The 72,089-nt window shown below is 46.7% G+C and overlaps 1 protein-coding gene across 1 annotated transcript; it reads left to right on the forward strand.

The window, feature by feature from the left end:
• Positions 1 to 3,153: 3,153 nt before the first annotated feature.
• On the forward strand, positions 3,154 to 26,797 carry CUNH16orf78 (chromosome unknown C16orf78 homolog). The gene is made up of 5 exons (XM_032155940.2): positions 3,154 to 3,443; positions 7,108 to 7,227; positions 7,851 to 7,974; positions 23,790 to 24,045; positions 26,497 to 26,797. The coding sequence occupies exons 1-5, from the start codon at positions 3,294 to 3,296 to the stop codon at positions 26,642 to 26,644; spliced, it is 798 nt and encodes a 265-aa protein (XP_032011831.1). The 5' UTR covers positions 3,154 to 3,293; the 3' UTR covers positions 26,645 to 26,797.
• The last annotated feature ends 45,292 nt before the right edge of the window (positions 26,798 to 72,089 follow it).

A 72,089-nucleotide genomic window follows, 5' to 3' on the forward strand; every position in this document is an offset into this window, starting at 1 on the left:
CCACTAAACTTTGAGGTAACATTAAACAGCAATAAGATAACTGATACAGCTCCCATACCCACATGTAGATTCATCAGCAGATGTCAGATGACTTTACTTGTTTAAGGTGTTTCAGCACAAACTCTGTCCAATTAGATATGCAGACACAGAGATAATGCTTAGAAAGCCAGCCTTAAATATTTTTAAAAAGCAAGAATGTAAGAAATTTCATCAGAAATTTCAGCAGCTTCACACAACAGAGAAGACAAGATTCCCAGATAGCAATTTCATAATTCACAATAAACCATGGAGTGGGGGAAATCAGAATCCAAAGTTGCTGCAATTGTTTTAACTGGCAAATAAAATTGTATATATTAATGGTGTACAACATAATGATACATTATGGAACAGCTACATCAAGATAATTAACATATTCATTACATATCAATTAACATATCCATTGTAATATTTTCAATGCCCAGTTTTCAACAGAAAAGTACAAGATATGCAAAGAAACAGGAAAGTGTGACACATACTGAGGAAAATAGCAGATAGTAGAACCTGTCTCTGAGTTTCCCTAGATTCTGTATTTAGCAAAGATTTCAAATAGCTACTCTAAATGTGTTCAAAGAACTGTTTAAATTTGTAAATAAAATTATGATAATAAAGAATTAACAGAAAAAGATTCTAAATAAGGAGATAGAAATTATAAGGAAAGAAATGGAAATTGTGGTGTTGAAAAGCATAAATTACAATTTTACTGTGAAGACCTATTACAACAGATTATATATGGCAGAGGAAGAGATCAATGAACTCGAAGATAGAGTGATAGAAAGTATCTATCTGAGGAACAGAGAGAAAAAAAATGATTGAAGTAAAATGAACAGAACCATAGGGGCCAGTGGGACAACATCAAGCCAACAGATGTATAATGAGAAAACCAGGAGCAGAAAACATATGGAAAAACCAATGGCCAAAAACTTTCAGAATTTGACTTAAAAAAAATTAAATACACATCCAAAATGTTCAATAAACCTCAAGTAAGATAAATATGTAGAGATCCACACCTAGACAAATCAGAGGCAAGCAGTCAGAAGACAGAAAGAAAGAGAAAAACAAGCAAGAGAAAAACGATTTATTACTACAAGAGGCAACAATACAATTAACAGCTGACTTCCCATATAAAACAATAGAGGGCAAAAAGCAATCAAATGACCTATACAAAGTGTTAAAAAAAGACCGTTAACCAAGAGTTCCATTATCCAGAAAATCTTCCTTCAAGAATGAAGGTAAAATAAAGACATTACCACATAAACAAAGACAAAATAATTCATTAGTTCTAAAATCTTACAAATATATTGCAAAATTAATAAATCCAGATGTAAAATATCACATGCATATTATTTTGTTTATATTAAACTCAATAACAGGAAGAAAAAGTTTGAAATTGGATGATAAGGCCGGACATGGTGTCTCACGCCTGTAATCCCAGCACTTTGTGAGGCCAAGACAGGTGGATCACGAGGTCAGGAGTTCAAGACCAGCCTGGCCAACATGGTAAAATCCCGTCTCTACTAAAAGTACAAAAATTACAGCGTGCCTGTAATCCCAGCTACTCGGGAAGCTGAGGCAGGAGAATCTCTTGAACCTGGGGGACAGAGGTTGCAGTGAGCCGACTCCAGCCTGGGTGACAGAGCGAGACACTCTCTCAAAAAAAAAAAAAAAAAGAGAAATTGGATGATAAAATGATGTTTACCCTTGGAGGGTGGTAATAACTACCAGGGGCTGTAGGGGAGATTCTGGGGTACTGCTTACATAGATGTCTTCATTTGTGATTCTGGCACATTTCTGTGTACATAATTTCCTTCAATAGAAGTTTGCTAGAGCAAAAAAGGGAAGCCTGACCATGCCACTCCCTCCCCTTTTTTTGGATTCCTTTATTGTTTTCCTTTTGCTCCCTTTCCCTTCCCAGTCTGAGCAGAATCTGTGGCCACCAAGTTCCTGGATGGCCTGGCCTCTGGCCACCTCTGTACCATCGCCTCTTTCCCCCGGTACTGTAGCTACCCTTGCCTTCTGCTGTTAGTGCCATGCCTCCCGCTTGTCACGGAGCCTTTGCACAGGCATATGTCTCTGGTCCAAAGCCCTTGTCTTAATCCACTTGGGCCTATGACAAAATACCACAAAGTGGGTAGCTTATAAACAACAAACATTCATTTATCACAGTTTTGAAGCCTAGGAAATCCAAAATTAAGGCTCTGACAGATTCTGTGTCTGCTGAACCAATTTCCTGGTTCATGGGTGACACCTTCTCACTACATCTCCACATGGTGGAGCTCTCTCTAGTCTCTTCTGCAAGGACACCAATTCCAATCATGAGAGAACTGCCCTCATGACCTAATTACCTCCCAAGACCCCACCTTTTAATGCCATCACCTTGGGGGTTAGGATTTCAACACATGAATTTTGGAGGGACAGAAATGTCCAGACCATAACAGCCTTGTTGAAGTCTATTTATCCTTTAGCTCAGAGCTCAAAGGTGGGCTACCCACCATCCCATCCAAGTCTAGTACCACTGATAGAGCCTTTCATAGAATACATTCCTTTCTTTGAGAGCACTCATCTTCACTTGTCATTATGGATTCATACGGTAATTATCTGCCCTGTCTTTTCCACTAGCCCATATGTCTTAGGAGGTCTGCCTGTGTTTTTCTCCTGCATTGTATCCCCAGCACCATTCCCAATACTTAGTAGGTGCCTGATAACCACATGTTGGATGAATAAATGAACATAGACGAATTGGGCTTATAAAAAGCTTTCTTCTAATTAGAGTACACTATAGAAAGACAGGATGCCAAACTAAAGAATTTAGATTTTTTTTAGATATGCAACAAGGAACCATTGAAGGTTTTTGAGAAAGGAAGATGCACGGACTGACCTTTATTTTAGTAAGATCTCTGTGGAGGTAGAGGTGGAGAGGCTGCAAGGAGGCTGTGGCAGAGTCCAGAGGAGACATAGCGCCTGAAGAGGGGTAGTGGCCACATGGAGAACAGTGGGAGGTGGCCAATGTCCCACCTCCACTCTGACCTCAGGGCCAGCTACCAAGCCTGGCAATGACTTCACAATCCCTCCCCAGGCCTTCCACCTTTTAAGGCCAATATCCCAGCATCTTGGCTCACTCTGCCCTTTATGTTCACATCTGGAGGCCACACCCTACCTTCTGAGTCACCAGGCCATCAAGTCCAGACAAAGGGATCAAAAGAGTGAGAGAGTGCCAGCCACCTCCCACCCGAGCGAGCCACTAGCAAGACTCCACAATGTCAGAGCAACCAGTGGACCTGAAGGATTTAATGCCCACAAAGTGGAAATACGTGTGGGAGACTGCTGAAGAGAGGCGCATGTCTGACCTCACCTGTGTGCTGGAGTGGCTGGAGCGGAGACAGGGGAAGAAGAAACAAGCTCCCGAGGTGGGTACCATCCAAGAGAAATGGCAGGAAGACTTTACTCAAGATAGTTGCAGTAGGGGAGAGAGATTGAACTTAACTCTCCTGAAACAAAAGGCAGGATGGTTTTGAAGTGCTGGGATAAGCTAGTGAGAAGTACCCAAGGACATTAAGGGGGTGGGGGGATTAGTTAATATGATTAGGCTGTCTGTGTTGCTAATTTGCACTTATCAATGTTAGGCTCCCATCCTCTCACAGAGACTGAGAGACAGGGTACAATCTTTCGTGATGATTACATTTCAAAGGGTCCTCCCAGGTCCTTGTGAAAAACATACTTAGATTGTAAAACTAGCAAGAGACTGAGAGATTTACATCTCAAAGGGGCAGAGAAAAAATTTACAAATGCAAGTTTTCTAGAGGAAATGCTCTAACGAAAAGGAGGCCAAGGGCCTATCATCAGGAAGAAACCTGCCTAAAGTTTAGTCAAGCTGGGCAAATGTTAGTATTGGTCAGAATTCTAGAAGGGCCAAGGGGCAGTGGCTTCTGGGTCTCCATGTTGCAGGATGGGATCCTCCTACTGCCCTCAGCTCTTCCCTCCTTGTGATGCCTTCAGAATCAAAGAACATTCATTCCTCACTGCCATTACTGCAACTGCAACTCCAGCTAACATACCTCCTCTTTTCTACCCTACATAGAGCTAGTTCTAACCCACCCTTTCCTCTTTCCCCAAGAAGTATAGCAACCAAGTTTGCCTCAGTTTTTCCCAGAGCTCCCCCAAGACCCATCATCTATGAAGAACCAAGCCATGTCTTTGGAAAGTGGTGTCCTCTGCAGAAGATGCCACCTGGTCTTGAATCTTCTGACCCTAGAGCAAAATGAGTAAAAAATGCCATTACTAATAACAATGCTCATCACATCACTAACTTTTAATGTTTACGCTGGTCAAGGCCCTGTGCTTAGATTTGTACCTGGGTTGTGTGGTCAATTGCTCCCAGTCAGGCTACCAGGGAGGCACCATTTTTACCCCCAGTTGAAGGATAAGGAAAGTGAAAATAAGTCATTTTATTGAAGTCACAGAAGTAATAAAGGGCAGAGCCAGGGCTCAAACTGAGATTTATCCAATTCCAAAACGCATAGACTTTGCTGGGCCAACTCCCCATAACTGCCTCCACTTCCTCTGCTTTATCCAGGTCAGCACCTGCCTTTGGGGAAAGCTTCCATTATGTTCATGTACTTACTGTATTAGTCCATTCTCATACTGCTACAAAGAAATACCTGAGACTGGGTAATTTATTTAAAAAAAAAAAAAGGTTTAATTGGCTCATGGCTGTACAAGAAGCATAGGAGATTCCACTTCTGGGGAGGCCTCAGGAAGCTTACAATCATGGCAGAAGGCAAAAGAGGAGCAGGCACTTCACATGGCCAGAGCAAGAAGTGGGAGGACAAGGTGCCACACACACTTTTAAATGACCGGATCTCACGAGAACTCTCGCCTTCGTGACAGTACCAAGGGGAATCGTGTTAAGCCATGAGAAAGTGCCCCCATGATCTAATCACCTCCCACCAGGCCCCACCTCCAACACTGGAGATTACAACTTGACATGAGATTTGGGGAGAGACGCAGATCCAAACCATACCACTTACCATTTATAGTCAGAAACATCTCGAGTGCCAATTCCATCAGACACATCTGACAAACATATTTTAGTCTAAGGTGCTAATGATTTACAGATAGTCTGCCCACTGCCTTGATTTGGGGGCGAAGGGGAAGCTTGACTTCTGGGTCTCTCCAAACTCAATTTAATATCATCACAGGAATTACATTCACTTCCATGGTTAATATGTTCAGGTCTATCTCCTTTTACCAGGATAAGATTCTAATAATCACATTTTAACAGCTTTACCTTAAATGTGGCTTTTATTGTAAATAACTTTGGACCTAGAGAGGGAGCAAGTTTACATGGGAAATATAATTAAGTCTTCAAGCATCATTACCTTTCTCAGAAGCATCTGGGCTTTTAAAGAAGCTTCTAAGAGGAAGATGACGTGTGCTGGCAGGTCTCCACAACAGCGGCAGGTGATGGGGGACCTTCTAGTGAGATGGTTGGGGTCTATCTTCACCACTCAGGGCCCTCTGTGACCTCCTCTGTTCTCTCCTGGGGTCTGACCTGGCCATCCAGGCTCTTCCCCCAACAGACTACTCATGGTATTTCCCCTTGTGATCCATTTGGCATCAGCGAAGACCCCTGAGGTCTGAAGTCTCAGCAATGGAGAACGCTGAATCCGTGAATGTTGCAGTTTCCTTGAGTCTAAAGCATTGCCATGTCAATTCCGCTCAGCTTCCCCAAAATGGGGGCTGTGTGGGGAGCTACTCAGGTGACTCTTCGAGGGAGGCTGAGGATTGAGTGGGGGATGGTGGAAGGGGCTGCCCTGGAGGAGATAGGTCATCCTAGCTCCTCACAGCCTGAAAATGCAGCCTTGGCTCTGAGTTGCACTGTTTCTCCACTAAGCCAAACAAAACCCCAAAGCTAACCAGCATTACCTTCCTTAGAAGGCAGCTTGCAACATGGAGCAGGCCCTTGGACAGCTTCCTTCCATACTCCCAAATGGCTTATCGAAACTTCCCTTCCACCCACCCCGCATAATAACCCGCCCCCCATAATTCATGGAGGGCATTGCACATGCATGTCATAATTCAGTTATTGCTCTCAGTAACCTTATGAAGTAGGTCCTACTATTATTCCCACCTTTCAGACAAGGAAACTAAGCCACAGAGAGAGCAGAAACTTGCCGAGGTCACTCAGCCCTCAGCCGTGGATAGAGCAGGAATCCAGGCAGTCTGACCTGGAGACTGCAGTCCAGGTCACCGTCTCCCTGTAACCATAAGCAGCACATTCCCAGAGGATACCCAGTCTATTTAGTTTCTCCCATGATGCTCTGGCACCCATCCCTACCCCTTATAGACTAGGCAGGATGCTTCCTGGGTGGGCCACCCTTTAAGTGCTTCTGCTGGGCTCCCGGACTGTGGGACCCTGGAGATGCCTAATGACCCTGCCCTCCCTGCCTCCCCTGTGAGAGCAGGAGGGCCAGAAATGTGCCATGCACAAGGAACTCCATTCAGGGCAGGGAGTGCTCAGCTCTTGGGCAGGTGGTAAGGAATACCTGGGGAAACGGAAAGGCAAGGTCAGTGGTGACCACCACTCCAGGAAGACAGGATGGGGTGGGCCTGGGGTGCTCCAGGACCAAGGGAGAGGCCGGGCTGAGCAAAGGCCCAGAGGTCTGGATCAGCAGCACCTGCTCAAAGTCAGGGCAGCCTTCCTGTGACTCCAGACTGGAGGCAGGGGCAGGGAAGTCACAGCTGGTAAGGCCACGTGGGGGCTGGAGAGGCTTCCTAGCAGGCTAGGGAGTGAGGCCCTTATGTGGGGGGTGATGGGGAGCCCCTGATGGATTCTGAGGTGGAGAGGAACAGGACCAGGCCTGAGGCTTAGAAAGTCGCTCTGGGGGCGGCGACATGTATACCAGGGAGCATCTGGAAGCAGAGGGACAGTGACAACAGGCCCTAGAGTGTGTGCTGAAGTCCATGGAGGGGAGGGACAGCCCCTCACCTGGGAGCCTTCTCCTTGGGGAAAGGGAGGAGATGCTGTCCCCACAGGGGTGGCTGCAGGGCTCTCTTCCCTTGTCTTTTCAGAAGCAAAAGCCCAAAGTGGTGACAGTCCTTAATCGAAATGAGAAGAAGGAAGAGAAGAAAGGCAAAGGCCTCATGACGGCACGGGGAGGGAATCGCAGGGCCAAGGAGACTTCCCAGCAGGTAACACGGCCCCTCTTCCCCCCCTCACCCCCACTGGGTCTCCAAATGGAGGAGGGGTCCCTGCTTCTCTCCTGCATAATGTCTGCCTACTTTCTAAATTTTAAGCCTCTGAAATTCACTCTGGCCCCACATTAACACTCAAATAAAATCTCCACCCCTCCCTACCCTGTCCAGCCATGCTACCCAATTGCTGCCTCCCTGTAGTTTCATTCTTCACAGGTGTCACATCCTCCCTTGCCCACATTTATTCCCGAAACCATTCAGGAAGGCCACTTGGAAGATGAGAACACCGTGGCTCAGTGAGGTACAGGAGCCTCTGGGCCACGCAGCTAACAGGGCAGACCCACCCAGACCTAATGGCCTCCGAGGGCCTGTGTTTCCAAGGCCCCCAGGGACCCCTCCGATATATGGTGGGGAGAAGAGGGAGGCGTTGGTGAGCAAGCACCCATGGGCAGACCCTGCCCCTCCGACCTCTCCCAGGGCCCAGGGAAGCTCTCTCCTTGGTTGCCTTTGCCTGCCTTTCGGCAAACCCTTGAAATCTCTGTTTATTTGCTTGGGATGGAGCGGGGAGGGTGAGCCAGGTCCTGTAACTGGGGTGTGACTTCTCACCTGCTCCCTCCAAGGCCTTAGGAAAGAGATTCAGGAAGGACGCCACCTCCTACCGAAGGCTCTATGGAGTGGAGCAAAAGTGGAAACACCTCAGCATGGTCCCTGGCAGCTACGTCAAGGATGGTCCCAAGAAATCTGGTAAGGGAAAAACCTTGGCCCCGGCCACCAGAATCCTCCTCCGTAATCTCCTCCTCTAGAAGAAACCGAAAGCTCACGCCATTCTTAGAGCAGTAGCGTCCACGTCAATCCAATCATTGTTCACACAGGAGTCAGAAGCCCACATGGAGGCTCGGTAGGGACCACTCCTGGGGTCACTCTTGGCAAGTGGGGTGTGACGTGAACAGGAGGCAAGTGTCTGTCAAGGCCCTGCCCCCTCCCAAGTGTTGCCTTCTCAGGAAACCAGCCTCATGTGTCCGGGTTCCTGAAGCTATTTTGGTGACATCAACTTCATGAGTTACAAATCATCTAATTAATTTAGATACTGTGACGATATCAACTAGAGAAGGTAGCAATTCTGCTGGCCTGAAACCTGCCAGGGGTTGCTCACCTCTAGGAAGGGATGAGCTTAGGCTGTGCCAGATCCCCAGTTTCAAAGACTGCCTGGTCCTGACCCTGGCTCTACCACTTTATAAGGAGCTCAGAGTTGTATAATCCTGGACAACTTATTCCATTTCTGGAGTCTGGTTTTTCATCTAAAAATTGGACAATAACAATACCTGCCTCACGGTATGGTTGTGAGGTTTAAGCAAGATGGGGCTCTTGCATTTTGTGTCTTCCAAGGCCCAGAGAACAAATGGTGTAGGGTAAAAGAGAAATCTGGAAGGGATTCCAATTAGCCCAGGAGAAAAGTGCGCAGGAGCCTTCAAGCAGAGGCTGTCAATTCTCATATATAAAATTGCCCCCATTGTGCCCAACAACAGCAACAAAATCTTTTTTTCCCCTTTTCATTTAATATACCAAAGCCATTGTGACCAAATTGCAGTCACTTCCCTTTAAGATTTAAATGCAGTCGGCTTTCAGTGCAGTTTAGGATCCTAGATTAAATCCTAGAATGGCACTTTAGGGGCATTACTGGTGAAATCTGAAAAAGTTCTATAATATACAAAAAAAAATGTTAATTTCTTAGTCTTGACAAACATACCATGGACATAAGATGTTATTAAGGGAAAATGGATAAAGGATATACAGGAATCCTCCTTACTTTCTTTGCAACATTTCTGTAAATCCATATGTGATGGTTAATATTGAGTGTCAACTTGATTGGATTGAAGAATGCAAAGTATTGTTACTGGGTGTGTCTGTGAGGGTGTTGCCAAAGCAGATTAACATTTAAGTCAGTGGACTGGGAGAGGCAGACCCACCCTCAACCTGAATGGGCACCATCTAATCAGCTGCCAGCACAGCTAGAATAAAGCAGGCAAAAGTTGGAAGGATGAGACTTGCTGAGTCCTCTGGCCTTCATCTTTCTCCTGTGCTGGATGCTTCCTGCCCTTGAACATCAGACTCCAAGTTCTTCAGCTTTTGGACACTTGAATCTATACCAGTGGTTTGCCAGGGCCTCTTGGGCTTTTGGCCACAGACTGAAGGCTGCACTGTCGGCTTCCCTACTTTTGAGGTTTTGGGACTTGGACTGGCTTCCTTGCTCCTCAGCTTGCAGATGGCCTATTGTGGGACTTCACCTTGTGATCGTGTGAGCCAATACTCCTTAATAAACTCCACTTCATATATACATCTATCCTATTAATTCTGACCCTCAATGGAACCTTGACTAATACACCACAATTATTCTATAATATTTAAGGTTTATTTTAAAATAAACTAGACTGCCTTATGTCTTATGGGAAGCCCCATACCTTCCCCAAATTTTCTGTGACTACCAGCGTAATGTCTGGCTCCAAAATCCTGGTCCTGTTGGGCCCTGGAGCTTCTGTAAATCTTGCTTCAAGTGGCTGCTATCTTGTCTCTTTGATTTCTCCTGAAACCTCTCACACGAAGTCATTGTGTGTAAATACATTCTACTGAAGGCTTGGGGTCAACAGAGGGAAAAAATTACATCACAGAATTATGCAGCAAACAAATTAGAGATTGATTATTAGACTCCTTTGTTCTTCAAAGTCTTTTATCCCCTGCCACCAGGAGATTTTTCCCTAGCTACATGTCTTTGCAGGAAGTAGCGCCCTGATGTTTTTCTCAACTCCAAGACTGGGTAAGGTGAGGCGAACCAGGAGTTCAGGCCACCAAATTTAAGGAAGCGCTCACTCTCAGATGTGAATCATGCACTTGTGTGAGTCTGAGAGTGAACACCTCTTTAAATTTTGCACCCTGGGCACCTTGCTTTCCTCACCCAAGTCCTGGTACTGCTCAGTTCTCCCTCTTCCTATCTCTTTCCTCCCTCCTCTTCCTTCTCCACCTAACACTTTCCTATTGGCTTTTTACTTGAAGAGAACCATGTTTCATTTGTCTTGTTTCACACTCAAAGTAGTCTATTAAGACATTTTCTTAAACAATTCACTCCCTAAAATAAACCCATACCAGCTGATGAAATAATTATTTACATCTCACTGCACAAGGATGCCAGCAGGTCAGGCTGACTTGACACCCATTTGGTTCCCTGCAGTTCCCTTCTTTCCACCATTCAAGTCGAATCCACTCTACTGGAGAATGAAGAAGCCTTGTCTCTCCTGATGTAATAAGACCAATAGCCAGTGGGTGGCGTGGTTGCAAATGGGCCAGCCCAAGTGCAAAAGGTGCTCAGAGGCATCTAGGAACAGTCTGGGCCTCAAGATGTGGCACCCAGGACCTAGTCAGGGCTGAGCCTGGGCACAGTAAGGAGAGCCTCTTGTGTAGACCGGCAAGAGGACTAAAATGAATGGGTATGATCTGAATTGGCAGACAAATTCAAAACAAAGCAGCCCCTAGGAAGGGCCTAGAGATAGTCACATACACCATGCCCAATGTTAGCTTGGGTTGCCATAGTCAAAGCACATCCTGATTGCATTACATTACATACACCCTCCCAGGAAATGGTACTATCTCAATGTGGAAGTCGGATGTCAGAGTCTATCCTACCACTTCTGCCTCACTCTCCCTTCATGACCAGTTACTGGGTCCTGTAGCTTCTGCCTCCTTCATATCTTTAATCTCTTTCTCTTCTTTTCCATTTCCACAACCAGTATCTTAGCTTAACCGTGATCCTCATCCACTATAAGAATCACCAATTGCTTTCAACTTCTATGACTGCCACATTGGCCTTCCTCAGTTATTTATGTCTTTATTTTTAAAGTGGGTTTTGGATCAGGCAATATGGCTCATGCTTGTAATCTCAGAACTTTCGGAGGCCAAGGCAAGAGAATCATTTGAGGCCAGAAGTTTGAGAACAGCCTAGGCAACATAGTGAGACCCCTATTTCTACAAATAAAAAAATAAATAGAGTTTCTTCATTACACCACTAAAATAAATTAATAAAGCTCCAATAACTGATTCTACAGCAATGCAGCTCCATGAACTGACTGACAAATAATTCAGAATAATCCTCTTAAGGATGTTCACTGAGCTACAAGGAAACAAACAACTAAATGAAATAGGAAAACAATACTTGGACAAAACGAATTCAGCAATGGAATAGAAACCATTTTTTAAAAGCCAAAAAAGACCAGGCACGGTGGCTCACACCTGTAATACCAGCATTTTGGGAGGCCAAGGATGGCGGATCACCTGAGGTTGGGAGTTCGAGACCAGCCTGAACAACGTGGAGAAACCCCATCTCTACTAAAAATACAAAGTTAGCCGGGTGTGGTGGTGCATGCCTGTAATCCCAGCTACTCAGGAGGCTGAGGCAGGAGAATCACTTGAACCCAGGAGGCAGAGGCTGCAGTGAGCCGAGATCATGCCATTGCACTCCAGCCTGGGCAACAAGAGCACAACTCCATCAAAAAAAAAAAAAAAAAAAAAAAGCCAAAAACCAATTCCTGGAGCTGAAGAACAAGATGTCTGAATTGAAAAACTCAATAGAGCCCTTCATTGGCAGACTCAATCCAACAGAAGAATCAGTGAATTTAAAGACATGTCATTTGAAATTATTCAGTCTGAAGAGTAAAAAAAAAAAAAGGATTGAAAAAGAATAAAGAAAGCCAACAGACTTATGGTACACTAGCAAGTGAAACAATACATATTATGGGAGTCTAATAAGGAGAATAGAGTAATAAAATGTATTGAAAGAAATAATGGCTGCAAAGTTCCCAAATTTGAGGAAAGAGATGTACATTAAGATTCATGAGGCCAAATGATTCCCAAATAGGTTGAACACAAAAAGGTTTGTACCAAGACATATTATAACTAAATTGTCAAAAGTCAAAGACAATGAAAGAATTTTGAAAGCAGCAGAAGAAAAGCTACTTGTCATATACAAGGAAACCCCCACAAGACTATGAGTAGACTTCTCAGCAGAAAATTTTCAGGTCAGGAGAGAATGGAATGAATATTTAAAATATTGAAAGAAAACAACTGCCAACCAAGGATACTATACCTGATAAAGCTGTCTTTTAGAAATAAGAGGAAAGGGCTTTCCCAAAGAATGAGAGTTTTCATCACCACTGAACCTGCCTTATAAGAAATCATAAAGTGAGTTCCTCAAGCTGAAATAAAAGGACACTAATTAACAATGTAAAACACATGAATGTATAAAATTAACTAGTAAAGATACATATATAGTCAAATTTCAAATTCTCTAATATTGTAATGGTGATGGATGAATGACTTTCAACTCTAGCATAAAAGCTAAAAAACAAATGTATTAAAATTAACTATATAATAATTTGTTAGTGGATACACAATACAAAATATATGTATATTGTTTTATCAATAACCTAAAATGGCACGTGGAGTGTAAAAGTATAGTTTTTGTATATGATCTAAGTTAAGTTGTTACTAGTTTAAAATAGAATGTTATAACTATAAAATGTTTTACGGCCGGGCACGGTGGCTCATGCCTGTAATCCCAACACTTTGGGAGGCCAAGGGGGTGGATCACGAGGTCAGGACGAGCCTGGCCAATATGGTGAAACCTCGTCTCTACTAATAATACAAAACGTAGCCAGACATGGTGGCATGTGCCTCAGCTACTCGGGAGGCTGAGGCAGGAGAATTGCTTGAACCTGGGAGGCAAAGGTTGCAGTGAGCCAAAATCATTCCATTGCACTCCAGCCTGGGCGACAGAGTGAGACTCCATCTCAACAACAACAACAAAAAGTTTTGTACAACGCCTATGGTAACCACAAAAAACAAACCTGTAGTAAATAAATGAAAGAAAAACAAATAAAAACATACCGCTCCAAAAATTCATTAAATCCCAAAAGAAGACATCAAGAGAGAAAAAAAGAAACAAAGAAACTGCAAAGCAGTCAAAACACAATGACCAAAATGACAGTAAGTTTTTACCTATTGATAATTACTTTAAATATAAATGGATTAAATGCTCCAATTGAAAGACACTGACTGGCTGACTGAATTCAATTAAAACAAGATCCAACTATACGCTGCCCATGAGAGACTCACTTTAGCTTTAAGGACACACACAGCTTGAAAGAGAAGGAATTGGAAAAGATCTTCCATGCAAATGGTAACCTAAGGAGAGAATCAGTGGCTATACTTATATCAGATTTTAAGTCAGAAACTGTCACAAGAAAAAAAGAAGGTTGTCGTATAACAAGGGATTGATTCATCAAGAAGACATAACAATTAAAATATTTATTCACTCAACATCAGAGTACCTAAATATATTAAAAAGAAACAGAACTGAAAGGAGAAATAAACAGCAATACAATAATAGTAGGGGACTTTAACACTTCACTGTCAACAATGGGTAGGTCATGCAGGCAGAAAATTAATAAGGAAAACAGCAGATTTGAACAAAACTATAGACCAAATGGACCTAACATATGTTTACACATTCTGTCAAAATATACATTCTTCTCAAATGTACGTAGAATATTCTCCAGAAGTGATCATATGTTGGACCACAAGTCATTTTTTTTAAGTGCAGCGGTACATGTGCAGATTTGTTACATAGGTAAATTCGTGTCATGGGGGTTTGTTGTAGAGATTATTTCATCACCCAGGTGTTAAACCTAGTACCCATTAGTTATTTTTCCTGAACCTCTTCCTCCTCCCACCCTCCACCCTCAGGTAGGCCCCAGTTTCCTTTGTTCCCCTCTATGTGGCCATGTGTTCTCATCATTTGGCTCCCACTTATTAGTGAGAACATGCAGTCTCTGGTTTTCTGTTTCTGCATCAGTTTGCTAAGGATAATGGCCTCCTGCTCCATCCATGTTCTTGCAAAGAATACGGTCTTGTTCTTTTTATGGCTGCATAGTATTCTATGGTGTATATGTACCACATTTTCTTTATTCAGCCTACCATCAATGGGCATTTAAGTTGATTCCGTGCTTTGCTCTTGTGAATAATGTTGCAGTGAACATATGTGTGCATGTGTCTTCATGGTAAAATGATTTATATTCCTTTGGGTATATACCTAGTAATGGGATTGCTGGGTTGAATGATAGTTCTACTTTTAGTTCTTTGAGGAATCACCACGCTGCTTTCCACAGTGGTTGAACCAATTTACACTGATCAGCAGTGCATAAGTGTTCCCTTTTCTCCACAATCTCACCAGCATCTGTTATTTTTTGACTTTTTAATAGTAGCCATTCTGACTGGTATGAGATGGTATCTCATTGTGGTTTTGATTTGCATTTCTCTAATGATCAGTGATGTTGAGATTTTTTTTTCCATATGCTTGTTGGCTGCATGTATGTATGTCTTCTTTTGAAAAGTGTCTTTTCATGTCCTTTGCCCACTTTTTTGCTATTGTTTTTTTCTTTCTTGTAAGTTTGTTTAAGTTCTTTATAGGTGCTGGATATTAGACCTTTGTCAGATGCATAGTTTGAAATTTTTTTCTTCTATTCTGTAGGTTGTCTGTTTACTCTGTTGATAGTTTCTTTTCTTGTGCAGATTTAGTTTGTCAGCATTTTGTTGAGGCTTTTTGCATTAATGTTCAAGGAATTGACCTGACATTTTCTTTTTTTGTTGTGTCCCTGCCATGTTTTGGTATCAGCATGATGCTGACCTCATAGAATGAGTTAGGGAGGAGTCCCTCCTCCTCAATTTTTTGGAATAGTTTTAGTAGGAATGATACCAGCTCTTCTTTGTACATCTTGTAGAATTTGGCTGTGAATCTGTCTGGTCCTGGGCTTTTTGTTGTTGTTGGTGGTGGTGGTGATAGGTTAATTACTGATTCAATTTTGGAGCTCATTATTAGTCTGTTTGGGGATTCAGTTTCTTCCTGGTTCAGTTCAGTCTTGAGAGGGTGTATGTGTCCAGTAATTTATCCACTTTTTCTAGCTTGTGTACAGAGAGGTTTTCATAATATTCCCTGATGGTTATTTGTATTTCTGTGAGGTCAGTGGTAATATGTCCTTTGTAGTTTTTAATTATGTTTATTTGGATCCTGTCTCTTTTCTTCTTTATTAGTCTAGCTAGCAGTCTCTTTTATTAATTCTTTCAAAAAACCAGGCCGGCTGTGGTGGCTCACACCTGTAATATCAGTAATTTGGGAGGCCGAGACGGGCAGGTGCCTTGAGCCTAGGAGTTCAAGACCAGCCTGGGCCACATAGTGAGATCCTGTCTCTATTAAGAAAAAAATTTTTTTTTTAAAAAACCTACAACTCCTGGATTCCTTGATCTTGTAAATGTTTTATTTTGTAAGTCTCAAACTCCTTCAGTTCAGCTCTGATTTTGGTTATTTCTTCTTTTCTGCCAGTTTTGGGGTTGGTTTGCTCTTGGTTCTCTAGTTCTTTTAGTTGTGATGTTAGGTTGGTAAATTGAGATTTCTCTAACTTTTTGATGTGAGTGATCAGTGATACAAATTTCCCTCTGAACACTGCCTTAGCTGTGTCCCAAAGATTCTGGTATATTGTATCTTTATTTTCATTTGTTTCAAATAACTTCTTGATTTCTTTCTTAATTTCATTATTTACCCAAAAGTCATTCAAGAGCAGGCTTTTTAATTTCCATGAAATCGTATGGGGTTTTTCTTCCTAAGACAAGGTCTCACTTTGTTACCCAGGCTGGAGTGCAGTGGCAGGATCGTGGCTCACTACAGCCTTGACCTCCCATGCTCAAGCAATCCTCCCACCTCAGCCCCTCAAGTAGCTGGGATTACAGGTGCATGCCACCATGGCCAGCTAATTTTTGTATTTTTTTGTAGAGACAAGGTTTTGACATGTTATCCAGGCTGGTCTTAAACTCCTGAGCTCAAGAAATCTGCCCAACTTGGCCTCCCAAAGTGCTGGAATTATAGGCATACCCCTTGTGCCCAGCAAAACTGTATGGTTTTAAGTTATTTTCTTGGTCTTGATTTCTAATTTTATTGCACTGCATAAAACACATCTTAACAAATTCAAGAAGACTAGAATTATATTAACTATCTTTTCTTACCACAAAGATATAAAACAAAACATCAATAACATGAGAAAAATTAGAAAATTCAAAAATATGTGGAAATTAACACATATCTTCACATGTGTTTCTAACTTGTTCCATCTATTCTTTGCTTTCTTTCTTCTTTTCCTGCCCTCTTTTAGACCAAATATTACTATTCCATTTCATCTCCTTCATTAGCTTCCTAGCTATAACTCTTTGTTGCAGCCCGGTTCGGTAGCTCATGCCTGTAATCCTAGCACTTTGGGAGACAGAGGTGGGTGGATCACCTGAGGTTAGGAGTTCGAGACCAACCTGGCCAACATGGCAAAACCCCGTCTCTACTAAAAATACAAAAATTAGCCAGGCATAGTGGCACGTGACTGTAGTCCCAGCTACAGGAAGCTGAGGAAGGAGAATCACTTGAACCCAGGAGGCAGAGGCTACAGTGAGCCGAGGTTGTGACATTGTACTCCAGCCTGGGCAACAGAGCGAGACTCCATCTCAAAAAAAAAAAAAAAAATACAAAAATTAGCCAAGCGTGGTGATGCACACCTATAATCCCAGCTACTCAGGAGGCTGAAGCAGGAGAATCGCTTGGACTTGGGTAGCGGAAGTTGCAGTGAGCCAAGATTGCACCACTGCACTCAGCCTGGGCAACAGGGCGAGACTCTGTATTAAAAAAAAAAAAAAAATCATTTTAGTGATTCTGTTACAGTGTGTAGTATACCTCTTTAAACTAGCACAGTCTATCTTCATTTTATGTAAAGCATAAGAGCCTTACGAGTGTATACTTCCATTTCTCCTCTCCGCTTCTACATGCTGTTGTTGCCACACATATATTTTTCCATATTATGAACACTGCAAGTGTTATGATTTTTGCCCCAAGCAATTATGTTTTCAAGAGACTTTTGTGTTTACTCACACATTTAACATTTCCAGTGCTCTTCTTTGGATCCAGATTTCTGTGTGGAATAATTCCTTCTACCTGAAGATTTTCCTTTAACGTATCTTGTGGTGTGACTTTGTTGGTAATAAATTCATATAGCTTTTGTATATCCAGAAAGGTCTTTATTTCACTTTTGTTTCTGAGAGACACTTTTGCTGAGTGTAGAATTTTAGATTGTCAACCTTTCTTCTTCCAATACTGTAAAGGTTGCTCTACTGTCCTCTAGCTTGTTTGCAACAGGAAGCTGGCGCTCTTCCTAATTTTTGTTCCTCTGTAATGTATCTTTTTCCTCTGGCTTCTAAGATTTTCTTTTAAGAAAGGAGCTTATGATGTGCCTTAGTGTCATTTGCTTAATGTTTCTTGGGTCTGTATTTGGGGTTTGTTGAAATTCTTGGTTTACAGTTTTCATCAAATTTGACAAATTTTTGGACATTATTTCTTCACAAATTTATTTCATTTCTCCATTCTCTCCCCTCTCTTTCAGGCACCCCAATTACACATATTTAAAGTCCCAAAATTCATCTTGTGTTTTTCTTCATCTTTCAGTCTTTTCTCTTTGTGTTTCATCTCGTACAGTTTCTTGTGCTATACCTTCAAGTCCACTAATCTTTTCTTCTCTAATACCTAACCTTCTGTTAATGCCATCCAATAGAATTTTTATTTCAAATATTGTTATTTTCATCTCGAGAACGTCAATTTGGGTCATTTTAAATCTTCTGTGTCTCTTCTTAATGTGACCCTGCCTTGGAGGGCATAACAAGAGCATGTCATACTAGCTGCTGCCATGTTCTTGTCTACCAATTCTTTCACTGGAGCACTTTCTTTTCTGGCTTGTGCCGACTAGTCCTCAGCTGAGAGGAATCTTTGCACAACTTTGCAGTTCTTGGTGCAGCTTTTTCCTCTTGTTCTAGCTCTTATGGTTTAACCTAAATTATCTGGTTTCTCTCCCCAACTCAAGGGGACTGCTAGGCTGTGCCTTTGCCTAGGCTTCTCCGCAACCCCATGCTGCAACTTGGAAGCATCTTCCAAATGAAGGCTGGGGCAATCATTGGGCTCCCCTCATTTCTTTCCCCTCACTCAAGGATCACTGCCCTGTGTCGTGTGTTGTCCAATGTCTAAAAACCGCTATTTCATATGACATGCCCAGTTTTTTAATTGCTTAAGGTGGAAGGATAAATCGAATCCCTGCTACCCCATCTTGGCTGAAGGCAGAAGTCTCAGATTGGCCTTTCCAAAACATAACCCTTATTGAGTGCAATAGCAAGTCACTGAAAAGTTTTACTAGGGAAATTACCAAGTTGAATTTAAATTTTAGAAAGGTTGCTCTGGCTATGAGCCAGGAAAAGATCCTGGGAAAACAACTGTAACACCTTGCCAAAGTAAATCTTTGCAAAGTCTGAGTAGTAGACTGGAGAGGGAATTCCCTCCCTGTGCACCTATGTCCAGAATGTTGTGTAGATGCCAGGCCAAAGATACATTCCTAATGCACAGGGCTAGAAGGCCATACCCCTTTTGTCTCCATGAGCACAGAGTGAGCTTCTGGTGTCCCAAACATGGCTCACTAGAAATATAACCTATCTCTTCAGCCACAAACCCAGGAATGTGGGTCATTTTTGTCCAAAAGAGTGGCCAGGACAGGCTTCCAGAAAAAGGCTCTGACAATGTGGGCTCATGTCCTCGGTTCACCACTAATAATCTGTGACATCTGGAGCACATTACCTAATCCCTCTGATCCTCAATGTTCTCCTTTGTCAAATGGATATGATGTGGTTGAGACTAAAGTGCCCCCACTGCCAGAAAGCCCTTGAACACTGCCTGGTATGCGAGTCACTCAACACATGTTAACTAATCTGTGTAATTGTCATTACTTTTTATATTGCTATTGCTCTTTCCTTCATGAGACCCACCTTGCATGGAAGAGGATCAGATGTTTCAGGAAAGGCAATTGCCCTTTCTCCAAGGAATTTCCTTATTTGTGTCAAAGAGAATGTGCAGCTCATGATCCTCCCGGAGCACAGTGCCAATTTCCTCCACGCACAAACAGGGACTGCTGAGGCCACCTGACCTTATCACCCTGTCAAGGACCAGCTACCGAGCCAGAGCACCATGTGCCATAAAGAGTCCTAATTCAGCCACTAACTCATTGTGACACCTTGGGCAGGTCACACCCACACCTCAGGCCACTGTCTCTGCATTTATGTAATTGTAGGAGGTCTAGACGCATTTCCACTAGGAATATCCTGATAAAATTCCCAAACTTTGTTGATGAAATCTTATAAGCTTACAGACAGAATAATTTACTTACAAGGGGAAAAAAATCAGCCTGCCATCAACCTGGAAGTGGAATAGCACATATGCATTACTAAGAGTAAAGACCCCCATGATACTGACCTGAACTCACATAAGTCACTATCAAATAAATGACTTATATTTGTAGATTCAGAAATATTTAGGGATTTTTATCAGCCATACGTTCCTTCATCTGCAGAAAATTCTCTAGGAGAGACTAGAAACAACATATTAGGAAGTAATTTAAAATAAAAATCTAGATACACATTTAAAACCAGGTGAGATAGAAAAGTTTATGACAAAAGGAAAAGCAAAGAAACAACAAGGAAATGCAAGTAGATGAGTTAGAATTGAGGCTAAAAGAAACACATAGAGTAAAAAAGGGATCTTTTTAAAGTTAAAGGGAATAAGTAATAACCATAAACCTACATGCATCAAAAAATGTAGTAGGTAAATAAATAAAACATTTAGAAATGCAGGGACAACCTGTTAAACATACAGTTATAGAGGTACATTTTATTTTATTTCGACTTTTAGGTTCTAGGAGTACATGTGCGGGTTTGTTACATGGGTAAATTCTGTGTCGTTGATGCCTGGTGTATAAATGATCCTATCACCCAAGTAGTGAGCATATGATATGGTTTGACTGTGTCCCCACCCAAACCTCATCTTGAATTGTAGTTCCCACAATTCCCAAGTGTTGTGGGAGAAACTGGTAGGAGGTAATTGAATCATGGGGGCGGGTGTTTCCCATGCTATTCTCATGATAGTGAATAAGTCTCATGAGATCTGATGGTTTTATAAATGGGAGTTCCCCTGCACAAGTTATTCTTGCCTGCTGCCATGTAAGATGTCCCTTGCTCTTCTGCCGTGATTGTGAGGCCTCCCCAGCCATGTGGAACTGTGAGTCAATTAAATCTCTTTCCTTTATAAATTACCCAGTCTTGGGTACATCTTTATTAGCAGTATGAGAACAGACTAATACAGCATAGTAACCCGATAGGTAGCCTTCCAACCCACATCTCCCTCCCATTCTCCCCACTATGGGGGTAAATTTTAATACACCTCCTTCAGAACCAAACAGAAGATCATATAGACAATAACAGGAAACATAGAAGAATTTAACAATGCAGTTAACAAACTGTAGCTTTACATCTGAATAGAGAACATGTATTTTTATATATCCAACAATATTTACAAAAATCACCTGTGTGCTTTGTCATAAAAAAATTAACATTCAAAAAAGTAAAGATTTTAGGGCTACCTACATCATCCTAAACCAACAATTAGAAATAACCCTCAACTTTGAAAATTGGAAATTAAAAAACACACATCCAAATTACCCTTGTATCAAAGAAAATAACTAATGAAATAAGCCTGTTTCATACCAAAACCTATGAGACATAGGCAAAATATATGCTCAGAAGAAAATTTACGGTAAAAACTAAAAGTAATAATTCTTTATAAACACATAATAAGAGAAATTGCCAACACTTTTATTAATTTAATAAGTAGAAGAAAGAATTACTATGAAAAAGAGAAAATTAATATATTAAATACTGGCTGGGATTAATGAATAATATCAAGATCAAAAGTTGTTAAAAGGCTCAATATAAAGCTAGCTTTTTGAGAAAGCAAGTGACATGAAAGCAATTGCTATAAAGTAATCATAAGCCTTGTTAAAAAGAAGAGTAAAAATACACAAGATTTTATATGAGAAGGGATGCAAATAAAAGAATTGTAGTAGAATACTATTCCTCTATACAATACATTTTAAAACCTAAAGGAAATGGGTGATTTTCTATTATACTATATATTATCAAAATTGGTACAATAAAGAGCAGAAAAATTGAATAGGGCAATTTCTGCAGTGAAGGTTGAAAAATAATTAACATTTTCCCAGTAAAAAACGGCACTAAGACAAATGGTTTCATGCAAGCTTTTAACATTTAAAGAGCAAATAATTCTAACATTACTTCAACTATTACAGACTGTATAAAACATAGACATTTCTGCATTAATTTAAAAAGCTATTAAATTAATGCAGAACTTTAATATTAAAAGTTATACCAAAAAAGTTGGCTAATCTCACAATAATATAAATGCGAAAATCTAAAAATTTTTAGCAAACATACTCAATGTATGAAAATACATCAAATGTACAATGTCTGAAATGAATTCCACCATGAACAAGTGGGCTTTATTACAGCAGGTGAGAAGTGGTTCATTATCAGGATATCTAAGAACACAATTTATTACATTAACATATTAAAGGAAAAAATGTGATTATATCAGTTCATGGCAAAAAAAAAAAAAAAGCAATGACTAGAATCAAGCAATTATTACCAGTAAAAACTCTATGTTAACCAGGGATAAAACCACTAAAATATTATAAAACATGTATCCCAAATAGGGGCAAATATCATTCTAAATGATGCGATGCCCAAATTACTTAAAATCAGGAACAAAATGAGGCATAATCCCTATCATCATTATTGGCAATGTTTTACAGGATCTGTCAAATGTAATATGTATTAAAAATAATATATAATTTTGATAAATATTAGAGAAATGATACATTCATTTTTTTCCCCTAATATGATCGTATATCTGCAAAACTCATGAAATTCTAATTAAAAAGTAATGAAATTTACTGTGGTTGCTGGTATACTAGACAAATATAGTTTTTTGTTTGCTTTGTTTGTTTGTTTTTGAGACAGGGTCTCGCTCTGTCACCAAGGCTGAAGTGCAGTGGTGTGATCATAGCTCACTGCAGCCTTGACCTCCTGGGCTCAAGCAATCCTCCCACCTCAGCCTCCCAAGTAGCCAGGATGACAGGAATGTGCCACCACCCCCCTATTTTTTTTTTTTTTTTGGTAGAGATGGAGTCTCACTTTGTTAGTCTTGAACTCTTGGCCTCAATCCATGTTGTCCAGGCTGGTCTTGAACTCGTGGGCTCAAATGGTCCACCTGCCTCACCTCTCAAAGTGCTGGGATTATAGACATGAGCCAGCATGCCCAGCTGACAAATATAGTTTTTAAAAAACAGTAGACTTTTCTCTATATACTTGTCATACCAGTTAGAAATGGAAATGAGTAGAGAATATTCCATCCTCCTGAGTAAAAATACATAAAACACTTAGAAGGAAATTTAGCAAGAAAAAAATATTAAGGTGTCCAAGCTCTAGTCCAACCTTCAGGCTGGCCACATGGGACCCAGGACGCATTTGAATGTGGCTCAACACAAATTTGTAAACTTTCTTAAAACATCATGATATTTTTTTTGCGATTTTTTTTTCCTCATCAGCTATCATTAGTGTTAGTGGATTTTAGGGGTGGCCCAGTAAAATTCTTCTTCTTCCAGTGCGGCCCAGGGAAGCCAAAATGTTGGGCACCCCTGCAAGTCCAACAACATTTTGTTTGGTACAAACCCCATATTTGGGTCACATCGGACACTCACCATTTCATTTCGTGTATTTGTGCCTTCACACATTCTGTTCCTCTGCCTGTGATCCCTTCCTTCCTTTTCTAACTGATCAACTATTCGCCCTTTTAAACCCAGCTCAAAGCTTTTCTCTTCTGATACCTTCCCTGGGATATCAGAAGATATCCTCTAGCTACCTCCTCTAGGCTCATTCCACTTAGGGGAACGCCTGCTGGGGAGGATGGAGAGAACAGATTGAAAGAAGCAGAAAGGGGGAAGGAGGGAAAGGAAAGGAGTTGGAACAGGGCAGGGAGAAAGGAGGGAGGGGTAAAAGGATTGAACAAATGGAGAACCTGGGCTAAGCACAGTGGGTCATGCCTGTAATCCCAGCACTTTGGGAGGCTGAGGCAGGTGGACCATTTGAGCCCAGGAGTTCAAGGCCAGCCTGGGCAACATGGCAAAACCCTAGCTCTACAAAAATATAAAAATTTATCAGGAGTGGAGGCATGTGCCTATAGGCCCAGCTACTCGGGAGGGTGAAGCAGGAGGATCGCTTGAGCCTGTGAGATAGAGGCTGCAGTGAGGTATGATTGTGCCACTGTGTCCAGCCTGGGCCACAGAGAGAGGAAACAGTCTCAAAAAAAGAAAGGGGAGAAGGGGTATAGAGAACCTGTGGAAGCCATGAAAAGACCTCATATCTCAGAACAGGTATTGTTTGAAGTCCATGCATTCCTCCAGCCTTCATCCCCTTCCCGCCTACCCCACCTCTCACGTCTCCCACGATCTAACTCTTTGATGGCATCTGTCTAATTTCAGATACAGACATCAAAGATGCAATCGACCCAGAGTCCACTCAGTGGCCAAACCCATTCCGTCGACAAAGCATTGTCTTAGATCCCATGTTACAGGAGGGTACCTTTAGCAGCCGGAGGGCAACCTTCATAAGAGACTGGTCCAACAAGATGCCTGACATGGCTTACGAACGCAAGCTAAAGAGCCTAATGGAGAAAAGCACCGAACCTAAGATGGAAACCATGAGGATGTTGAAGCCAGAGGAGGTGCTGAGCTGCCGGTGAGAGCTGCCACACCCCCTGGGCAAATGGGGTGGGGTCCTGGAACAGGCTTTGCTCACTCCTGTCCCTGGCTCAAACACTTTGGCTTAACCTGAAGATCTAGGAGTAGGGCTTGGCTTGGCTGAGCTCTGCCCTTTGGTCCCAAAGGACTGCTCCAGGGCTCAAGCCAGTGGGTTTCCAGCAGCTCACCTGCTGGTAGACCATCCTCTGAGTGGGCATGTCATTTAGGTGCTGCCACTTTGATGCCACACCTTTCAACAACCCTCCCAATATTTCCATTTGTTTCAATATTACTCAAAAAGGAAAGAATGTGGCTTTGTCTTAATAGGAAGATTTCCCTATGATCCTTTGCACTGTGGGGTTGAGTTGCTGGTGATGGTAGCCACCATCCTCAGTGACCTACCTGCTGCATGTTTGGACTTTTAGACTGTCAAAGGGATCACGAACAAAGTGTGAAACCATTTGATATTTACTGCTCTTCCCAAAGAGTCTCCCTTCTCACTAGCTCTCTGTCCTGTTTATCAGTGCTCTCTGGTTTTCAGCAAATGGAGTCCAGATTCCCCCCTCAAAAAACAAGCATCCCTCTCCCTAGCTCAGTGTTTTCCTTTACTGTAAAGTTGTAACTGACAAAGTTCAGAAACTTTAGCAAATAAGGAAACAAAACAACAGAGTAATGTAGTTGTCATCATCCTTGTAAAGTTGACATCAGTAAACTCATCTGTAGGTTTAAGATGGCCTCAAATATCTGGCAATCTAATAACTCCATCACAAAGTCCTGCTCTGCTCACTGACTGGCAGAAGGATGGATGAGTAGAATGGTTAACTGGCTTCAAGATGAACAGGGAGAGATCTCAGCAGACTGCCTTTGCTGGCTGGTTCCATGGGTGGATGACTTTGGCCATGGCTTTCAAATGGGCCATGTGGTTCTAATTGACTCTGAGCAACAGACAGCCTACCTGGGTTCCATGGTGGGGGAAAAGAGATTTGGACAGGACTCCCGCCCTCCAAAGAGAGGGAAAGAATATTTGAAGAGACAGCATATGAAGCCATTCAAGAAACATCCAAAAAAGAATGAAGTGGTTCAGAGTGGGATTTATTATTATTTTGAGACAGCCTCTCTCTGTCGCCCAGGCTGGAGTGCAGTGATGCGATCTCGGCTCACTGCAACCTCCACCTCCCAGGTTCAAGCAACTCGTGTGCCTCAGCCTCCTGAGTAGCTGGGATTATAGGCATTCACCACCACACCCAGCTAATTTTTGTATTTTTAGTAGAGATGGGGTTTTGCCATGTTTTCCAGGCTGGTCTTGAACTCCTATTCTCAAGTGGTTCACCTGCCTTGGCCTCCCAAAGTGCTGGATTACAGATGTGAGCCACAGCACTTGGATGAGATCTTAAGGAGTGTCCCAATGTACATATGCATGAGACCCTCAGAGGCTAGGCTGATCAGGGAAAAAGTAGTCCAAGTGTGGGGATTGGTGAGGGGGTCTGAGCTGGCCATAAGAACAGGTAGGCTCTGGGAAGATCTTAAAGAACAGTGGCCATTCCTAACAGGCAGAAAATCACGTTATATCAACACACAACTCCTCTCCCGTAGTCTGTGGCAAAGTAAGCAACCAGCAGGCAGCCTGAATAGGGGGCCTACACCCTATACTAAAGCTGGGACCAAGGTCAGAGTTGCTGGTAGAATAAGGAGCTCTTTGGATCACACAGTACAAATGGGATTGATCCCATTCTTCAGTAGCAGAATTATAGGGCTCTAGCTAATATTCTAAATCAATGGTCTGATTTTTACGTTGTGTGGATATTATTAAAAACAAATGCTCACCGCTATGCCTGCAACTTTGCTCAGCGATTGTTTCCACTGTGTGTATCTTTCCCGGCCCATGACCTCTCTCAGTGTATGTGCGCATGACAGTGACAAATCATATAACAATTCACATTCTGTCTTTTCTCTCCACTTGGTACTGTCACAGCCATGTGGCACCATCTTCTTCCTAATGCCATTCTAACTATGGCCGTTTAATTACGATCCTTGACATGAGGTAGTCCATTATCAGATTGACCATTTCTCTGTTAGTAGATTTACTCATTTTCCTGCTGTTGACAATCCCAAAATGAACATCTTTTATTTATATAGCTTTTCTTTCCATTGACTTCTCTTCTTGGGATACATTGAGGACCTGAGTGGGGTTACTGAGTCAAAGATAATGAATGCTTTTTTTTGGAGGCAACTGACTGCCAAAACAGTTATACCAATGCAAACTCCCACCGCGTTTGTGGGGTGTCCCACTGTCTTATAAAGTCTCTATCAGCTCCACGGATGACTGGGAGATCCATCCCCTTGGAGAGCACCCACACTTACTGCTGCTTAAATCTAAGCTCTTTTCAATAAAGTTAGAAGCTGCTATGACTCCACCTTCAACTGACCTCTTTTGCCTTCTCTTGAACAGATACCTGAGGTTATCCAAGGAGAACATTCGGACCTTGCTCAAGCTGTGCAAGGATGCAGGAATGAATGTGGATATCCACCCCCACATGGTCGAAGGGGACATAGACGCTAAAAAGGTGTTCACCAGAATACCCAGCGTGGCCCTCTAAATAGCCCCTCTCACTGCCACCTTCAGGCTCCTTCTGTCATGGGACCCTTCACCTCCAGATGCCATCCTCTGGCACACTACAAGTGGTCCTTCCAACTTAGTGCATCCCTTTAGAAAGTAAGCAATCAGAAAACAAGCCTCGGCTGTGTGATCATTGTGCTGCTGTAGGACTGGTCCTTGACATCCAAGTCACAACCAGCTTAGGAGAAACTGTGGCTTTTCTCCTGACCAAAAGAAGAATCCTTAGAAAGGGCTTCTTAGGAAGGAAGGCTTAGGAGTAAAAAAAAAAAAAAAAGGGGGGCGGGGGGAGGTCCAGGGTCCTCAGAGGGACATTAGAAAGTATAAAGTGTAAAGGGGTTGATTGAGAACATACACACAGGCCCCATGCCCATGGCACAACTTGGCTTTGTGGGGACCTGGCTTCCTTGTGTGAAGAGTGGGGGACTGAACAGGGGCAGTGAGAAAGGGAAATGCAATCAACATATGGAGGCAAGGAAGGAGACCTTTGTGTGCTTACAACCACAGACCCCAAAAGGGGACCTGAAACCTTTCAGAGCTGGTAGGTGCCTCAATATCAGCAAGTCCAGGACCTTATTCATTTGAATAAAAGAAGCCACAGAGGGCAAGAAACTTGCTCAGAGTTACATAAATGAGAAACGGCAGGGTTGAGATGAAAACAGTATCTTCCCCAAGTCTCCTGCCCTGCTCTCTTGCATGACTGTGGCCAATCCTGCAGGAATTTTTTGAGACACAGCCTTCCCATCTGGGTATGCTGGCCAATCAAGATCACAAACTCAGGCCCTTCCAGTCCCTGCAAGTGTTTCAAGCAAGTCTGAATCCCACGTGTCCTACTTAATAGCTGTGTGACTTTAGGAAAGTTACTTTACCTTTCTGTGCCTCTGTTTCCTCGCCTGTAGAATGGGGTTAATGACAGCATGTGTTGAGCAGGGGTGCTGTGAAGAGCACATGAGAGCTTGCATGTGAAGCAGGGTGCACAGTCAGTGAGAGCCGAGAACTCCATACAAATGTGGGCTGTTTCGTAGTTCACTGGGGTAGACGAGCTGATTTTCCAGCCGCTGCTTTTCTGAAAGGGATCCCCAAAACTAGGTACGTCAATCCCCATGGAAAAGCTGCTAATACCAAATCCACATCTGCTCATGGCAAACCTGAACATCTAATGATCTCTGGGCCTCCAAGAGCTAGGACACATCGCAGAGAGACTCCGGTACAGAATCTCCGCTGGGCAGCCACTACTCCAGCCAGTCTTGTGAGCAGGCTTTACTCCCTGACTCCGTATACTAAAATAGCAGGGATTTTCCTTCCATGTACTTTTAAATTTCCATATCCTACCCTGAGGTTCTAAAGTAATCCCTTGAAGGTAAGTAGCTCTCTCCACTGAAAGTCTTTGCCACTGGGGCTCAGAGAGAGGCCCTGGAGGCTGTCAGACCCACCCTCCCCGACCCCATGTCAGCCCACCCTAGGGTTGCAATCACCACTAAGGAATACAACACCCCTCCAAGGAGCCAGCAGGCCAGAGAAGTGTGAGCCCATGTAACTTGCCGAAAGTCACACAGCTACTAAGTAGGACACTTGGGATCCAGCAAGCGATGTTTAGACAGAACTACAGTGAGACCCAAGCCAGCATCCAAGGAAACAGCTGCAAAGGGTTAAGCGATACTCCCTCTCTCCAGCAAATACTGGTCCCTTGGGTAGAAATGGTGCTTCAAAAAGGGGAAAGGAAACAAATTTTCTGAGCATCACAAGTGTAGGCACTTCGTCAATATTATCTCAACCAAAATCAAATCTGAAAGCATCCTCAGAGGCCTTCACTTCAGTATCACAGACTCGGCAGCCAGGGAGAGCACTGCCAACCTCTATCCTGCATTGAGGGCCCTAGCCTTCATTGTCTGGTAAATATTCACATTCAGGCAGGACTAGTGATGAGGAACAAATTAAACAACAGATAAAATGGCCCTAAAAAGTTAAATGCCAGATATATTAACCATAGCGATGTAATATAATATGACAGTGACCATTTAGCCATTTCGTCTTCAGACTTGTTTTTTCCACAGTTTTCTGTGATACAATTCAGTTTGATTATCTCCGCAGTACCCTTAGTGTGTCCCTTTTAAAAATGCAATACCCAGCCGGGCACAGTGGCTCACACCTGTAATCCCAGCACTTTGGGAGGCCAAGGCGGGTGGATCACAAGGTCAGGAGACTGAGACCATCCTTGCTAACACGCTGAAACCCCGTCTCTACTAAAAATACAAAAAATTAGCCTGGCGTGGTGGCGGGCGCCTCTAGTCCCAGCTACTCGGGAGGCTGAGGCAGGAGAATGGCGTAAACCCAGGAGGCAGAGGTTGCAGTGAGCTGAGATAGCACCACTGCACTCCAGCCTGGGAGACAGCAAGACTCCACCTCAAAAAAAAAAAAAAAATGCAATAGCCAAAAATGGACCCAGAATAAGACATGAAGCCAGTGGCTGGATTCCTTTCTTGTAATAAGGACTGACTTCAAGATGACATGTAGATTTTATGTATTCATTTTTCTCCTCCACCAGCTGTATTACATGGCTGATGTGCTATACTCCCCCTGTGGTCCACTAAGACCCCTGGATCATTTCCTGAAGAGCTGGAGTCATCCGTCAGTTCCACTCCTCCACAACTCACTAGGAGCCCCAATGTGTAGAAAGGTATTCAGAAAAAAAGGAAGCCCAGCCCTTCTGATGTCACAGAGAAGCTGAGGGAGATGCCAGCATTTTGGCCTTAATCAGGAGCTCTCCTCACTGTGTTGTGCTTGGTAGTAGCAGGACGATGTGTGTAATCCCAAACGCTGCATCCACTCTCAGCTTCTCCAAATCCACCTAGGGCCCACATTGTCCTTGACTTTTCACAGGTTTCGATTCATGTGCAGTCGGAGAAAGAGGGAGACCTTGAGCTCCTCTAGTCCATTGGCCTCCAGTCATATTCCTCAATCCTGACACTCAGCCATTACATAGTTACTAAGCGCTCACCTATGGGTGTGTCATCCCTGCTCCTATGGGAGTCCAGGGATGCAGTCATTAAGAAAACCTGGTCCTGCCCACATGGGGTTTATAGTCCTGAAAACAAAGGAATAACCAGCTATTTGAGAGCACCACATCATGAATGAGGTGAAGGGAATCAAATGTCCTCAGAGAATAGGGGGAGGAGGCCCTTCACCATGGGCTGGGAGCAGCAGATGATGGAAAAGCTTCTCGAAGGAGGAGATGTCTAACGTAACACTTTTATGGATAAATAGGAGTTTCCAGGATCTTTGTATAGGAGGAAAGAGCAGACAGAGGGAACAAAATGTACAAAGGCTCAGAGGCCAGAGACAGCGTGGCATGGCGGGAAAGCTGCAGGTAGGTCAGTCTGGATGGAGCGGACGATTAACAGGAAGCACAGTGGCAGGAGATAATATGCTCAAAGGGTTTGCAAGCTTCACAACAAAAGCTCCCCTCACCCCCGAAGGTTCTTGTTATTCATTTGTTATTCATTCATTTAGCAAATATTTATTGAACACCTACTGTGTGCCAGAAACTGTTATAACTACTAAGGACACAGCAGTGAATCAAAGCATTGCTTTGATTTGAGCTTACATTCTAGTTGGGGACACAAATAATATGCCCTTCAGCAAAAGGCTATTTTTGCAAGTAATGACAAAGATTTTAGCAAGCAATGAGAAAATAAAAATGGTGGAATGCAAGAAAAGTGACTGGGAGGAGGGTAGGAGAGGATGGCTTTAGCCAATGTGGTCAGGCCAGGCCTCCTGGAGGAAGTGATTGGGTTGGCACCTGAAAGATGAGAAGGAGCCACCATGAGCAGACCTGAAGGGACAGCTGCAGCAGAGGGGATGGCAAAAGCCAAGGCATGTTCATGGGACTTGCAGGAAGGTCAGTGTGGTGGAAGCAGGGTGAACAAAGGAGAGAGTTGGGAGAACTGATCAAGTCAGGCCTTGGAGGCTATGGTCCTGAGTTTGGAGATCATTCTAGTTGCAACAGAAAATCATGTTGGAGGGCAATAAGTACAGGAGAGGCCCCTCTGACTTCTGAGAGGAGAAAACATTCTGTGAGAAAGACAAAGCCTGGAGATGATTATGGAGGTATATCAGTCAGCTACAGCTGTGTAACAAATAACCTCCAAAATATAATTTAAAACAACACAAATTCTCATGATTCCACTGGTCAATTGAGCATCTCTGCTGATCTTGGTTGGCCAGGCTTAGCCGAGCTAGGCTGGAGTTACACGTCTGCAGTCAGCTAGTGGGTTAACTGGGTCTGGCTGGTCTAGTGTGGCCTTGTCTGGGCTGGCTGGCCTCTCTTCCATACAGATCTTCCTCTAACAGGCTAGCCTGGGCTTGTGCTCATGGTGGCAGCATTCCAAGAAGTGCACAAGATCTCTTGAGTACTAGGCTCAGAAATGGTACACAATCACCCTCACCTCACTCTAGTCTTCAGTGCCCAACACAGGTCCCAAGGTCAGCTCAAATTCAAGGATGGAGAAATAATCTGTACCTATAGAAGGAAAGAGTTTCAGATAACTTAGATGCAGGGAGTAGTCCAAGACTATGGGCAATTCTGCAATCAGCCTACCTCAAGAGGCTAGTGTGCAGTTCCAGAAAGAGAAGGTTGGAGGCTTAAAGTAGAATGACCATGATAGAAGCAAATTATTGAGAATATATTTTGGAGGTAGAGCTGAAAGAATTTGTTGCCAGGTTGGGTGTGGACAAGAGGGAGAGGACTCAGGAATGACCCTTAAGCCATCCTTTGGCCTGAGTGACTGTCGGGTGTGCCATGAAATGCAGTGGGAAAGAACAAAAGAGAGAAACACACAAGTAGGGATTTGGGTTAGAATTGGTTAGATGGGAGATGCTGCCAGTATCCATGATGTTCCAGGGGTCATGAGGAACCACTAATGGGTTTGGAGCAGGAAATGACGTGGTGAAGGACAGATTGGAGAAGCAAGCCCAGAGACAGGGTATATTCATTTCTCAGAGCTGCTAGAATGAAGTATGACAACTGGGTGGCTTAACACAACAGATTATTTCTTCTTCTTCTTCTTTTTTTTTTTTTTTTTTTGAGATAAGGTCTCACTCTTGTCGCCCAGGCTGGAGTGCAGTGGCATGATCACGGCTCACTGCAGCCTTGACTTCCTGGGTTTATGCAATCCTCCAACCTCAGCCTCCCAAGTAGCTGATACTACAGGCATGTACCACCACACCCAGCTATTTTTTGTAGAGACAGGGTTTCACCATGGTGCCCAGGTTGGTCTCAAACCCCTGGACTCAAGCAATCCTCCAGCTCTGTCCTCCCAAAGTGCTGGGATTACAGGTGTGAGCCACCACACTCAGCCCAGGCATTTTTCTCACAGTTCTGGAGAGTAGAAGTCCAAAGTCCAGGTGTTGGCAGGACTATGCGCCCTCCAAAACCTCTGGGGGAGGGTCTTCCTTATCTTTTTAGCTTCTTGCACCCCCAAGCATTCCTTGGCTTGTGGCAGCACAACTCCAGTCTCTTCCCCCATCTTCACAGGGCCCTCCTCTCCGTGTGCCTCTGTCTCTTTTTAAGGGCACCAGTCCTATTACATTAGAGCCCACTCTATTAGCATGATTATATCTGTAAAGTCCCTGTTTCCAAATAAGATTATTCCCAGGTATCAGCGGATAGAACTTCCACATATCATTTGGAAGAACACAACCAACCCATAATACAGAGACCAAAGGTGGAGTCAGAGGCCCAGAGACAGGTGGAGTATCCCCCTGTGATTCCCCTGTGTTCATGGTAGAGTTGCTGCTGGAACCCACATGCTTAACGCTCTCCTCGACCTGTCCCCACAGCCACACCCTGCTGCCCATCTGTGCCCAGTGAAAGTGCCAGAGCTTGAGCCCCAGGCTGATGGCCCTGGGAGGCAGTCCCATCCCACTGCCCCTCCAGTGCTACATTCAGAGCCAGGCCTGGGGAGCTTCTCCATCTGCAACCCCAAGGCCTGTTTGGAGACCTGTACATCAACAAAAAAAATCCTGTTCATGAAGTAACGTTAGCAGGAGGTCTAGCCTAGCCCCAGTTGAGCTGAATGCCACATCCTCAAGAGATTGCTTGGTGCTTCCAGAACCTCCAAGGTGGAACTGCTGTGGGAAGCCCACCTCTCAGATGCCAGATGCACCTGTAGCACCAGACTGAAGGCTTTCCTCGGGTTCAGCACGAACTAGAAAAGGGAAAGGAAATGAACGCAGAGAAGAGACCTTGTCCCACTCAAAACAGCTGAGGCTACATGGCTCCCTCTGTGGGTGCAGAGTGCTTTTATTCTTGGACCTTACAAGCATAAGAAGCCTCAGATTCATGTTCCTGACATCCTGGCCAGGCAAGCCCACAGTGAGTCCTAAGATTCACAGGTTGCATTGAGAAAGGTATTTTTATCAGACAACCCCAAGCCAGCGTCCATCAGCAGACAGCACCACCTGCAGCACACTCTAAACAGGTGTTTTACAGACTCTGAAATTGCCTTATGAATAGTATAATTCTGTTGCACTCCCTAAAACAGTTACCACCAGATACAGAAACAGACAAACACATATATCAGGAACAGATTCACACGTGTACTATCCCCTGGTTTATGGCAAAGGTGACACTGTGGTGCACTGGAGAAATGATGGTCTTTCCAATAAATCAGGCTGGTCAATTAAATATCCATATGGAAAAAATATTGACCCTCTGCTTCCCACCATATGCAAAAATCAATTCCAGATGGATGCAGATTGTGGAAGTTTTTAGAAGAATGGTAGATGACAATCTCCATGACCTTGGGGTAGGCAAAAAGATTTTGAACACAACACAACAAGCTCCAATAATAAAAGAAAAATGTAATAAATTGTATTATACTGGAATTCAGAATTTCTGGCCAGGTGCAGCGACTCACACTTGTAATCCCAGCACTTTAGGAGGTTGAAGTAGAATGAACACTTGAGGCCAGGAGTTCAAGACATGCCTGGGCAACATAGTAAGACCTATCTATACAAAAGAAAACTTTAATTAGCCAGGGATGGTGGTGGATGCCTGTAGTCCCAGCTACTCAGGAGGCTGAGGTGGGAGGATCACTTGAGCCCAGGAGGTTAACGCTGCAGTGAGCCATGATCATGACACTGCACTCCAGCCTAGACAACAGAGCAAGACCCTGTCTCAAGAAAAGAAAAGAATTTCTGCTTATCCAAGACATCACTAAGAGAGTGAAAAGGCCAGCAACACAAGCAAGAGAAGATATTTCTTCTGACGACATATCTGACAAAGGACTCCTATCCAGGTGATATATTTTTAACTCCTATATATTGGTAAGAAAAAGGCAGGTCACTCAGTGGAAAAAATAGACAAAAGTCTTCTATTAGTATAGAAACTTCACAAAAGAGGATAGCCAAGTGCCCAATAAACATAAAAAATGTCATTAATCATCAGGATATGCAAGTTATAAAACACGATGCAGAATCACTACGCACACACTAGAATAGTTGAAGACTGGCAATGGCAAAGCCCATTGGTGAGAATCTGGAGCAACCAGAACTCTCACACTCTTGCCATTGCCCCTGCAGGTTGGCACAACCACTTAGGAGAACTGGGAGCATCCAGTAAAGTTGAATATATACTCCTCTATGGTCTGGTATTTCCTATGCATACATACTGAACAGAACTGCATGCACATGTGCACCAATAGACGTGTGCACCAATGAACGTGTGCGCCAATAGATGTGTGTGCCAATGGACGTGTGCATCAATAGACGTGTGCACCAATGGATGTGTGCGCCAATGAACGTGTGCACCAATGGACGTGTGCGCCAATGGACGTATGCACCAATAGACATGTGCACCAATGGACGTGTGCACCAATAGACGTGTGCACCAATGGACATGTGCACCAATTGACGTGTGCACCAAAGGACGTGTGCGCCGATAGACGTGTGCACCAACGGACATGTGCACCAATAGACAATACACCAATGGACGTGTGCACCAATGGACGTGTGCACCAATAGACGTGTGCACCAATGGACTTGTGCACCAATAGACGTGTGCGCCAATGGACGTATGCACCAATAGACATGTGCACCAATGGACGTGTGCACCAATAGACGTGTGCACCAGTGGACATGTGCACCAATAGACAATACACCAACGGACGTGTGAGCCAATAGACGTGTGCACCAACAGACGTGTGCACCAATGGACATGTGCACCAACGGACATGTGCACCAATAGACAATACACCAACGGACGTGTGCAGCAATGAACGTGTGCACCAATAGACGTGTGTGCCAATGGATGTGTGCACAATAGACGTGCTAAATTTTGCAGCAACTTTATTCTATATAACCAAGAACTGGAATCAACCCAAATATCCATCAGTCAACAGTACAAAGCATATCTTGCAGTATAATCATACAATGCAATACTGCATGAAAACAAGAACGACCAAACAATATGGATGAATTATACACACCATATTCTGCAAAAGTAGCAAAATACAAAAAAGAACACCTGTAGAGTTCCATTTATACAACCTTCAACCCAGGCCAAAAAAAAAAAGACCTAGACCTAATCTATAGTGTTGGAAGTCAGGATGGTGGCTATCCTTTGAAGAGGGGGTATGTGATCCACTGGAGGCCAGTTAGCTTAGAAAATTCATTGAGCTGTGCACTTGGGATTTATGCCCTTTACATGGGTATGTTGTACTTTAGTTAAAAGTACATTTTGAAAAGAAATATACTGTGTTTTTTGTTTAAAAAAAAGTCTGGTTTCATTTGCTAAAAGCAATAGGCTCCTCAATGGTGAAGCTATTCTAGTTCCTTCCACCTCGCAGAGACAGAGGCTAAACCTAAGTCCCTTAAGGCCTGGCCCATGTCCTCCAGGTGTGCAATGACTGTGGCAGGGCGTGGCCTTAATGCAGCTGCTGGAGTAAAGTTCTCCCGTTGCATTTCTTTCCCTCCTCTTCCCCTTCCCCTTCCCTTCCCTTCCCGCGCCACCAGGTGGGGCTCTATCACAGCAGAAGACTACTCTCCTGACGGTGTCCACGCTGTCTGGCCCGGCTGCTGGCAGAGCCGTCAGCCCACTCAAGGGGAAGCCAGGCCCTCCAGCCTAAGCCTCGGGTAGATGGACACAAGCCCAGCTACTCACTAACATCACTTTTCTGAGACTTCAATTCTTTTCCTTCAAATCGGGGCAAGAAATGCAAGTTAAAATAACCATGAGGTACCACTCTGTGAGACTGAAACATGTTAGAAAGCTAGGGAAGGCCAGTGTTGGCACAGATGTGGAAACGAAGGAAACTTCATGCCTTGCAGTAGGAGTGTAGGCCACTGCAGCCGCTCTGGGTTAAATTACACATGGACACTGAAGGGACCTAGCAAGCAGCCCCACTCCTGGACGTATATTCCAAAGTTCTATCCCAGGAGACCTGTTTAAGGACCCCAGCACTGGCAGGAGTGTCTGGGTGCTGGTGGATGGCAAAACAAGGTGAGTGAAAAAGATGGGAAACAGGATGAGAAGTGACACTCTAGTCTTAACACAATGGAAAATACACACATACAACAATACACTGCTTACAAGGACACATGCAAATACACTCAGACAGCTGGTAAAGGATTGGGAAGGGAAGAAGGAAGAAATGAAGGAAGGAAGGGAGGAGAAATAAAATGTGAAAGAAAATACCAAGTTTCAAGTGTTGATGTGAAAAGAAGAATCCAAGTGAAGTTTCAAGAGTCTCTAGCACTTAGCAGGCACCCAGGAAATTTTCATTTTCTACATGTGCCTTTAAGCACTAACATTTATTGAGTGCCTACAGTGTTTTAGGCAATGTGCCAGGCTTCATAATACAGTAATGAACAAAGACCAAAAAATGAAAATTCCTGCCCCTGTAGTAACTTTGGGACTTATTCCACAAACTTGAGTATAGGAGAAATGGCACAGCCCCCTAAATCAAATCACTAAAAATCTGATTTCGTGCCCCTGTTGGGCTGGACTGGTGGAAATTCAATTTCCATCCCTTAGTGGGGCTCCCTCTCTTACACTCCCAAGGTCCTGGACAGAGCAATACCTTGGGGTGTGTAGGATTCCCAGCATCTGGTGCCAACCTATACTGGTCACTGCTGAATTGCTGCAGGTCACAGCCCAAAAAGCTCACAAAGTCTCCGCTCACAACAACCACTTCTCTATCCTCTATCCCCTACCCCCACCACTGCCATGCTTTCTTCTGAGGCTTATGCCTTCCTCTCACCCAAGTTCTCACCTCACAGAGCATGGGCTTCCAGACCAACACAGGCAGGCTGTCTGCAGATCCCTTCAACTCCCTGCCTGGCAGCAGAACCTTTCTGTGGCAGGTAACTGAGCACAAAGCTACTCTCCTCTGGGAAGGTGGGCAAGGGAGGGAGACAGAACAAAGGTCATCAATTCTCAGGCTTTCGAAATCTTCTCCAAGACGATGAACAAAACACAAGTTAAAATCACAAGAAGCAGCCCTGACTTCATTCTTATTTCTAGGATTTTAATTTATCCAGCATGCACTGGTTGAGCACTTACTGAATGACGTGTGTTCCAGGGCCTAATATGAGTGGTGTGGTTGCTGATGACACTGTGAAGATGATGCTAGCGATGGCTGCACCTAACTTTGGCAAAAAAAGGAAAATATATGTGCATGTGCATATGTATGTATGTTTATATATGCATGGGTGCATATGCATGTGTTGTGCATACATATTTGTATGTGTTTATATGTATATATGTATATACATATATATGTATGTGTGTTCCTACGTGTGTGTGCGTGATGTCAAGTAGCTTCTGGAAATCAGTCCAGTCATTTCCTGGTCCAGTCTCTCTAGCTCAAGATACAAATTCCAGAAAGAGGGTCTCATTGTCCTCTCTAGGGTCAAGGCCCCCATCCCTTGGCCGAGGGAAGATGGAGCACCTAAAGTGCCAGTTCCACCAAGGCCACACACAGTGGAAGAAGGGTAGTTTCTAAGGAGAACTGAGATACTTATTCGTTCTTTTGCTGGCTAATAATTTCTCCCCAAACAATAACAAGTACGTATCATCACACATGGTTCCTGTGGGTCAGGAACACAGTGGTGTAGCTGGGCCTGTGATGAGGTTGATGTCAATCTGTCAGCAGAGCTGCAGTCATCCGAAGGCCTGGCTGGGCTGGAGGATCTGTTTCCAAGGTGGCTTAGTCTCACAGCTGGCCAGCTGGTGCTGGCTTTTGGCTGGAGGTTTCAACACCTCTCCACATGGGCCTCTTCATGGGGCTACTTGAGTGTCCTGACAACATGGCGGTTAGCTTCATCTGAGCAACCAGCCCAAAAGGGAACAGGGCAGAAGCTAGAGGGCCCTTGTTGCTGTCCCCTGGGAAGTCACACACCCTGCTGCATTGCGTCACTTCTGTAATGTCCTCTTGGTCACACAACTCAGCCCTGGTCAGCGTGGGAGGGAACAACACAAGGGTGTGGAGACCAGGAGCCAAGCATCACTGGGGGCCATGGTGAGGACTGGAGACCACAGATGCCATTACAGAAGGAAGCAGACCTGGAGGCAAGGCAGGCAGGAATGACAGATACTGACCACAATGATGATGTCTTTGGAGCTCACAGTCTAGAGGAAGACAGAAGAAAACAATGCCCTCGTTAATTCATAATTACTCAGCTAAGAACACCCTAGTAACGGAAAAAAGAAAAAAGAGGATAGGACCCAAGAAGGGGCAGCAACTGACCTTGTCTGGAGGAGTCACGGGGGTCCTTGCAGAGGTGGTGACATTTGCATTGGACCTTGTAGGGAAATAGAAGGTGGGATGAGGGCACCCCAGGCAAAGGCAGGAGATGGGAAGTGGGTGGAATCTAGCTTTGCTGAGCGGTTGAATGGGGATAGCACAGGAGAGTGGGCAGAAAAAGACTTTCAAGCTTCCCAAGCCCCACCTGCCTGAGGGGGACCAGGTCCTCCTCTGCTTCCCGCCCCCAGAACTCAAGATCTCTGGCTGCCAAGGGAGAACGGGCCTGGTTTCTCTGCAACCAGGACCCATTTCCCCCAGTGAACTGGCCCTCTAGGAGGACAAGTTATGGGCCCTGCCCTTCTAGGAGAAAGGCCTGACTCCTGCTGGGCCCTGCCACCCACCCCAGCTGAGAGTCAGGGGACAGGGGAGTGGAGCTCTGTGTTTCCAGGAGTCACTGGGCCCTGGCCAGCCCCACCATTCCATGCCCCTTTCTGGGATTGGTAACAGCCAGTCAAGGTCCTGCCATTGCACTTGGCCATTCCCGAGTTCCCCCAATCCCCTGCTACAACACACACACAAATTCCCACCCGCTCCAGGCCAGCTGGGATCAGCTTCAGCAGGGCTGGCTCGAGCCACTTTGCTTAAGGCATCAGCCTCCCCAGAGTGCATTAGGCAGGCTTCACTGGCCAGAGAAGGACCACCTTGTAGGGAAACAGGCTCCAGGGGTTCAAATCTCCAAAGGGAAGGGGCTGCCTGGCCCCAGCTGTAGAAACAACAAAGGTGTGCAGCACACAGTGGCCCCTCCCTCCTCGCCCATGCGGGCAGTGACGCCATGCTGCATCCTAAATGGTCAAGGCCAGAGTCACGTGCATGCCTCCCATGGGCAGGGCTCAGTACCCAGGACCTCAGGGCCCCTCCGCACAGGGCTCCAGCAGTGGAGAGGCTGCCACCCTGGACCCAGGCAGGAGGGGAGGAGCAGCTGCCTGCTCCCGGCATGCACCCTCTGGGCCCCACACTGAACACCAGCCTGCTAGCACCCCCCAAACCAACCCGAATCCAAGATAAAATTCCCCTTGGCCCCCAAGCTCAGGAGGGCAGTCTTTGTCCCAGATCCTCCAAAAGCTCCAGAAAAGTGACACCTCTGCTTGAACAGCTCCCAGCCCTACAGCAGAGAACAGGGGAGAAACCACACCAACAATCACCACTGCCAGCGTTTGCCTCAAGTTACAAAACGTTTTCACTTATTTTCCACCGTCAGATGCCCACTGCAACTCTGCAAAAGGAACGATTTCATCCTCATTTTACTAATGAGGAAGCTGATGCCCAGAGAAGGGGAGGGACCTGTCCAAGTGCACAGTTAGGAAGCTACCGAGCCAGCATTAAGCCAGGCATTTTGACGAGAAACCTGGGTCCTCTTTTTAAATCACTCATTTACTCAAGCATTCAGTCAATTTGCAGCAAACATGCACTGAGGTCTTCCCACAGGACAAGGGATGGGCTCACCACCCCACTGCAATGATGAGCACAGACAGACATGGTTCCATAACTTTACAGCTTAGTTGGGGAAACAATCCTTAAATAAGCCTTTAAAAGTACATAATTGCAAGTGAAAGAGCACTGTGAAGAAAAGAATGATTTAAGTCATTAAAAAAAAAAAATCAGAGGAGAAGTGACTTCCGCCAGAGGGTAACCAGAAGAGAGTGTTCTGAGGAGGTACTTTGAAACCATACCAAGGCACAGCAGAAATGAGCATCACGATTGATTAATAATGTCTGCCATGGCCACTGGATTCAGAAGTGGTGGCATGCATGCCAGATACTTGTTTATCTGGTTTATGCCCTCACTAGGATCCTTGATATCCAAAAAGAACTAGACATAATTTTAATTCTCCTGGAACTCACCATGATGTAGAGTAGATAAACATTAGCAGAAGAAGCCATAATACAAAGCATCTCATTGGCTTCATTAATAGAAAAATCAAGGAAGTAAAATACAGCCAGTGAGGGAGTAACTGGTACCCAATACAGTGACACTAGCAAGGCTTTGAGGACTCTTCGCATGGGACATGGGAGCTTGATGAAAAGAAGGCCCTCCTTTTAAAGAGGAGAAGGCACTTAGCACCAGAGGATGTTGAGACATTTCTGTCTATGGCCTAAGTTGGGGGGACAGCTGGTTCCTGCTCTGACCTCCTCCACATTCCTAAGAATTCCAGGCATAGTCCCTGCCTAGAGATACTTCACCAGCACTCAGAGCACCAGCCTCGCCTCAGACCCACAGTGAGAACTGACCTTCTTCCATCAGTCCCCGTAGGCTCAGCATCCCATTAAGTGGCCCATCAAGGCAGCTTATGGCTTCTTTTGCCACTGCTGTAGGGCAGCCTGCTCACAATCCACCAGATATAAAACAGCATCCTTGAGAAGCAATTGTTAGGCCTATCTAAATATTCAGAGCAGCCTGCACTTAAACTGTCGTTGCACTTATCTGACTGTAATCCGTCATTTCTGTGGCTCTTAATTCATTGTCTGTAAGTCCCAAGACAATGGAGTTGGGTATAGGATACTCACCCCCAGATCCCCAGTGCCTGGCACACAGTGGGCCACTCAACAATTTTATTGAATGAATGAACTGTTCTAGAAACAAAAAAAAAAGAGTTGGGACAACATAGAAAGGCTGATAGTTTGGGTCTTGCCCCAAGAGATAAGGGGGCCTCCAGGTTTTGGGGTGGTCAGCAGAGGGTGACAGCACTACAGTGGCAGTTTTTCTTGAGTTCTGCCCCCCAGCCTTAGGGATAGAAGATCTCCAAGAGAGGGTGGTGAACCATATCATGTGCACGCTCTGGTCCACAGCCTGGCCATTTCATGCTGTTTGGAAGAAGCCATTGCTTTCTTATTGTGCCCACTCTGTTGGTCTTGTGCCATCTGCTGGCACCTCCCAGGCAGAACCCTTGTTTCTAAAGAGTTAAAAAGTCCTCTTGGGAGAGTAGACTAGAAAGACAGTCAACGAGATGGATCAAAGGAACATAGAATCAGAACTCACAAGAGCTCAGTGAAGATGGGCTCAGAAGGTTCCTGGGAGTCAGGTTGTCCAGGGCGAGTAGACCTCAGACAAGTAAACAGGAGAATCTTTGGATAAGGGGACCTCCATGGAGGAGCAAAGAATAATATGGGATCAGGGAGAAGATTGGTCTGGTGGGAGTAGGGTCTTGGGGAGGTGTGGGGACTGCGAAGAGAAGGCGAGGTGGAGCTAGCTCATGGCAGCCCTTGGCTGCTGGCTGAGAAGTTCAAAGTTGAGCCTGTGGGCACCAGGACACAACCATGAACCTTCAAGAAAAGGCGGTCTGAGCTGATTGTCTGGGGCTTTGGGGGGTGATGGGCAGAAAACATATCTGTGCCTCCTTGGCAGCCAGATTTTGTAGAAAAGGGGAGAAAGGCCCCAGGGAGCCAGCCATGGATGACTTCTGTAGACCTTGGTTTTCAGAACATGGCCCATCAAAGCAGTCGTCGTCTTGTTAGTTCTCCAAACAGCACATCTTCGCTAGATCAAGACTCCAGTGGAAACACAATGGCCACAAAAGTGGTTTTTGTGTCTTGGTTTTCTGGGTCTCCCACTCCCCCCTCCCTCCAATATCTATTCTCCATTATTGGCCAGACAATCATCCCAAGATCCCTGCGTCTCCGTTGTAGCGAACATCTGTCCTTTCTCACCTGCGCATTTACCCATCTGCGTCTCCACGAAATCTTTCATCCCATCGACAATGTAAGGATTCAAAGTAAGGAGGTTCACGTTGTCAAAGAAGCCTTGATCTGAATGCCTTCCCCCCACTTTCTCCTTAAATGAGTTGTTAACAGGAACCCAAGTGTCTGTTGAACCTAAAATACTTTTTTTTTTTTAAATAACATTTCAAGGTAACTTACGGGCGCACTTTAAGAAGCGAGGACTCAGCGTGTCCCTGGCGGCTTCCTCCTTGAAGCTCTGGTCTTCAGGGCTGTGGGAGGCATCCAATCAGACAGGCCGCCGCTGAGGGCCAGGGGAGGAGGGCTGCCGGGGTTTTATTTCAGATTCGAGCTAAGACCATGAAATGGAAGGCGGGAGGAAAAGTGAGTGAGTGCGTGTGTGTGTGTGCGTGTTTCTGTGTGCGTACGGCCAGAATAATGAGTCGCACTAATTCATAGAATTCCATTTTGGCCATCACACACGGCTCCCTTTTCTCTTGAAGGCCACTTTGAAAAATCCCGTTTTCATAAGTCATTTACTTCCCCTAGGAGGGCAGGCCTTCTAAAAATATTCCCCACTTCTTATACCTCAGAAGCAAATTATTTATGTTAAAGCAGCTTCGTTATCTGGGCCCCACCGGGCCAGCTTGGAAATGGAGGTGACTTCCAGAAGGCACCACTGTCAACGGCAAAGTCCTAGGAGGGGTGCTTTGCCGGTGAGGTGAGGCTTTCTGTCAGGCCCGTGGGGTCCAAAGAGCACTTGTGGGTCCATAAGGGGAAGCTCCCTTCTATTTTTCTACAAATATTTACCTACCAGGCACTGCCCTAGACCGTGAGTAACCACTGAGCAGACAAGGCTGCTCTCACAGAGCTTGCATTTCAGTTAGGGGAGACCAACCCTTGATAAAAATGCAAATAAATATACTGAGAGTGTGAGCGCAAAATGATGGGAGAGGCCTCCAAAGGATGCACTGGACATTCTGTGGGGTGAGCAGTCAGGGCTTTGCAGCCACACCCAGATAACAAGGAGGATGCCCTACAAAGATGGAGGAAGTTGTGTTTTCCAACTAGAGGGCACCGCTCAGGGCAGAGGCCCAGAGGCGAGAGGAGCTGGGTAGCCCGAAGGATCATGAGAGGCCTGTGTGGCCAGAGCAGAGGGAGCGGGTTGGGGTGCAAACGGAGGGGAGGCCAGAGGGCCCAGGAAGAGAACCATGAGCCTTGAGCCCAGGGATGAGAGAGGGAAGTTTTTGTATGCCTGTTTGCTCTCCATGCCGCCCTGGACCACAAATTTACTGCGATTCCAAGCCCCACAGGAACAGCATGCCCCAGTAAGAACCAAGATGCAGGGGCCGCTGTCGAATGTGAAATTCCCCGCGCACCCCTCATCTCCACTCCCTCTCTCCACCTGGGAAAAAGCAATTAAAAATCACCTCTGAAAAGTCAGTGGGAGGAGGAGTGGAGTTGAGGAGGAGGCATGCTTTAAATGTAGGTGGAACCTGTCACTGGCCCCCCAGAGGGAAGTTTGTCTTCCCCCTTTAATCAGTCATAAGTCCTGTCATTATCCAGTGGGGGAGAGAGAAAGCACGAGGCGAGGAACTGCTCCCTGGAGAAGCCCCTCCATTCTTTCCATGTCCATAAGGCAATTAAGTCTTCACGTTCTCAAACCTGAAGGCTTTCATGGGCCGAGCCAATTGGTGTGTCTCCATAATGAGGGGGGCCTTCTGCTCCGGGGGCACATTTTCCTGGTAGCTTCCAGGCTCATCCTGGCCTGACGGAGAGGCATCTGCTGCAGGCTCTGAGCTCTGCTGCCCACCCAGCCCTGGGAGGAGAGGTTGGAGCATGCTCGTTTCTCCCCGGGTTTACCTGGGACCGCGGACACAGCCCAAGACACCTCACAGGCCAGGGGGTGGGCTGCAGCCAGGCTAGGGGTGCAGGGCCGAGGCCCCGGTGAGCAGGAGGGTGGACTCTGACACACAGCCAAGGCGGAGGCTCTCTGAGTGGCGCAGGGCTGGGGCCTGGATGAAAGGCCTTCTGTGAACAGGCTCATTACCAACGAGCCCCAGATTAAGCCTCTATTATGGGCCTATAATTGGAGAGTTAATTACTCGGCTGCCATTGTGTGCTGCGATGGAGCCAGGATGGCTCACCCAGATACCAGGCCTCGGCTCGGGGGTCTCCTGGGTTACCTGGCAGGACAGGACCGGTGTCAGGTGGGGAAGGGCCTCCCTAGACCAGGTCTTACCCTGGAAGCCAGGGATATAGTGGGGAGCAGTGCAGACCCTCCCCGCCCTTATGGGGTGGGCAGTCCCACAACAGAGAGGAAGGCGGGGGAGATATGGCCACACAGATAAGAAAAGGTGCGGCTGGGCGCAATGTCTCACACCTGTAATCTCAGCACTTTGGGAGGCCGAGGCAGACAGAACACCTGAGGTCAGGAGTTCGAGACCATCCTGGACAACATGGTGAAACCCTGTCTTTACTAAAAGTACAAAAATTAGTTGGGCGTGTTGGCACACACCTGCAGTCCCAGCTACTTGGGAGGCTGAGGTGGGAGAATCACTTGAACCCGGGAGATGGAGTTTGTAGTGAGGCGAGATCATGCCATTGCACTCCAGCCTGGGCGACAAGAGTGAAAATCCGCTTAAACAAAAAAAAAAAACAACAACAAAGAGAAGAAGAAGAAGAGAAAAGCCGCTGGGAAGGGATAGTGTGGGGCTGCCCGTGGGTGGCTGCGGAGGCTGTGGCTTCAGACCCCCGCTGGGAGAGCCAGGTCAGGAAGAGGAATTTCAACCTGGGGGAGTTGAAGCGGGAGAAGAGAGGCTTCTGGCAGAGGGAGCAGCAGGTGCAAAGGCCCAAGTGAGAGTTATGAAGAATGGGTTCGGGGTATGAGGTGGAGACCCAGGCAGAAACCAGACTAGTCAGGAGTGTTGTGGTTTAAAACAGAGAAATGATCAGGCACAGTGTCACATGCCTATAATCTCAGCTCTTTGGGAGGCTGAGGCTATAGGATCGCTTGTGCCCAGGAGTTTGAGACCAGACTGGGCAACACAGTGAGACCCCATTTCTACGGAAAGCAAAATTAAAAAAAAAATAGCTGGATGTAATGGCACACACCTGTAGTTTCAGCCACTTGGAAGGCTAAGGTAGGAGGATGGTTTGAGCCCAGGAGGTTGAAGCTGCAGTGAGCTATGATTGCACCACTGCACTCCAGCCTGGGCAACACAGTAATATCCTATCTCTAAAAAAATAAAATAAAATGAAATGAAATAAATAAAACAGAAGAATGAGAGGTTCAGCCTGGCATTTCTTACAGCTTATCAGGGCCACCATGTGGAGAGAAACAAGGCAGGGAACAGAGAGACTTAGCAGGAGAGAACCATGGGCTCACCAGAGCCACCATCTGTAGAGAACCCACGGGTGGCAGGGGAAGGGAGAAAAGTAGACACTGAGGGCTATGCTGATGTTACTAAGGCCAGAGACACAAGAATACCCAATCACTTCCCTGTCAATTACCACCAACTCTCCACTCTGCCAGGAGAGCTGCACACAGGGCCAAAGAGCAGGGTGCCTCAAAACCCACCCTCTCTTGGGCATGGGGAGGAAGGCAGAGAGCAGAACCCATGGGGTAGTTGAGGCTTCACTGATCCTCTCAGATGCCTTCCTGGAGGAGGCGGCAGTGAAGGGGAGACAGGCAAGACTCCCAGAACAACCAGAAGACCATAGCCACCACCTCAAGTCTTCAGGAATCCCAGGGGCTGGGCTTTCTGTGGTCTCAACTGTGTGAGTTTCGAGGCAAGGGTGAGCCATCCTAGGATGGCTGCCACGGCTGGCAGTGAGGAGCGGGGAACTTGGAGACCCCAAGGTGCCTTCCATTCCTAAAGTCCCGGGATTCCTCTGAGTCTGGGGGTCAAAGGATCTGGGAGAATGGATTCGAACAGCCACTCTCACTGCTAGGGAAGGGGCTCCATGGTCACCCACCTTCCACATGCCAGAGACAGACCTGAGAAGGGAAGGAGCCCAAGCCAGTGGCTCACACAACCCCAAAACCCTCCTGGCTGAGGTTTTTCACATCCAAGATCACTGTGGCGGCAGTATTTGCCATGCTGTTCTTCTAGGACTCCGGGGGAGAAGCCTACTGTTTGTTGATAAGGATAGAAATGATGCACAGAGACCCCAGACATGCCGCTACCCCTTATGGGCATCCTCTTCCTAGCCCCATTTTACAGATAACGGACAGGCTTAGAGCAGTGATGGAAGCTGACGATAGCTTCAAAAAGTGAAGCTTTCTGGTGCCAGGGGCTGAGCTCTTGGCTTCCTCAGTGTGGCACAGTGCCAAGATGGCATTTGGTGTCGGGTGATGCGTGGAGCCACTGTGGCCACCCTGTGCACTAAGACCACCAACTGGCACCTTCACAGAGCCAACAAAGAGCTGGGGCCCCTCTCAGATGGTCTCCACCCCAGAGGCCCAGGGCCCCCATCAGGGGGCCCCGGCTCTCATCATGCCCGCCCCTCATCATGCCCACGCGACACCCCACGCAGGCGAGCATCTTGGCTGGGAGTCATTGTCTCTAACAAGTTAATTGTGATGGTGGAGTGCGCCTCCCCCTCTCCCGCGTCCCGGCGCCCCATCAAAGCATTCCCATAATGACAGGAGACCATGAAAGGAAACTTGCAGGTGGTTAAATGCGGTTTCTTGCCTGTGCAAGGCAGCAGGGAGGGGAAGGACTGTTTCGTTTAAGGAAAGCTGCCACGCCACTTTGATGTGAGGTTCATTCTCTCACAGAGAAGATGCTGGTGAATGAAGCCAGCACCAGGGCGGGTGGAAGCTCAGAGCCTCACCTTCCACGGCAGACAGAGGCAACAGGCAGAGACAAGGTGGCAGAGCTGGGCCAGGGTGAGTGTGGGCAGCCTGCTCACTCCTCTTCCAAGAAGCACCATAGACATTGTCTGCAGTGAGGCTCAGGGCTGGCCACTCAGCTCAAAAACTTGCAGCAGCTCCCCATCCACAAATGGGTTTTCAAACTCCCAAGCAGCCAATATATTACAGCCGTTAGAACTCCTTTGGTTGCAAGTGACAAAAACCACAACCCAAAATGCGTAAGCAAAGAGGGAAATGTGTTAGCTCTTGTTAACTGACAGGTCTGTGGCCAGCCTGACATCAGATACAGCTTGATCTGGGAGCTGGATGGATCTGCTCAGCTCTCCTTCCTTTGCAGGCTCTCTTCTCTGACAAGTTCTCCCCTCGGATAGTAGAGGGGCTGTGCCACCCTGAATTTACACCTTTCTGGCTTCAAGCCCAGCAAAAGGGAGCCAGAATGCTGCTTCCTGGTCACACAAATGCCCCTTGACTGGCTCTGACTGGCTAGGCTTGGATGACAAGGCCTCCTCCACATTGATCACTTTGGCCAGAGCCATGGAAGGCATCTAAGAATCAGAACAGGGAGATGATCTTGGAACTGCTAATCTGGTGCTCCTCCTGGGATGCCACCCAGCCCTAGCCATGCCTAACTCTGCTCTTACTATGGCACCAGGGAGCAGCATCGCCTGCTGTTCAACCACAAACCAGTGTATGCTTAGGAAAACATTGCTTTCCATGGGGTCAAGCAGGAGTCCTTTTATTTGTCCTCAACAGTCCTCTTTCCAGCCCCCACGGGAAAGGCACGGACACTGGCTGCTTCATGTCCAAGACATGAAACTGGCTGCTTTTATGCTGTCAGTCTTCCAAGCCCCTGTAGGGTTGGCCCCCAAGGGCTGAGTCTCCCCTATAACTTAGCCCAGATGATAGACAACCAGTGACTAATAGCTCAGGTTCTAGAGTCAAGTCTTGATTCTACCAAGAAAAGTTATTTCACCTCCAGAAAGCTTAGCTTCTCCATGTTCAAAATGGAGATAATAAAAATACCTAATTTATAGCATCATCAGGAGAATTCAGTAAGGTTATGCACGCAAAGTGCTTAGCCCAGTGCCAGCATGTCTACTGTGCGTTTGATTCTGTACTAAGTGCATTTTATACACTAGTCACTCACTCTTCAATGAGTTCCACAAATATATGTTTTTAACTCTTTAATATGGAAATATTCACAAAAGGTAAGAGAATAATAGAATTACCCCAAGTGTACTCATAACTTTCATCATTATCAACATTTGGCCATTGCTGTTTTGTCTCCTCTCACTCCCATCCTACTTTTTGCTTAAACTGGACTATTTTAAAGAAAATTCCATTGGCTGGGCACAGTGGCTCATGCCTGTAATCCCAGCATTTTGGGAGGCCAAGACAGGAGGATCACTTGAGCCCAGGAGTTAGAGACTAGCTTAGGCAACATAGAGAGACTATCTCAACAACAACAACAACAACCACAATAACAAAATTTAAAAAGGAAAGAAAATCCGAGACATGCCGTTTTACCTGTAAATCCTGCAGCTTGTAACAAACAGCAAAGGCTTCTTTTTTCATCCTAACCTGAATGCCGTTATCACACTGAACCAAATTATTAATTTCTTCATATTATCTAACACCTAGTTCTTATTTGATTCTTCTCAATTCTCTCCAAAATGTCTTCTTATAGTTAGCAAATAGTTTGGGGTTCCAACTATGAGCAAGGCTCTCTAGCAGGCACCTGTAGGAGCAGCAAACAAGAGACAGAGTCCCTATGCTCATGGAGTGCCCCTGGCAGTCGGGAAGGAAGATCACACACAAGAACATAAATAAACACTGTCATTTCAGAGACCAATTAGGATCAGGAAGAAAACTAAAGCAAGGTGGAGGGTGGAGGGTGGAGAGATGCGAGGGGTCATTCCAAGCAGAGCGGTCCAAGAGGCCTCTCTGGGAGATGATGTTGGGCCCAGAACTAATTGATGAGAAGGAGCGAGGCATGAGGCACAGACAGGGAAGGTGCTCCAGGCAGAACGAGCACCAGGGCACTGCTCAGGCATAGGCTTAGTGAGCACTTGGAAAACATGGCTAGAGGGGCTGTGAACGTGGGTGGGGAAGGGGTAGGAGAGAGAGGGCCAGATCACTGAGGACTCTATAAGCTGCTGCAAGGAGCTGAACAAGATGGGAATCACGACAAGATTCACAACAGAGAAGCAGTGTGATTGGACAGAGGCAGGGTGAGTCTGTCAAGAGTCCTGTGTGGGGCAGATGACATTTTTGATGCATATTAAGCATTCAGGATGAGCTATCAAGCACATTTCTAATTCACACCACAGCCCTTGAGAAATATGGATCATGAGCCCATTTCATGGGTGAGAAAACATGGGCTCTGGGGGTGAAGGCCACAGTCTCTCAGCAAGCGCGTGGTGGGGATGGGCCCTCACCCTCATCATGGTGCTCTGCGGGCTGCTGATGGTTTGGGGGAAAGGTAACAGAACAGACGACGAGCCCAACCTGTAGGTGGAAAGATGGAAGCTTGGAGGGCTTGGGTCAAGGCCACATGGGCCAGCAGCAGCAGAGACCATGCCTGCCGCCCCCATCAGCACCATTTGGAATGGCTGAGTTTGCCCACTGAGTGCGTCTACAGGGAGAGCCACCCACAGTCCAGGCATCGATTCCATTTTCTGGAAAGCCAACCTGGCCACAAGAGTGGGTGTGCACCTGGGTTTGTTCCTATCGATCCTTGGATTTCAGGAAGCTGCTCCCCCAGATGGATTTGCCAAAGGCAAGGAGAATGCCTTAGGAGGGAGGCCTGGACTCTTAGGAGCAGTGGCTGCTGTTCGGGAGGATGTCCATGGCAGTGCCCTGGGTCACATGCTAAGGATGGGAAGAAGCAGCCTGGGAGGCCCTGACAGGGAGGGCCAGCTGGAGAGGCAAGGCTCAGGAGGGAGGAGAGGTTTGCCATGAGAAGTGGAATCCAACTCTGGGTTACTCCGAATCAGAGCACCTCCCCTGGAGCCTTCACCTGGGTCTTAGACAGATGATATCAGACCTTCGAGATGAACCATCAGATTTGTTCCCCAATCTCCTAACAGTTCTTAACATGATACTATGGCCCACATTTCAATATGAGGAAACTGACGCTCAGCTTCATGGAATCTGTGAACTAGGATATAAAAAAAAGGTGACATCTTTACTTTCACCCACCTCTAACTAAAATTTACTATTCCCTTAAATTACAAATTTAGTAACAAAATAAAATAGTCTGATCAGTGCCTTCCACTTCATCACTGCAAGAAAGCACAGACATTTTCCTCATCATCCCACGGTGTTGCAGATACCTCTAGATAGCACTTATGCTTATCACTGCTGCAAAATGATAGTCACTTGACACGAGGTAAGGTGCTAACAAGGAAGCATGTTCCTACTTCACGATTTAAAAAATATTTTAATAATTGTGCTTCCATATAATTGGCTTCCTTTACAATGCCATGTCTTTTATTTTACGCATTTCAAAGCATTGTTCTGAGACTGCTAAGTGTTCCATGGCACAATAAAGGTTAAGGCCTCCATTCCCCACGATGAATGAATGCAGTGCCCAGTGCAAAGTAGGGACCCAGGGATAGTTCACCCATCATCCTTCACAAGGTGACAGAGACAGATGGTGCAAGAATAACCCGATTGCTCCTCTTCTGGAGGACCCTGGAGAGCCCCAGAGGAGACTCACCGAGCCTTGCAGATGAACCTGAGCCTCTGCTCCCTCCGCTAGCACTCCCTTGCCACTCAGGGCTCTGCCTGGGGTCTGCTCACACCACAGCCCCACCTCCCAGCTCAGTGCAGACCACCACTCGGTGCTGAGCTCACAGCAGAGCCCAAGCCCTGAGGCAGCCCCCCGGACCTCCCTGTACCCCCCACCTTGTCTCCCTGCTTCTGTTCTGCCTCCTCTAGCCCCACCCCACCTCCAAAACCACCTACCACATTACAGCCTAGTGAGCTTTTAAAAACATCCCAGCACCCTGGGAGGCCAAGGCAGGCAGATCACTTGAGGTCAGGAGTTCAAGACCAGCCTGGCCAACATGGTGAAACCTCATCTCTGCTAAAAATATAAAATTAGCCAGACGTGGTGGTGCGTGCCTGTAATCCCAGCTACTCGGGAGGCTGAGGCAGGAGAATCGCTTGAACCTGGGAGGCAGAAGTTGTAGTGAGCCAAGATCACTCCAGCCTGGGCGAAAGAGGGAGACTCTGTCTAAAAAAAAAAAAAAGTCCCGTCTCATATGTCCACACTCCACTTCCAATGCTCCATCACTGTCCTTGCTCTTAGGAGAAAGACCTAAATCCTCAGCCTGCTCCATAAGCCCCTGCCTCATCCCACACCCATTCCCCTCTCACTCCCACTCCCTCTGCTTTCTGTTCCTCAGATGTACCCCCAGTCCCTCCCAACTCAGCACCTTGCAGCTGCTGTTCCCTCTGCCTAGAATGCTGTTCCCCCTTCTCCTCATCTCCTTAACCCCTGCTGCTGCCTCACTGGGCCAGCTCCTTCTAACATGTGCTGTCATGGCTTCAGGGACCTTCCATCAGAGCACTTGCTGTGGCTACATTTTACACATTTTATGTAGACATATTTGTAATATGTAATTCTGGTCTCAATGTGTATTAGTCAGCTTTAGCTAAGATACGCTTAGATAACAAACCAGCCCCAAACCTCACCAACTTACAACAATACAGATTTACTTCCTGCTCTGCCCACACACCATCCCTGACTTTGTTCTGCATGTCATTTTCCTTCCAGGATCAAGGCTGAAGTAGCGTCTCCACTCGGGACATGCATTTCCCATGGCAGAGAGAACACAGCAATGGCAGGACCACACGATGGTCCTTCTGCTCACAGTGGCCACACCTTCCATTGGTAAAGCAAGATCCATGGCCTGGCCAGAGGATAGTGTGGAAGCTTCACCCTCCTGCAGTATGAGACACTGCAAATTCCAAGCCAAGTCTCAGTGGGCAAAGGTCTTCTGATCTTCTTCCAGGAGGCAGCCACTAATTGGGGAGAGAAGGACAGCCTGGCACATCTCACTCAACAACTGTGTGCTCCTTAGGGCAAGATTGAGGCTGGGTTTCCTCATCACTGAATCCTACAGGACGTGTGGATGGGTGGCAGGCAAAGGAAAGAGAATCATGGAGGATGAATCCCAAGTTTTGTATCCACTGAGGACAGGGGCCCAGCCCAGGTCGTCAGGGGTGAGGAAGGGAATCACACAGGGACAGCTACACTAATTTGTGGTCTCCTGGCAGCTGCCATATAGACCTGAAGAAAACTGGGGTTCTGGAAGGAAGGGGGCAGAGAGAAGCAGTGAAGAGATGGGGTAGCCACCATTGCACCAGCACGTCCTGAGCTTTTTGCTCAGAGCATCCCATAGCACTTGTTATCCCTTGTCTGGCTAAAAGTGTGCAGGCTCCCTTTCCTCCCCTTCACTCTGGGCTTTCCCTTCTATTTCTGTTCTGTTAAAATTATCCAAGACTTCCTGCGTTGTTGGCTGACCCATATCCTTTTAGGAATGTAATGGAATCTTTTATTTTTTTTTAGCCAAACTTATAACAGAGGGAATGGAATTTCTAACCTGATTTTACTTAGAGAGAAACTGACAGTCAGAACTTATGAAGTGACTTTGTCAACCTGTCACATCAAGTAGGAGTGCTCAGAGCTCAGTGTTCCTTCTGCAGCTCTGCCCTGGTCGGGGGGACACACCTTCGCTCCACCCCTGCCATGTCCCGCTGGAAGCCGAATTCAGCTGGTGTGGCCAGGGTCTGACTCAGGGTCACATGTCCCAAGTTCTCATTACTACTTTGGAGTCCCAAAGTATCTGTGAGTGGGAAGAACCAGCCACTGTCCCCTTCCCCACTTCCACCACCAGATTAATCCTCTTGCCACAACACAGAATCAGAACCAACACCTGGTTTAAGGATTGCGTGTTTCTAAATATTTCCACTCCTCAATTCTAATAATCAGTGGAGGCCAGTCATGGTGGCTCACACCTGTAATCCCAATACTTTGGGAGGCTGAGGTGGATGGATCACTTGAGGCCAGGAGTTCAAGACAAGCCTGGGCTACATAGCAAGACCCCATATTTACAATAAAAATTTTAAGAATTAGCTGGGCAGAGTGACATGTGCCTGTAGTCTCAGCTACTTGGAAGGTTGAGGTGAGAGGATCACTTGATCCCAGGAGTTTGAGACTGCAGTGAGCTATGATTATGCCACTGCACTCCAGCCTTGGTAACAGAGTGACACCTTGCCTCTAATAAATAAATAAATGAATAAACACATAAAAGTAAAAGTCAGTGGAGAAATCTGATGTCAAATTTTCTGTGATTCTGGAAGCTGTCATATCTTTGGCCACACACTGACCTGGAAGGTGAATGGGGATGGGGTGGGGCAATAGGAGGGTGATGCTTTGGACTAGATTAGACAGAAGGTCACTCCAAATCACAAAGCTGCAGAGTAGCCGCTTATGAGAGGAAGCACAACCTTTGAGAGTGTGGCCTCCTAAAAGCTTTGACAGTTCCATCTCTCTGAGCTCACTTTGGGAAAGTCTTCTAAATTACCAAGACAATACTGTATTAAGAGAGATTTTGTATTTGGTGTATTTAATGAGCAAGCAACTCCCAAAAGACCTTTCAATAAAGCCAGTAAATTTAACAGGAGAAATGCATCAATTGGCTCTGCTGTGCTGGTTAAGAGGCCTCCGCTTTCTACATTTACAGACCCCAGCATGTATTATGCTAAGAAAGCCCCGGAATCAGTCTCTGAGAAGAGGGCTGAAAGATGGGTGCAATTAAGCAGCTAACGTTCAGCCCCCACTTCCCCAGCTGAAATGATTATTTTAATGTAAAAGCAATGAAGGTGATGAGAAGTCGCTCAACTTAGGGAGCCACCCGCTCACCATCAGAATGTCCCTGCTCTGAAGAGTCTCTGAGAGTCAGGCTGTTCATAAAGGCAGGCCAGAGACCAAATCAAGACTAAATACATAAAGGCATGCCGCACCCCGGACAGAGTGCGCGAGTGAAATTGATTTATGGAAAGCAATATTGTGGGTTTTGACAAGAAGGGAAAGAAGATAAAATATTCATATTCATCATCTTTTTAATGTGACCGCAGGCCATCTTGGTGCCCTTGGGTGGAAGTTAAGTATGGGGAAGAGACTTTGGGGGTGACCAGGGCTCTGCACTGGGACAGAAGAATGGCCCTATTGTTGCCCATGAGCATTGCAGAGCCTGTGCCAATCACTTCCCCCACCCAGCTCCCAAACCTCAACTGAAAACTCTGCTGGTGGTTTTATTGTCTTTTTTTTTAATTAATAAACTTTATCTGTCACAGCAATTGTAGATTCTCCGCAGAACTGAGCAGAAAGTACAACAAGAGTGCCCATATGCCCCTTGCCCCACCTGCACACAGCCTCCCACTATTGACACCTGCACCACAGCCGTACATTTCTTACAATGGATGGACCTGCACTGACACATCACCACCCAAAGTCCATAGTCTGGTGGTATTTTGTAAATGGAATTCAAACACTCATTCTTTCAACTGATGTTTACTGAGCACTTACTACAGGCTACACTCCAGGTCAGGGGGCTGAAGAAACAGAAGTAACAGGAAGCTCCTACCCTAAAGTAGTTACAGTAATAGACATCAAAAGAGGAAAATTTGGTGAGCTCAGGCCTCCAGTAAAAATCCACAGATAATCTGTTCATCATGAAACACCTGGATTATGCAGGCTATATCACTTAGCTTTTTCTGCAAAATGAAGTACCCCAAAATGCAGCGGCCTGAAACAAGTATTTATTTAGCTCCTGATTCCAGAGGTTGGCTCGCTGGGCTGGACTCAACAGGCCAGGTCTTTTGGGCTTGGCTGGGCTGCCTCTGTGGTCAGCTACAGGCCACAGGTTGGTAGGGCGGCTCCACTTGTAGAGTCGGCTGGCTATCAACTGTGGCAAGATAGGGCTGGAAAGAGGTCCGTGGCACACAGGTCTGCCATCACCCAGCAAACTAGCCCAGGCTAGACCACAGGCTGTCTCCAGGTACCAACAGCAGGGAGCGGGCAAGCCCCAAGCACAAGCCCTTTTCAAGTTCTTGGGTCATGTTCACCCAGGCCCATTGGTGAAAGCAAGTCAAAGGGCCAGCTGGTTAAAGAGGTGGAGAAAGACTCTCCCTCCCAGTAGGAGCTCCAAGGTCTTTTTGGATGGGCACAAATACAGAATGGGGAAGAATTTCGGGCCACTTTTGCCCTCTGCCACATAGATGTGTCTGGTTGGAGAGAAAACACGGAAGCAGGAGAATCATTCAAATCCCTCTCCTGTTCAGCATTTCTTCTCAGCTACCACCCTCCTTACCCATCTTTCTTTACCTTGAAAACTTCCCAAAAGAGCAGATGACTCTTGCAGTCTTTGCCCTGGCTACTTGCCTGTCTGTGCTGCAGTGGGGACACCGCTCCACCCAGCCTGCTCTCGATGAGTCCGGTGGAGATCCAGTAGGGACACCACCCCACCCAGCCTGCGAGTCCGGTGGAGATCCAGTAGGGACACCACCCCACCCAGCCTGCTCTTGGTGAATCCGGTGGAGATCCGCCAATTGTAACCCTGGACGAGGTTCTTCCATCTTTATCATCCCTTCTGTCTTGGCTACATTTCGCACTGCTTGTCTCTCCTGTCTTCTGCATTCTCTGTACCTGTGCTCAAGTGTATGCCTGTGCAGGACATATGTGCCCCCACTCTGGGAAGGATTATAATTCCCTGTCTTATGGACCCCAGGCTTGGCCTGGGACTGGCTTTGGTCAATAAAATATGAGCAGGAGTGACATCTGTCACTTTGGAGCAAAAGTCTCAAGAAGAAGTGCATGGTTGTGATTGCCCCTTTACCTCTGCCATGAAACAGGTGGCGTCATAGGGAGAAGCTATGTTACCCACACAATGACTGGGCTTTCTCACTTAGTGGGTGACAGTCCAATGACCACAACCAAGGAGAACTTAACAAGGGAATTTTATGACTTACAACAAGTAAGATGGACATAAGGGATAGTTCCCAAAGCAGTGCCTCCCGGAACACAGGTAAAAACAGGGCTTTTGTTGGGCTGGAGAGCTGAGTCATCATATGCAGAGGTGGAATAAAGTCAGCACAGGTGCAGTTGCAGCTCGTGCTTCTACATAAGTCACATGTATAGAAAATGGTGAGTAAGTTCCTTTCTGGGCAGGGTTTTTAGTATGGATATATGGATAATTCTTCAAAGATCACCTCCAACTCAGGCTTTTCTGCATCCAATCAGTTTTTGTTTTACCAGGCCTGGGCTTCTTCCTGGAACTTTTCTGAAACAGCAAGAAGTCAAGGTGTGACAGTTGCAAGTGGGTATTTTTTTCACAGTGTGTACCCAAATAAACAAAACCCAGGGACCCTGGGTTACAGCTACGCCATCAGCCTGGGCCCTGGCAAAAGGCAGAAGCTATCTTGACATGGTTAGGTTATTCCATCTCTGTTTCTGAGATTTGGGTGCTGTTTGTCACTGCAGCACAACACAGCAGACCCTGAGTGATACAGAATTCTCATGGTTTCCATTGCACCACTCTTCTTTGTTTCTGGGCTGCCACTCTTGCTGCTCCTCTCTTTCTGCCCATCCCGCAAATGTTGCTGCCCGTGTTCCGTGTTTGGCCTGCTATTTCTCACTCATTTGCTCCCTGGTTTCACTATCTCTCAATGATTCCCAGGTCCAAATCTTCAGCCCAGAACTATCCTTCAAGCTTGTGCATCATATGTTTAGTTGTTTCCAAGTGTATCATCTGGATGTTTCATGAGTACCCCAAGACCTGCCCCACTGCTGCATTCCAGATCTCCATTGTTGGCCCCTTGTCCATTAGCTCACCAAATTGTTTTGTCCTTGACATCTCACTCTTCCTCAGTAGCATCTCAGCAACCAAACATCACACTCAGTGAATGCAATATCCTACATCCCTCCCCCAACTCCCCTCCTATTCATTCTGCCTCCAGTTCCTCAGTTCCAGCTACCAACCACTATTTCCTGAACCATGGCTACAGCCTCTGATAACCTTTACTCTTTCCTCAAGCCTTGTTTCCCACTCCCTCCATCTGCCACCCAGCACAGACCATAGCTCACCTTGGCAGTGTGTGAGAACTATCAAAAATATACATCTGGCAAGGGTGACCTGTTTGTACCTGCCAAGTTTCCCCATCGCCCAAGACACAACCCAAACTCCTCACCAAGGCCCGCAAGATCCCCACCAGTGGGATCCCTACCAACCTCACTCACCCACCCCAGCCTACACATCTGCACAAGCCAGGATCCTTGTCGCACTGTGCCTTCCTAATGCTAGCCTCTCTAGCTGGCCAGCATGCACCATCCCCACCCCATGCCCTGGATAAGGCCTACTTACTCTTTAACACTAAGCCCAGATGTCATCTCTTCCAGGAAACCCTCCCTTACCACCACCACACACACATACACACACAGTGGATTAGCACCCACCCTCCAAGCCTGTCCCTACCATGCAAATCTCCAGCACTGTGCTCATCCCACTAAAATGTACTTCACTGTTTAATGTCCCTCTCTCCTCTCTGATGACGCACTTCCCTACCATGCTGGCATTTACAACATGTCTTCCCTGTGACAGCTAACATGTGGAGCTGGTCAAATGTCTGTCTGAGTGAGGGTGAGGGCAAATAAAACAGTAACCGTTCAGGCTGGGTGCAGTGCCTCATGCCTGTCATCCTAGCACTTTGGGAGGCTGAAGCGGGAGGATCACTTGAGCCCAGGAGTTTGAGACCAGCCAAGGCAACATGGTGAAACCCCGTCTCTGCTCAAAATACAAAAATTAGCTTGGCGTGGTGGTGTGTGCCTGTAGTCCCAGTTGCTGGGTGAGGTGTCAGAGCCCTAGCATTAGGAAGTAGTTGACTCTCAGGTTGGTAAGAATAATTTACCAACAACAGCACAGGTTTGAAAAAAAGAAGATTTTTTTTCTTTTTTGAGATGGAGTTTTACTCTTGTTGACCAGGCTGGAGTGCAATGGCGCATTCTTGGCTCACCGCAACCTCTGCCTCCTGGGTTCAAGCGATTCTCCTGCCTCAGCCTCCCAAGTAGCTGGGATTACAGGCACCCACCACCATGCCCAGCTAATTTTTGTATCTTTAGTAGAGATGGGGTTTTGCTGTGTGGCCAGGCGGGTCTTGAACTCCCGACTTCAGGTGATCTGCCCACCTCAGCCTCCCAAAGTGCTGGGATTACAGGCATGAGCCACTGCGCCTAGCCGAAAAAGGGAAGTTTTATTAGAAAAACAGAACAATGCAGAAGCATGCAGCAGGGCACCTTGGCAAGCGAAGACCGTGTGCGTTTACTTTAAATCCCTCATACGGGAGTTTCGTGTGTGTGTCTGGATGGCCTACTCAATGGCCGCCAGGTGGTCTTTGCTCCCTTCATTACACCTGGATGTCACAGTGAGCTGTGATCACGCCACTGCACTCCAGTCTGGGTGACAGAGCAAGACCCTGTCTCAAATAATAATAATAATAATAATAATAGTAATAACCGTTGTATACAATGTCCAGTTTTCAGCCAGTCTGTGAATCCCGGGTTCCAGCTCCACGCAGCACCCTTTCCATCCTCCAGGTCGGTGTTCCCACAGTGGTGTGCTACCCTCGACATCCCGAATCCTGATGTCACCACTCTAAACAGAACATTTACCAGCACCCTCCCACAGCGGCACCGTGACCGCCCGCACAAGGGCCCCCACGTGTGAGTTCTCCCACCCACAGGGTTGCATGCTGGGTGCATGCTGCTGCCCAGCTCTGATTCAGAAGCACGTGTATGAGATCTGCTGTGCCAGTGCTGTGTGCTTATCTCATTAATCCAGAAGCAATCCATCAGGTCGGCTGGAGCAGGTCCCTTTCACAGTTAGGAAACTGAAGCACAGGTAGGTGAGTAAGTTTCCCCAGGGCACACGGCTTCTGAAGGGTTGAACTGGGTTCTGACCCAGGTAGGTGCGGTCGGCCTCCAGGGCTTGCTCTGAACCACGTCCCACCGAGCATGAAACATCTAAGAGCTTGAGTCCAGGATGGACTGATGGTTATTCAGATTTAACTTGCCCCATCATTTTGGTCTAATATCTGACCATATTATTTTTCTGAAAATTCAGCACCCTGAGACATGGGTTGCAATGGAAGGAACTGGCTGCTCAACTACACTGTCCATGTGACTAACCCCTCTGACCTTCGGCTCCTCTTTTGTAAGACGGGTGGTATTGCAGATGCTGGAGCAAGAATTCCCAGAGGAAGCAGGGGCACCCCATTGCCCACCCAGAGTTCTCCTGGGGGAACCTCCACTATCCATTTCCACTGGAGAAAAGCCAGGGACACAGTGCCCTGGCCACACTTGGGCTGTCTAGAGGACAACCCAACACAACCAGCCAAATGGCAAGAGGAAAGCACCAGTTGTTCCATCTACCCAGCACTGCAAATGGACTTGGCCATTTCAGTGTCTTTCTCGGCTGAAGTGATTGATTGTTTCGGCATCATAGGGGCAACCTGGACTGCATGCCAGAGTATCTCATCAGTTCCGTCAGACCAGGTGTCGGGCTGCCGGGAGCCAGCCACCAGCGCTCCGAGGATGCCTTCCCTCACAAATGGGTTGTGGTGTGGAAGAACCGGTGGAGCTGAGTCGGTAACCAGGTGCTAACCAGCTGTTCAACTGGAATCAGCTATTTTTGTGTGTTTTTTAAATCCATTCATGCAAGATATTTGATCAGCCCTACTCTGTGCCTTGCACTAAGGATTCACTAGCAAATAAAACCGGGCTCTTTCCCCAAGAAGTTCATCGTTCAGAGAGAAGTCAAGCAAATAAAAATGCAACTGATGCATACACCACAACAAAAAAGATGCAGCCCCATCTCGCCCGGTGGCAGCATGGTTCTGACCAGCATGGCATGCACACTGTGCCCCGCCAAGGACACACTCCGCATGGCTCTGCTTCTCTCCTTCTTGATGCTTCCTCCTCACTCTACCCAAAGCCCCCTCCTCCTTCCAAGCCCGCCTGCCCTAGGAGCCCACCAAGGACTCTGTCACCCCCATGAGTCCCCTTCCTCTGAATGTTTGGCTCACTGTGTGCTTGGTTTGCCCAGTCTCTTAGAAGGGAACTATGCTGCTCTGTATCACAAGCTATGCTATATGCAAACAAACACACAAGCAAAGCCTGTTTCAGGTAGCCCAGATCATGTGTCTTCATTTTATCACATGTAGGTAAGCAACAACAACAAAAAAGTCACCTGTTACTACGAACAATTTGAGGTCTAATCTTCCAGTCCTTTGTTCTGTGAATACATTTGCTTGTCTGGATATTTCATTGGTGTTGTGTTTTTTTGTAACTGCTTCTTGAAGGCAGGAATCATGCTCTCCTGATCTCTGCATCCCCGAAGGACCTCGCCTCCAGTGCAAGCTCACAGCCTTGTTAGGTGGCTATTTTCAATGACAAGAGCTCACAAGGCTGAGGACTTCTCATGCCCAGGTCTGCTGCCACTCAAGGCTTCAGGGCCCTTGAGAAGGAGCTGCTTCTGGGCAGAGGGCACTGGCTACCCAGTGAGGGGCCTACCAGCAGGCTGCTGAGCTCTGGTTCCCCTAAAAAGGGCTCCTCTCAAGGAAATCTCACCAACCAGACTATCAGATCCCCAGCTCAGACATTTCCTCTATGCCTGACCCACTGCGGGAGGTGAGCTAAATGATTGGTGGCCCCACCACCTTCTCTTGAGGAACTCATCTCTCATGGGTGATACAGACGAGGGAAGCTCAAAGAGGAACACCAAGAGGAAGAGAAGGGAGGGGTGGTGAATTTAACCTGTGGGTGCCTCTAGCAGGTGTAAAACTCGAGGTCTTACACTGCCCCTTTAGAATCAGATCTTGTTCATTCATTTATCTGCATCCTACAAGTGTTCTTGGAGCACCTACTATATTCTGGGTCTTTTTCTAGTCTCTGGGGATGCAGCAGCAAACAGCACAGATAGAGGCCCTGCCTTCCTGGTGCTCACATTCTCATGGGAGTACAAACAAGTGAATGGATAAGGAAGCTGAGCTCCAGAGGGTAGCATAGGCAATAAATGGGGAGACAGGATAGAGTGGCATGTGGTGGGGAGAGGGAGGCTGCTCTACATTGAGTGGTCAGAGAAGGCCCCTCTGAGGAAGTAAAATGTGATCTCTTACAGAATAAGAGATCGGTCCTGCCAAGCAAAGACAGGGGCAGAGGCTGCAGTAAGTGCAAAGGCCCTGGGGCAGGAACAAGTTCCACATATTTGAGGAGCAGAAAGTAGGCTCCTTTCTAGAGTAAGGTGGGGTGGGGAGCATAAGATGAGGTCAGTGGGGGTAAGGACCCTATAGACATGCTGGAGAGCTGGGATTTATTCTAGGAGATATAGAACAGGACTGAAGGGTGTTGTTCACCAGCGGCTTCACAGAGCAGAACATCCTAGAGCTGGGCCAGGCTTGGATGCAGCCCCAGGATAAGATCTAGAGAAGATGAAAGTGGAAGGCAGATTGAATGGCTACACTTAGTTCACCAAATATCTTCATTTTCTCCCTTTAAAATAGCACCATAACCAGACACAGTGGCTCATGCCTGCAATCCTAGTTACTTGGGAGGCCAAGGTAGGAGGATTGAGTGAGCCCAGGAGTTTGGGACGAGTCTGGGCCACATAGCAAGACCCTATCTCTACAAAAAAATACAAGAATTAGCTGAGCATAGTAGTATGTGCTTGTTGTCCCAGCTACTCGGGAGGCTGAGATGGGAGGATTGCTTGAGACCAGGAGTTTCAGGTTGCAGTGAACTATGATTGTCCCACTCTGCACTCCAGCCTGGATCACAGAGTGAGACCCCATCTCCAACAAAATAATAATGATGAATTTTTTTTAATGGCCTGACAGCTAGAAATCTGGGGCACTGGCTTTCCAAGATATAGATGCCCCAAACTCAGGGACCTCCCATGGGATGCCGACCCCGCCCCGTCCCCCACCTTCACGCCACCCACCTCCAGTCATGAGTGGCTGGAGGGACTGTAGTTCATTCTGCCAACAAGCCCTTACTGAAGGGCTTCTGTGGACCTATGATAACCAATCCCCATCATGCTGAGGTCACGGCCATGGCCTCTGACCTCACGAGGCTATACTTTGACAGGAGAGCCAGATACTAAGCAAATGCTCACACGTATGCATCATTTCAACCCAGAAGAGTGTGAAGAAGAAGATGAAGGTGTTAGGGGAGCTTATTACAGTGGCCTAGTATAGACTAGGGCTTAGGGGAGGGAGTTTTTCATCTGAGATGTCAAAGCCCAGTGAGAATGAACAAGGTGAGGCCAGAGCGGGGCGGGGACAAGTACCAGAAGAGAACAGCATGTGCAAAGACCTGAGGAGATAATTTGTTGAACAAGACAGACATATCCCCTGCCCTCCTGGAGCCAACAGCCTACTGAGAAGAGGAAATGAGTTCAAGTCCAGCTCAAAGGCAGATTCCAGCTCCCACCACTGGCACAGAGGCCCACAGTTGGCCTGGATATCAAGGCCCAGCCTCAGTACAATCCCATGGAGATTCTTAGAAGCATGTTCCTTTAAAAAAAAATTTTAAAGGTTTTGGGCAGAGCAGTTAGTTAGATGCCCACAGCACAGTGGGGGGACCATCACCTGAGCCCTGGGTCTTCCTAGAGGTTTAGACACAGAAATTCTTTATCAAGCTTAGGCTTTTCCTTCCACTCAGAGGGCAGCCCTTTCTGGGCTTTGATTTCCCCATCCCTCAAATGGACACAGCAGCCTGACCTACTCCACAGGTATTTCCTGGGGGCCAGATAAGAAAATACTCATGAACACACTTTACAAATGCACATTTTTGAAAAACAGCCCAGCAGCTGGATTGAGGAAGGCACAGTCCTTCAGTGATGGGCTCCCAAATCTTCCTGCAAATATCCCCTGAGGAAAGAAATCCTCAAGGGAATCAAAAGTCACTATAATATAGACTGCTTAGGAGCATGGGTTTTAGAATCAGAGCAAGGTAACACTGGGCCAGTGCCTCTACCTTTCTGAAACTCCATTTCTGCAACTGTAAAGTGGAGATGGTAAGAGTGCCCACTTCATGGAGCTTTGGTGAAGATTACATAAAAGGGTGCATGTGATGTATCTAGGACACTAAGGCCACATTGATACTGGCAATTGGTATTATGATCCAGTTTCCCCCAGATCTGGCATTTCTAAACCTGGCAGAGCCACCAGTCCAGAACTACCACAGTGCTCCTTGTCCCCTGCCCCTCAGTGTCACAGTCAACATCAGGAGTCAGGACAGAGGTGGGCGAGGGTCACAGGGGTGCCCGGGCAACCGTATTTCGAGACAGCTGAAGAAATGGGATGATTTCAAGTTATCAGCTGCTCCCTATCTGGCCTAGCCTTACTCTGGTACCCCAGGTTCTGGGCTTCCCATGGAACCAGCCTCAGGCTAAATCTGCTGCAAAAATTCCAGAAGCCAGAAACAGAGAAGTGTTGGTGGTGGCAGGTGAGCCCACCAGCAACGGGGACACCTACTGAAGAGGACAGTTCCAGCCACTAGGTCCAAAACCGGACTGAAGGGGATCCCGAAGCAAATGGAATGAATCCAGGATCCACGTGCTTATTGTTTGTTAAAATCAAAGATAACATTCCAAGCCTTGTTAAGGTGAGGGCACACACTCTCTAGACTCGAGCAAAACAGTTTCAAATATAGGTGGGACAGAAAAGGACATGAAACCCAGGGGAATCAATGATCTTGGGTTTTGGGGGAGCAGAGATGTGCCTTGGGACATGGTGAGTGTGTGCGCCTGTTCGTGCACACGTAGGTACCAGTGCATGCCCGGGGGAAGGAGGGGTTGCTGGAGAGTGTGTGCTGGAAGTGGCCACAAAAGAAATAACTTTTTCCCAACACAACCTTGGAAGACAGTGCGAGCTTTATTTCAGGCAAATGGCTGTAGCCAAAGGGGTCCAGTTGAGACTTTTCACCCTTGGCCTTCTCCCTTGCTCTGTCTCTGTGTCTAGTTTTCTTTGCTCCTGTCTCTCTTTCTGTGCCCCAAGGTCTTCTCAGTTTCTTTCTGCTTGTCTCTGCCTGTCTCAATGTCTCCATCTTTCTGTCTCTACTTCTCACTGTCTGTCCATCTGTGTGTGTCCCTGTCTCCTGTTTCTGTCTCTTTCTCTCTCTCTCTCTCTCCCCCACCACACACACACTCCTTTGGGACTCCATTCCTTTGTTTCTTGGTCTCTCTCTCCCTCCATGTGTCTCCTCTCTACTCTCCCCCTAACAATCTTGTATTTTCCTTCATCCCAGGAACTCCTTTTCTTTCAGCTCCATCAGCTGTTTCCTCTCCCTTTGTGCTAGGAGAGGTGCTGTCTTCCAAAGGAGCAGAATCCTGGGAAACACAGGGTTTCCAGGTCTGAATGCTTAATTTCATATTCCCGTTCAACAAGGGCAAAGATTCAAGCCACGTTGTATCCTGGCTTATCACACATTCCCCACCGGCCCTGGTGAAATCACCCTCTTCTCCCCAAACGGGTGCTTGGCTGTTCCTCTTGAGAAGGGGGTACATTGCAGGGCTCTTTCAATGGTTTTGGTCCCCAGAAATTCCAGGCAGGATCCTCTCCCACTCTCCAGAGAGTGGGCCTGGGACTCGGGCAAGGTTCAGCCAGCTCGGATTTCCCAAGGTTCACATCCAGGCTCTTTATTTTGTTTTATTCCATCCCAAGAACAAGTGCTTGCTGGCTTCCAATTGTAGTTATCTCTGGTTACAACTTGTAAAAATGAAGACCTAAATAAAAATGTATACAAGTTCTGGACAATTCGGTAAATGAATACACACATAATTCTAAACAATGTCCAATATGAACTCATGTACTCTTTATAATGTATCCCATTTAAATGGGATGATTTAGATGAGGAAATTGAGGCACAGAGAAGTTAGATAACTTGCCAAGATCACATAGCCACCCAGCGTATTTGAGCCCCGCCATCCACCCTGGGGCTCCAGCTGGGAAGTGCCGCCCTCTGCTGCCTTCCCGTGGCCTGCAATGCAGTCCTTCTGGTGAGCACAGTGCCCTCCTCGCCTCGGTTCCTAGAACAACAAAGCCCTTCCCTCCCCAGATCTGTGGGGCTGAGCTTCCTTCCCCCGACTTTTCTGCAGGGCTTGTTGCCTCTCATCCTTTGGGTCTCAGCTCAAATATCATTCTCAGGGACCCTCCCTGAGACCCCCCAGGAAAACAGCCCCTACCCCAAGTTCCCCAAGACATCGCACTACTTATTTCCTTCAAAGTTTATCACCTTGGGATGTCCCCACTGGTTTTTATCTGTTTTCTTGGTTACTGTCTTTTTCTTTTCCTGGAATGGAAGCTCACTATGGACAGAGACCTGATCTGTCTTGTTCTAGCAATAATCCCAACAGAACAGAATCCAAGCTGCAGAGAGGTCTAGTAAACTAGTAAATGCAAGCAAATGGAGCTGGCACAGCTCAGAGGAGTGAAGTGGCCAGGGATGTTTCAGGAGGAAAGGATGGTTGAGCAGAGGCATAGAGGTACAAAAACGTGATGTCGGACAGGCACAGTGGCTCACACCTATAATCCCAGCACTCTGGGAGGCCGAGGCAGGAGGATCACTTGAGGTCAGGAGTTTGAAACCAGCCTGGCCCACATGGTGAAACCCCGTCTCCACTAAAAATACAAAAATTAGCCAGGTGTGGTGACAGATGCCTTTAATCCCAGCTACTGGGGGGCTGAGGCAGGAGAATCACTTGAATCCAGGAGGGGGAGGTTGCAATGATCTGAGATCGCACCACTGCACTCCAGCCTGGGTGACAGAGAGAGACTCTGTCTCAAAAACAAACAAAAAAACGTGATATGTACCAAGGCATGCAGTCCCTCTGTGCCACGCACTTTCAGGGGTTGTGTTGGCAGGAAAGATCCGTCAGCTCTGATCCTGTATTTGAGGATGCAGATGAGCTTGAATTATGGGCCTTGAATGCCAGGCTTAGGAGTTTGGGTTTTATCAGCAGGCAATGAGGGGCCAGTGAGGGAACTAGAGAAGCACTATCTGCTCTGGTTTGGGGAGCTTGACCCGGCAGGGTGGTAGGGCAGGGAGAGGCTGCAGCAAGGAGATCCCATAGGACCTAGAGGAGGACTCTTCCTGGCAGGAAAGATCCAGGATCTTGGGGGAGAGGCAGTGGTGGGGGAGCAGAACTGAGAGGGAAAGAGCCTCCCGTCGCCTGAAATTGCCCAGATGTATTTTCTAAAAATCAGAGCAGGTCGGGATCTTTGTTTTCTATTTTCCCCCTGCCCACTTCAGGGCGATGAGGAGTAGATTGTGTTTCCAAACACATCACAAGAATCTGCAGTGGAAGTTGGAAGAATAACCCCAGGCTTCTTGGTCTAATTCTCAAGGTCAACTGATATCATTAGAATAACATGAACTCAATTTGAGTTACAGCAGGGAAATCATGTTAGGAAATATGGGTCACTCATCACTGAGTAATGAAGCTGTTACCTTGCGCGATCGGAAACGCGCTTCACAGAAACCTGTCAACTGTCCTCGTCCCATTGTAGGGCTGGCTTTTAACAATGGAGTCACCCATGAAAACCAAAGCCCACTCCGAGGGGGAGGATTGAGCAGGGACAGCTTTCGTACCTGCAGCCTCAGAGCCAGCTAGAAGGGCAGGATGTCCTGGAACAAAGGCCGGATTTGTTCCCATTGGTTTTCATTGAGAAGCTTTCTCTGTGATTCTTGAGATTTTCTTTAAAGGCCACAGTGGGAAATGGGGTAAAGGGAAATGCCCTAAGGTCAAAGAACAGGCAAAACCCTGTTGGCTAAAGAGAGAAACACCAATGCTTAGCACAGAAGAACTAGGCCCCAATAGCAGCCCATGCAGAGAGTAAGAGTCATAACATGGATGAGTAAATGAGGGTGGTGGGTCAGGCGTACAATGGAGTGGTGAGACACCCCCCAACACACACACCTACTTTGCAAAAGGGACCACTGCTGCACAGCTAGAAAGTGTGCCAGCACGGTCAGGTCTCCCAATATTTCCATGAAACCTAGGAATTCAGAACTTTATGTAAAAATCTCCTTATTTTAGAACAGTGGTAACTCACTAAAAATAGTGCTACACAAAACATGAATCGGTGCTGCCAGTTTGTGGCTTATGGGGTTAAGAAATGCTGATGGTACTCTGCCAGAGATTACAGCCCTGGGTTAGGAGGCCTCAGTTTCCACATACTCCCAATGCCACCATGAGGGAGGTGGGCGGCCCAGCTAGGGAGCAAACCTGGGCAAGCACTCGAGCCCCTTAGAGTGGACACTGAGCTCTGCCCAACTCCCCAAAAGCCCCCTGGAAACAGCTGCTTAGGCATGCTGGTGGCTCTGCTCCTGGCTGAGCCCGTCTCAGAGCCTTACCCTCAGCCAACAGACACTTCACACACTGACACCCCCCACCCTGGGATGGCCACATCTAATGGTCAATGTCGGGGGCTGGTAGAAAAGCCTGGATTCTTCACCTCAATTTGGAACATCTCTGAATGATCACAGCGGTACCAGGGCTCCCAGGGGATCAACAGAGGCCTTTGCTATGACTGCATGGTGGCCCAGCTCCTTCTCTGCCCCATCCTGAGTCCCTCCCTACAGAGGATGGCTCTGCATGCAAATATCCACCCCAGAGCCTACCTCCCAGGAAACCCAACGGTGACACCCTCTAAACCCTCATGTTCTCATGTGTCCTATGGAGAGATTCACCCACCTTACCATGCCTTTGAGGGTGTAAGGAGATGACGCAGGCAGGCAGCCTAGCTGGAAGTGTGCCATGCGTGTGGGAGGTGCTCAGTGACTCCTTGCTGAACATCGTGGACCGAGTGCTTAGAAGAAGGCAAGAAATATGTGGCGATGGTTCCTAACCACCTGGAGTTCACTTCCCTAAACCAGAGCTTCTCACCCTTGGCACTGTTGACATTCTGGGCCGGATAATTGTTTGTTGCAGGGCAGGAGGGGCTTGTCCTGTGGGCTACAGGGTGTTTAACAGCCTCTACCCACTAGATGCCAGTAGCAACCCCCAATTGTGAAAACCAAAAATGTTTCTAGACACTGCCAAATGTCCCCTGAGAAACAAAATTGCCCCCGGCTAAGCAGCGCTGCCCTAAATCATTAAAGTTCCCTGAGCCACTGCTGGGAGAGAGTCACGGTTTGGGGCCAAAAGTCAATCAGGGGCCCTTTCTAGGCCCCTCCACAGGGAACCGGGAATCTCAAGTAAGGCCAAGGGGAAACGTGGGGCAATGGCAAGAGCCCACGCATGGGGGTGGGGACACTGCTTCAAACCCCAGCCACGCATCCTGAAACCCGCACAGGCCAGTCCCCTTCTCCCAGCCTCAGAGTCCTGAGATGGGAAATGGAGACAGCAATTCCATTCCTTCAACCTGCCAGGGAGGTTTCCCCAAACAATGGCTTGGTGCGTGTGCGTGTGAGAGCATTCTGACAGCAGTAAATGTACTGTGCAGAAGTACAATGGGGTTGGCTCCCACAAACAACCATCTTACCCAAATTCAGCTAAGTGAGTGCAGACAAAGAGAGGGAGAGAGAAATAGGCAGGCAGAGGCGCATTTATTGACCCTGTCGCTGTTCCCTCGTCCCCATTGCCCCAGGGCAGGGAAGCCACAGCTAAAATGCCCAAGAGACAAACTAACAAAATAAGTGAAATTCTCAGAACCCATCAGGTCCTAATGATTCCCAGGATATTTGAAGGTAAATTTTACTACAGAAGATGTTGCCGTATTGGACAACTGTCCAAGCCTTGAATAGGGATATGACTGAGTATTGTTTTTTACTCCAAAAGCAGGGAATAAAAAGCATTTCAAAGAAAGTAATGCCAACTTGACAAACCCATTCCACCAGCAGTGGGCAGCAGAAACAGGAGGAAAAAGAAAGTTTGCCTCTGAAACACCTGGTGGATGTAGACCCGGGCCTCCGCCTCCTCTCCACTGCCCGCCCTCCATCCTGCCCTCCCCGGAACAGACGGAAGCAGCGAGATCCTGAAATAGCCTCGCTCAGCAGTGAGACAGGAAGCCACCAGCCCCAGGACTGAAAGCCATCATGCAGTTGACACAGGGACCCTGCTGATGCCGCGTCATTTACCTTTGGGGGACTCGCAGCCGCCCCCGCAGCCTGGGTTGGGAGGCCGGTGGAGGTCGGCCAGAGGCGTGCTCCCTGGTGACATCCCAGGGAAGGCCCAATGATCACTTGCTCCAGGGCAAGTGGCTTCTTCTCCACTACCCTTCTCTGAAACCCCACACTCTGGTTCTTCCATCCCAGACCCAGAGGCTTGATTTACCCCATAAACAGTGTGGGGTCTATAGATTCTTTTCAGGGGCCATTAAACATGCTTGAGATCTAAAAAGAAAAAATAATAATAATAATTGTGACTCTAAAATATAAGAATAAAACTGAAAAATCAAAATTACTAACAAGTTCAAAACCACAATTCTAAAACGTTTTTCACTTTTTAAGCAAAATAATTGTACAAAACAATTGCATTCTATGTAAGCTGAGTCAATTTTTTCAGTCTATGGTTGTAGTGTGGAAAAGGTTCTCACAGAGATCTTCAGTTGACTCCCCCAAAAAAGTTACTCCTTTCACCTCCTAGAGGTAACTTTCTCTTGTCTTCCTGTGTCTAAATGGGACAGTGAGACAGAAAATCTGCAAGTCTGTACAACACCTCTCTTCCTGAATCTGCAGGACCGTCTCTGAGACTCCAGGGCACAGCCACTGTAAAAGCCAGTCTTCTGGAGCTATAGAGAGTTTTAGCACAAATCTGAATTCCCGGATGCATCCAGGAGCTAATTCTAAACTTCTGCCCCCCCAGCCCAAGATGTCAGTCACCTGTTTCATCTCTGCAAGTTTAATGGAAGATTCCAGGCTAGGAGTTGGGGTGGGGGTTCTTAGACAAGCCTGGCACCCTTTCTTATAGAAAGCGGAAATGCCATCGTTCTGCTCCAGTGTCACCACCAAACGTAGAGAAAAACAGGACAGACTGAGAGGGCCATTTTCATTAAGAAATAAGGGCAAGAAATAGCACCTTTCACCTGGGTGAAAGAGACCCAGTTCTTTGTGGAAGAGAAAGCTATTCTCACCGATTTCAGATGCAAACAAAGCGTGCCTGTGTCTTCCATCTTGACATCCACTTCCCTCATTTCCCTGACCTACAAGCCCTAGGCTAGGTCCATCCCAGCCCTGCCACTCTGCGATTCTCTACTGCCCCTTCTCCTCCAGGAAATCACATGTGGTTGATGGAGGGCAAATGCCTGCCCACTACCTGCCGGGTCCCCCAGTTGGCAGAAATCTTTCTCCACAGTCGGTGGGCAAGGTTGTGTTTATTTTGCAATTAACAAAGAACAAAGGAAGTGGCAGGGCGCTTGGAGGTGGTGCTTCTGGCTTGCTTTTGGGGACCTGAATTCCTGCCTTGCTCTTGGCTCTGTCGGCTCTGGCTCCTGGGGTGGGAGGGGAGTCACTGCCCTCAATCATTTCACAGCGGTCTGTGTCTTTTTTGGCCAGGTCACCAGCTGCAGCAGATGGGCCCTTTACTTTAAAAGAAAAGCAAAGAGCAAAGCTCTGCCCAAACGGGGCCCAGGGCGTGCTCAGGTCTGAGGTGATGAGTAAAGGTACCCCCTTTGCTCATTGATTGTGTCATTGAGGGACCAGCGGACCAAGAAATTTCCTGCCACGCGAGTGTCGGAGAACAGCCCCTTTGTCATGCCCTCTTCAAAGCGTGAGCCGTGTCCCTGTGCACTACATTGGGATGGGACAGACCCCTGCTAACAAAAACAGGGAGATTTGGGGGTGCTTAGGGGGTGTTGATATAGCAGATAGGGCTCCAGGTTACCTACGGTAAACAAAGCAAATTATATTTACTTCCATGGGAGCCTGAGATTTTGACAGCAAAGAGAGAATTATGGTAGAGTTGTTGCTGCATTTATATTTAATAAATTTAAGAGAGAGATGAAATAGACTTTAGCAAGGCTAGTGAAATATTTATAAAAGCACACTGAAGCCATGTAAGGGAGAGAGAGGGAAATAAAACAGCTCGCATGTGGGATCAAATCGAGCAAGCCAGCTTTTAACCTGACAGCTCCCTGTGCACTGCGGGCAAGAGAGCTGCCAATGGGCCACAGATGCACCACACCTGAGCTAGCTGGGAAGACAGGGAGGTGTAGGGAGGGGAGGATGGGGTGCAGACGGGTGTGTGTGCACAGGCACAGCCAGCTCCATGCAATCCAGGGCATCTGTCACACCTGTCCAGCTGCTCAGGTGCACCTGGCACCTTACAATGCCAAGCAGAGCACATTCCCCCACCCCTGGCCTACATCCAGTTAAGCCTATGGCCTGGTAGAAACATACGGGGCTTCTGGCGTCGGGGCGCCTTAGACGGTGGGGGCTGAACACCCTGGGCTTCCATCTCTCAGGAGAGCCTGTCTGTCTTCAAGCCACTGTCCGAAAAAGGTCTATCTAGTCTTGGGATGATGACATTGAAGGGAAATGCACTAGATTTGTTAACTTGCAGATTTATAACATTTTTTAAATGCACAAGTACTATATATTCATAGTAGAAAGATTAAAAAAAAAAGCAGATAAATTAACAAATGTGCAAACCCCATCACCTATACTCTCAATCTCTGTTGGTGTTTCCAGACTGGCTGCACATCTTTTATCAAGGGTGATTTTAATATTATGTAGGATCATTTCAGAGCAAGCTCTACTCACTACTGACATGTTACAGAACGTGCTGCTCTTTGTGCATCTCGTCCTTACCCTCAGATCAGGGCCTTTCTCTCTTTTCCTGTCCTGATCCAAATCTAAATTTATCTTGCAGGCCCGTCTCAGTCCTGTCTCTCCAAAAAGACACTCACAAGGGCTTGTGCTTCGCTCCCCGCTTGTTTCTCCCTCCCCGCAGCCCCCATGTCATCTTTTAAGTCACCATGTTCATTCTTAGACTGTCTTGTTTGCTGGCCATGCTGTGTGTTGACCTT

Source organism: Hylobates moloch, unplaced genomic scaffold (assembly GCF_009828535.3).
Source record: "Hylobates moloch isolate HMO894 unplaced genomic scaffold, HMol_V3 SCAFFOLD_6, whole genome shotgun sequence".
In the NCBI taxonomy this organism is placed as follows: domain Eukaryota; kingdom Metazoa; phylum Chordata; class Mammalia; order Primates; family Hylobatidae; genus Hylobates; species Hylobates moloch.

Excerpts from the sequence above, each read along its gene's own strand:
- CUNH16orf78 (XM_032155940.2), top strand. The coding sequence starts at position 3,294 with ATGTCAGAGCAACCAGTGGACCTGAAGGATTTAATGCCCACAAAGTGG. Across the intron at positions 3,444-7,107 it reads AGAAGAAACAAGCTCCCGAG|AAGCAAAAGCCCAAAGTGGT; the intron begins GTGGGTACCATC and ends TTGTCTTTTCAG. Across the intron at positions 7,228-7,850 it reads CCAAGGAGACTTCCCAGCAG|GCCTTAGGAAAGAGATTCAG; the intron begins GTAACACGGCCC and ends GCTCCCTCCAAG.